The 72,089-nt window shown below is 39.6% G+C and overlaps 1 protein-coding gene across 1 annotated transcript; it reads left to right on the top strand.

The window, feature by feature from the left end:
- The first annotated feature begins 43,597 nt into the window (after nt 1–43,597).
- Nucleotides 43,598–60,744, top strand: LOC103759234 (plasminogen). Its single transcript, XM_029961614.1, has 12 exons — nt 43,598–43,712; nt 46,411–46,546; nt 47,179–47,285; nt 50,150–50,264; nt 51,295–51,458; nt 51,992–52,109; nt 52,222–52,340; nt 53,800–53,962; nt 54,819–54,949; nt 55,792–55,951; nt 57,402–57,592; nt 60,227–60,744. The coding sequence occupies exons 1-12, from the start codon at nt 43,664–43,666 to the stop codon at nt 60,292–60,294; spliced, it is 1,521 nt and encodes a 506-aa protein (XP_029817474.1). The 5' UTR covers nt 43,598–43,663; the 3' UTR covers nt 60,295–60,744.
- Nucleotides 60,745–72,089: the final 11,345 nt, after the last annotated feature.

Raw genomic sequence — 72,089 nt, 5'->3', positions numbered from 1 at the left:
TATTAAAGGAGTATTTGTTAGTAAGAATAGCGGGAGATCAGAGACATTCCTGGGATTATTGTCTTACTGCTTCAACTGGGCATTATTTTTTTAGGTACTTCCTGTCCGAAAAAGCAACTGTGTGCAACACTGCCTCTGCCATTATTAAAATGGCATGACCTACATAAGAGAAGTATAAATTTCAGCTGTGCTTAGAGCAGTATGCTTTTACTGTATAAAGCAGGTCTTTGGTCTTTGGGTTTAGTGTCTGTGAAGCTGGGCATAGCTAAACCCACTGGCTGATATTCAAAGGTACCAAGGTAATGGACATAGAAATTATTGTCTTTAGATAAAAAGAGATGGAAAATGTCTCTGTGTCAACACGTGTTGTAAGAGTATGGCTACAGTAGTTTATGTCTTCCCAGGAACTGATTTTGGACCTGTGAAAATAAGCCACACTGAATTCAGTGCTACTTGAACATGACCATCAAAAACACAGTCAGCTTGCTTAAAGCTTGCTTGTCTCCTGCTAAATCATACTATAGTTCTTTGCCCAACTGCATAATAGGCATACTCAGTGACCAACTGTGGGACATTTATAAACAAGACCAAATGCTTGTCTGCATTTATGTTCAGTACAGTCATTTCATGTTCACAGAAGCTCCAGAACTGGGGCTGAAGCTGAAGAATTGGGACCTATCCTCTGAGACCATATCTGTAGACCCAGAGCATATCCATCTGTTTTCTGCACGTGCCTGTCATTGTAATTTAGTGCATTGTTGCACACAACTCTCCATGTTTTCCAGCATCTTGCAAGTTTGATTAATTGCTTATATTAAAACTTATAAAGTGATGCTGTTTATTTCCATCAGCTCAGAAAGCACAAAAAAGTTCCAGACTGTGTCTTTTAAAATATCTGGTTGTGCATCTGAGATTCTTTCTATGTCTGCCTTACAGCAGCTGCATTATCCCAGCAGAAAACAGCTGTGAGATCTATATCAAACTTCTCTTTGTAGGGATATCTTCTAAAGCTCCTGTCGATCTCTCCTCCTTCTAACAGCTCTTTCTATAAAGTGGGAGTAATTGCAGAAAAGCAGTGTAGCTGGCATATTCCTCTACCCAAGCAGTTCCTGGTGTTTGCGTCAGCTGTATGGGGTTATAAGCAGCCATGAGAAAATTTTAATCTTCATTAAATGTTAATCCCTGCAAACATTTATATACACATCAGTTCACTTATATAATAGGCATACTGAAATCAGTGGGACGGCCCTGAGAGAACAGTTACTCATACATATAAATGTTTATAGGATTCATTTCCTCTTTTTGCTCTGAATCTTCTGGAATAATTTTGCACCCACTACTTCACAAGGTGAGCTTTGTGGAATAATCTTCTTGATGGCTTGGTTCTGGTGAACAGCAACAGGAGTTAAGATACTCTCCATTTGTTGCAATGCCATCTTAACTAGAGAATAGTAAGATAGTATCTCATTCTACAACTCCAGTTGTAACCCATTCTTCAGTATCTCAGGTTCTATTACATTCTCATTTCTGTCTACTTCACTTCTGTCTACTTTCAAAAAACTGTTACGTCATTGTGAACATAACTATTTTCATCCTATTTACACAGTTCCTACTGTATAAAACACTGTAAAGAGGTAATTGCCTGCTGTTTGACGTTATTTCAATGCAGAGTTTTTTATTCTCCTTTGAATTTTATTGGCCGCTATCATTATTTCTGTAATTGATTTGCATTTCCTCTTCTTCTCAGGTACTGATGTTTATTTTAGGACACATCCATGCTGGGAGACATGGCACACAGCACTTGAAATAACTATTGAATGATGTGAGCTAATATGCTGCCCTGGCACAGCAGTCTCTCCAGCTATAGCCAACTGAGGAATACAGATTATGACCCTTGTATTAGGGAGCTGAGATCTGTGTGACATTCTCTACTGAGCTGTTTGTTTAAAAGATGGTTTCTATCAACATCTTTGGGTGGATTTCACTATGACTGTGAGGATACAATGGGCATTGAATTTTAAAAGTAGCTATTTTAACACTGAATTGCGCTCTGAAGCCATACAATGCCACAGGAGTTGCTCTCAGCTGTGGTGATAATCAGGAATACAAAGGGGTCGAAATTTTGTTGGTTTTTGTTTCTGTCCACAGAAAATAGAATGAGATAATATGCTGGCTGAGAACAGGATGACCTTGTTGAAGCTTAGGACCTGTAACTGCCCACTTCCTCCTCTCTTGTATGCTGAACGCTATGCATGTTAGAGCCTTACTTCTGCTGTTTATCTGTAGATAGTCTGAAGTCGGGAGAGAAATTTTCTTCACCCTTAATCTCAGCAGAGATACCAGTCAATTAGCCCTACGTCTTAGCCTAGACATTGAGACACTGACATAAAATAGACCAAACTGAGTTGAAAGACTCCAACTTTCTAACCATGTGTGGACGTTGTGGCTTACTGAGCTAGGAAAAAAGAGCTAATCTGCACATTGAGCACCCAGGTTTTGACAGGGTGAGCGTGCATTATTCGTTCACTAGTGTTGGAGAAGGGCTGCTGACTAGAGCGTGCTTGTTCACCTGTCGGAAGCATTCAGTATGGGTCAATTGCAAAACTTTATCACATGATGCATAGCTGCAACCTGCCTGAGATGAGATCATGGAATTATTTATCTTCTAACTGGCTCTTTAGTGGGACATTTGGGCTATAGCCCATCTGGCTGAGGTGGTCTCTCATGGTCTTCATTAGGCATAGATGACTACTCACAGAATGAGAAGATATGTATTCTATAAACTATGGAAGGTAACTCTAATATATGTTATATTTCTAAAGGGGTAGTTAAGATTAATAGAAGAATAGGACTGCTATACTTACCTGTATTTCGAGTGATACAAAATCCTGATATTCAAATTGTGTAAATTATACACCATTGCATTTTACATGTCAAATAAACCAAGCCTGTCAGATTTTTTGATGTGGTCAGCTTTACTGCTCTGCAAAATGTGAGTGTGACACCCATACTCATTTGTACAAAGTGAGATTCTGAAAATCTTAAATTCCTGTGATTCCAAGAGTTGTTTTCTCTGGGTGAGGTTTGCCCAAACAATTGATGAATGGCTATGTGCTATTCCCCATTCATGGCACTGTACCTCTGCTGAGGTACATTTTAATTATCATACTGCCTGTATTTGGAAATAGCCTGTAAGCATGTTTAGTGTGGCAAGTACATAAAATCTATTTATATTACCAGTGTTTTTCAGAGTTACATTTCATGCAATGTTTATTACAGCTATTCCAATCTCCTTGTTGGATCCACAACAGCCTGCCAACTAGAGTGTTGAGTAAGAGGATTTAACTGTGAATGGATCTCCCTCCCTGAAGTAACTAGCTCAGATAAACTTCAGAAAGGGATGTTTTTCCTGCCTCATCACTTGGCTAAAGAGGGTAAGGTCAGAGCTATCAAAATTACTCTCTGATGGAATGCAGTATGAGTCTCCTAGAAAGCCACAAGTTGTAGGCGTCACATTATCACAGAGTCTAGTTTCCTGTGAACTGTAAGGTCAAATGATCTTTCTTTGAATTTAAAAGGTTTCTGCCTGAGAAAGCAGTAACAAACAACCACCCTGTTAAATATGCCATGGAATGTCTTTCCTATTTGATTGTCAGCAATTTGGTCTTCACCTCAGTAACTGAAGTGCACTGATAAGTTTTCTTTACATTATACTATTTGCAATTTTTAGCACAAACCAGAAGTAAATCTGATTGCCAGCTTTGACATTCACAGAGCCTTATATTTGTGCAAAAATATGAAGGTTTGGTATAAAAGGGTTGTGCTCATATTGGTCATCAGAGCCCTAGAAGCTGATTATAACAATGTGGCTATTGGCATGTAAAAATAATCTGAAAGATTGTTTAAAGGTACATTGCCTGTGCTCAGAACCATGAAGAATCAACCATCTTACCCACACGATGTTACAAAGCAAGTCTACTAGGTTTTCTAACAGCCGCTTTTTAACATATTGTAACCTTTGGTTTTGGTTTTTTGTAAATTTATGTAATTTAATTTAGAAATGTAGTATTTCTAATGTATAATATGGAGGAATGTTTGAGAAATATGTTTAGATAAATACAATTACAGCTATGACAGGGCATATCCAGATGTTATATTTAGTAGTAGGTTCTGTTAGTAATAATAGTTATATCCAGCAGATATAGAAATGATGGAACAGCAGAGACAATAGGATGTTGTAGGTACTGCCTTTCTAGTGTTACTTGAGCCTTATACTAACCTGGATTAAGTATTCATTTAGCAATGGCTAATCGCACTGATTTTAGCTGATTTTTTTTTCAAAGTAAGAAGTCTGCCTTAAAAATAGCTAATAGATGTTTAGATTCTTAGGTGTTGACTCCCTTGAAAGCAAGGAGGCCCTGCAGAGATACCTCAACAAATTAGAGGACTGGGCAATCACCCACCATATGAAGTTCAACAAGAGAAAGTGCCAGATTCTGCATCCCAGAAAGGGCAACCTTGGCTTTTTGTACAGACTGGGGAATGAGATGCTGGAAAGCAGTGCCACGGAAAGGGACCTGGAGGTTCTGGTTGATGGCAAGTTGTGCCCTGGCATCCAGGAGGGCCAACCATGTCCTGGGGGGCATCAGGCAAAGAATCGCCAGCTGGTCTAGGGAGGGAATTGTCCTGCTCTGCTCTGCACTGGTGCAGCCTCACCTTGAATACTGTGTGCAGTTTTGGGTGCCACAGTACAATAAAGATATTCAGCTATTAGAGAGTGTCCAAAGAAGGGCTACAAAGACGGCGGAGGGCCCTGAGGGGAAACCGTATAAGGAGTGGCTGAGGTCACTTGGTCTGTTCATCCTGGAGAGGAGACTGAAGGAAGACCTCATTGTGGCCTTCAACATCCTCACAAGGGGAAGTGGGTGGGCAAGTGCTGATCTCTTCACTTTGGTGACTAGTGGCAGGACTCAAGGAAATGGTGCGAAGCTGAGTCAGGGGAGGTTTAGGTTGGATATTAAGAAAGGTTCTCCACCCGGTGGGTGGTTGGGCACTGTAATAGGCTCCCCAGGGAGGTGGTCACAGCACCAAACCGGACAGAGTTCAAGAAGCATTTGGACAATACTCTCAGGCACATGGTGTGCTTCTTGGGGAAGGTCCTGTGCAGGGCTAAGAGTTGGACTCTATGATCTTGATGAGTCCCTTCCAACTCAATGTATTCTGTGATTCTGTGATTATGTGATTATGTAATTTGTTATGATACTTTTATGAATCATGCTTCTCACCTCTATATATTGCTGGATTTTTTCAGCTTCCATGTGCTTGGATTACATAGTACTTTGTTCCAAAGCATTCTCCCTGAAAGTGATCTTCATTTCTATACAACCTGACTAGTTGGAAAAGGGTTTTCTTGGTGTATTTATAGTGAGGAAAACTGACGGAGCTATGAATCCAACTCCAGCAGTGCTTATGAGCATAATTGAATCTCTTCCCATTGCAATGTAAAACTATAATAAAGTGTGCACTTTTTACCAGCATAACTACATCAATAATAGAACTGCTACTGGCATACCTCATAGACATCCATCATTAGCTTAATGTGAAAGGGTCATTTTTTGTAGCTACAGGTAGGAAAAACGTTTATTCTTGTCAATAAGAAAAGACCCAGTTTCAGTGCCATAAAGATGCACCTTCTTTTTTCTTTGCCAAGAGCAAGGAACTCTCTAAGAACAGGCTGCACAGTTTAGCTGTTGAATGCTTATCCAGCTGTGTGCTTCCCATCTGCCAAATATATTATCAGAGCAGCACCCAGATTCTTTGGCTATAAACAAAAGCCTGCATGTACTTTTTAGTGCCACCAGGAACCATTGATATTCAAGGTTCATATTTCCTTAAAGTGCTAGATAAGGAAAGAAATTTCTAAAATCCCCTAGCCTCCATCCATGTAAGGTACTTAATATTAACAATTTCAGTCTAGTTCAAGGTCTTTAAACCAAGGTAGTCTGTTTTGCATTTTCTGTGTCAAATGGAAAGGCACAGAGGGAAATACAATGTTAATATCTCTGAACACCTTTTCAAGGGTAGTTAGGTAAGCATTTAATTCGCATTTGGTAGGGCTAAAGCTTAAAGAAAACATTGGGGAAATCAAAGAGCTGCAAATTCAGCAGTGACTGGGCAAGAAATCCCCGTGGTTTTGCAGGAGGGTGAAGTTACAGCTGATGCCAGACATGTCCTGGGCCAGCTCATTTTTGCTGCAGGCCACCTTGCTCCTGGTCTGTGAAGAGCTGACCTGCCACGAGCCCAAAGGGAAATTGCACTGCAGAGCTTCTGCTCATCTCTCCTTTGCACAAGTGCTCCAGCCCTTTACTCCATGGGTAGTGGCAGAGTGCGTGACCCACACCGACTTGACTTTCAGGTTATTGTGGTGTGAGTCATACCCATGCTGCATGCCGTATGGCATCTGCGAGGGTAGGGGTACCCACAGTGTGGTGGGAAAGTGCTCTGCCTCTTGGTTGGACATCAGCACTCAGCTACAAGAAGAAAGCCCAGAAGAAATTGTTCAGGGACTCTGGTTCTTACCTCCCAAGTCCCTAGTACACTTGGAGGAGTATTTGAGTTACACCTGTTTAGGGAAGGTGTAACCTCTGACTTGGGCTGTCAAGCTGGCTCAACAAGCAGGAACGGGTCAGGGTGATGCAAGCCCTGCCCTTACCCTTCCCTGTCAGACTATTTGTTTCCTCAGAGGTATCAAGCAGACTCTGAAGCTTTTAAGCAGGAGGCGGGGTTAAAGAGACACACAACCACCATTGAGAGCTGCATACAAAAATAAACTGCATTATTTTTACTGAAAAGCATTTAGTCATTTTATTTAGGCAAAAGGATGACCCTTTAAAGCAAAACATGGAGTTCACAAGAGCAAGCAGAAGATATTCGGTGAATAATAGAATCAATAATAGATATTATGGTGCTAGGACAAGTTTGTTAATTTTCATCAAAGAACAGTTTGCAGTAGAAAAGGATGCTAAAAGTATTTTATAGAAGAGAAACTTGTTAATCGCTACTGTTGAAAAGGCAAATATGTTCCCCCTGTATGACTTTGGTTTTGAGGTGTTTCCAGGAAAAATACAGGGTGAATAAAGGGTGCTTCATCAACAAAAATATGTTTTTGAGTGCTCTTAGAAATGAAACAGTCACCAGCTCTTATGACACTGATTGCTTAAAAATGGATCTTTTCAAGGGAAGGAAGACAACAAACCATTCTTGCAAGAAGTCTCAGGCACTAGCAACATTGGCCAAGTTTAAAATTTGCTGGCGAATAGGAGCTGAGAATATGCTAAATCACAGTGGGCTTAAGGTTACAACTGAACAAGCAATATATTATTTTCATTTCGCTGGACAAAGTTAGACCCTTGTTCTGCTTATGAGCTGCTTTTAAAATTGCAAAACAACAAAAAAAAAGCAACCTCCCAGATGTGTCACAAATTGGTATTACATGTACAAAACATTCATCAAACAAGTTCATGCTAATGCCTGTTGTAAGTATTCCTCAGAGCGTTGGACGTTTGTGCCACGTAATTTGCGTGCTGTGTGACATTCATGATGTATTTATGCTGTATGAGCAACTGCCTCACTTGGAAGGTGCTGCTGTTCTGCCATGGTTGATTAATGTCAGCCCTGTACAGGGAAGGCACTGTGCTCCCCTTATATCAAAGTTGTGAGGACAAAGGAAGGTGGGATATGAATGGTGCCTCAGTCCTCTCCTGGTCTGTCTGTTCACTGGTGACATTTCCATTTTTGATTAAAGAAATTTCTTCTACTGGTATAACAGATACTTACGCAGATAAGGAAAGAAATTCTCTTGCCTCAGAGCATTAGGAATAATTTTTATAAGTCCCAGCTCCAGGAATGATGTGAATTAGAGGCAAATACAAACTCAGATTAATTTTTTGTCTTCAGTTTTGAAGAAAAGTGCTTGAAGACATGATCCAGAAGTATTCTAAAGTTTCAGTTAGCAAAACAGAGAGAAAATAAAAAAGGATTTACATGTACTTAGGCCAGGCTTCTCATTCTGGGGACCTGAATCATGACTTCTGAATGCCTGGGTTAGCAATTCTGTATTTAGCAGTGACCAAAATGTTCAAAAATAACTTCCCACTATTCGTGCAGCTATATTTATGTTTGGTGAAAGCCATGCTAAGCTGCTAAAAAAAGAAACCAGACCTTGGCAGTTAGCAGGACGTGTCCACAAAGATCAATATGCAACATTGCTACTTGGATCTGAAGTTCTCTACTGTTGCCTCTCCTCAGTGGCAGAGAGTGGTAGGAGCTGCTATGAGGCACTCCTCCTCCTCTTCTATCACTTGTCCTTTAAGCATGATGTGTAAAGGAACAGTATTTAAATTGATTGAACTTCCAAAAGGGCAGGTTTACCAGGCAAAAAATTTATTTCCTTTTGAAGTGAAATAAACTGTGATCTCAAAAGCTATGTATTTGGAAACTGTGGAAAGTATTCCTAATTGAGTACAGACTAGACAAGCCTTAACCAATTATCTGCATTTCCTGCTATTTTCTGTTCAGATCTGATTTATTTGTTGAACTTATCCACTCACGTCTTATCTTTTAGACAGTTGGTTCTTTGGAACAGAAACCATCATTTTCCTTTTCTTTTTTTTTAAGACAATACTGGATAATCTGGCTGGAATCTTTCACTTGCTATATTGTAAGTGTTAAATAAGTAACATTTTTGGCCAATTTCTAGTCTCATCGTTGTGCCCAAATTTACAATAAGCAAATGAAGTACTGGAAATCTTATTTGTGCAGGCCTCTATCTAGGAGACTTCCTCATTCCAGAGCATAGGGGTTTAAAACTGACGTATGAAGCTATACAGGTAAGTTTTCTACTCTGTCATATGTGCCTTCTGACGCATATGTATATTTTAGATGCAAATTAAGACTGTTATGTTAAAAATGTGCCCCTCCTTTTCTGTGTTGTCAGTGTCCTTAAAACTCTTTCAGTAAAAATCCCGAATATGGGTACTTTAATGTTCAGAATCAGAACCCAGCCAACACTTCCTCAGAGAAGCAATCAGCCCCTCTCACTTGACTATGGCTTGTGCAAGTGCCAGTCAGTCACAGCTGCACCTCCACAGGGCACCAGCTGCTCCCTGTTTGCTAGCCCAGGAAAGCGGGATGGACCACAGGTGAGTCTCTCATTGTACTTATCAGTACCAAAAAACCCTCTAACCGACAAACAAACAAAAGTATATAAAGAGAATGTATAGTGCTCTAATCAGAACAGAAAGTTCTTGTGGGAAACTTTGTTTGAAATAAAACTGAGGAATATCACAATACTGAAAAGCAAACAGGCCTGAGCTCCACAAGAAGTAAAACATGGTTTCTATAGTTCTACGTGTTATAGCTCTGTAGAAATGAAATCCTGGCCTTCAGCCAACATTCATACCTGCTACCTGGGGAACCACCCTTTCAAGGCTACCTAAAAAATAAAAGTAAGATTTTTTTTCAGTTCAGTTTTTTAAGCCTGATGCTGATATGTAAAAATCGCAAAATCGATATAAAAAATTGCAAAATTTTTGGCTGTACTTTTTTTTAACATTTGCGTATTCTGTAGTTCTGTCATGTTAAATAAAGAAAACTCGGTTGCCTAATGAAATGCTTTAGAGTGAAATTCAAAACCCACATGCTCATTTAGAGGATTTAAAAAATGTGATTATAATAACACACTCTGTTTGTCAGTTCAACTTCCAACCCAGTACCCAGCAGAAAAAGTCAGAGTGAACATAAGCATGGAAAAAAATATGTAAAAAGTCCTTTCTAGTGTTACATTTGTGCATCTAAAGGGACAAGGATGACAGTTAGCCAAGTGCCCTGAACACTCAATTTCTCCTTTGAGAGAAACTATGTTCAGTTTTTTCTCTACAAAGACGCCTCTGAACTTGGATTCTTTCCTATGATGCTGAATGCCAGCTTGTTCCTTGAAAAGGAAGGGGTTTAAAAGGCCAAGAAGCTAAAAGGACTTCTATATAGACAGGCAATTAATTATAAGAATATAAAGTTTGTATTATGTAGAGAGGTAGAACTTCTTCATTTCAGTCTGTGCAGAAGATCATTTTATTTCTGTTAAATAATCTCATTTGTTTATAATGCCCTTCTTGTGTCCTAAAGACTACCCCTAAAACTAAGTAGTTATTAGAATGGTAGGAGGAGGCTCTCATCCAAATTGTATAACTCATCTTTTTTTTTTTGTCTGCACTAACACCATGTGACCCAGAGAGACTAGTTGAAAGCATAGAAGCCTTCTCTGCCATTCTCAATATTTGTGAAGTGTTTGCGCTATTTGGTTCAACTGTCTGTGTTGGACCCCTTGGTTCCCTGCCTCTTTTTTTCTTCACTGCTTATCTCTGGTGGAGGAACATCCTGAGGCAGAACGGGCACCAGCAGCACAGGCCAAATGCAAGGCTTTTCTTGCCCATTAGTGAAACAGATGGATGGGCTCATTGATTCAGCTTGTCCACCAAACCTCCCCTGTGCTGGTTGGTCAGAGGAGCCTGTCAGGTTCCAGGAGCTGCAGCTTCTGCACTCAACAGAAGTTGCACCTTTTTCCATTTCTGTCTAAATACGTCACAGGGTGAGCTCAAGTCATTTTGCTCAGACCCTATCACAAGCCAAATAAAAGCCAGACTTGCTGTATGTTTGCTTGTCACTCTCCAAGGAATAATTTGCTGCTTGACTTTTTTATGGGCAGCAGCCCTCCCGGGCAGAGGGAACCAGTTGGGGCACCCCAGCCAGACGGACACATGTCAGGCAGTTGAGCCTGACATTAACAAGCTATGCTGGGGCAGGAGCTGAGGGATCAGCAGCAGCAGGACAATGGAGAAAAGATGATTCACAGAAAGGAGACTGTGCCTTCCCACGCGGGCTGCAGCCAGGGGTCCATAGCCAGCAGCAAGGCCAGACAGAGGTGACTCACTGACGTGACTCAGAGGTGACCTGTGATGCAGCTTGCCTCTGACAGTATCTGCTCTTCTGACCAGAGTTATTATGGATGACCAGCTAAGAACAGCCACTGGAGCATTCTTCAGTATTGATGGAGCTGTGGGATTGTCTTTAGGGATAGGGAGACTTCACCTCCCTTTCCCTTTGGCACACACCACCCTGTTGTCTGCTAGAGAGCACTGCTGGCACTGGGTCTGCTTGGTTAGACCCTCCGTGTGGCCTGAGCCAGGCCCTGTTTTGTGTGTGCAGAGTACTCACTGATCCACTGCTGGTATGCAGCAAGAGGTGTGGGAGCTCACTCCAGCCTGCAAGAGGGCAAGCAGAGGTGTGGGAAGCAGTCACACCTCTGGCCATCGGAGGATGGCCTCATCCCTACCAGCCTGTTAGTCACACAGGCAGGGATGTACTGTAGCCACTGACTGCAGCTGTAGGCATGTCTGCTACCGTCACAAGTCACACTATTCAGTCTCCTCTGCTGCCTTAGTAGTGTCAATCTGCTTTGTAAAGGGGAGTCAGGTGAACTCGTATGATGAGCTGGATGAAAAGATGATTAGCACTCCAGGTATTTGCTGCTGCCTCACCAATGCTTTTACTGCCTAGCTCTTCTATTCTATGACATTCTATTTGGAAACAGCTGTAATGGCTTAAAAAGTTATAATTTCCTAGCTGTCCCTTGCAGTGAAGTATTTTCTGCAGACGACTGCTGCCTATGTGCGCTCCACTCACAGGTTGCTTGCCTGAGTACAAGGCAGCTTGGTCTGAGCAACAGCACTTGAGGGCTTTTAAAATCAGCCAAGCAAATTTTCCCAGAGGCTGGAGTGTAGGGCTCAGATGATGTGTTCTTTTAGGAGCAGACAGCTGAAAACAAATGATCCAATGTAGGCAATGGTATCTTAAAGCCCCCAAAAAGCATCAAAGTTCTTTGTATTGTGAAGCTTAATCCACCCTATTTGGCACTTTAAAATCAGGTTTATCTGAATTTTCTATGTAGTTTTAAAAGGAATATTTTAATAATTAATCAAAGTAGTTTTACAAAATCAAAATGTATTTTTAGTATTTTGTGAATATAGAATGATTTTTTCTGTTTGCCCTCATAAGTCCCTAAAAATTTTGAATTTGCGCATATTGGATGTATAACTCAGAAAAGCTGCAGCAGACAATCATTTTGGATTTATTTTCCAGAAAAATCCTCTCCAAATACAGAAATTATTTATGTTTTTACTGCACTGAGGTCAACTTAATGTAAGTAACTAATATTGTACAGTAATAATATGTAGGCACTTCAGTCAGTTTTTCTAGGATGCAGAGGACACTGAAATCTTCAAATAACCCAGTCTGATTGCTTGTTCTCATCCATAGGATAATAAATACACATCTCAAACACCAGGGAAAGAAAAAAAGAAGAGAGAAACAAAATTATTCTCTGATTTCACCTAAGAAGTAGCTCCCAACCCAGCCTAAAGGATCTCTGGTGATATGCTACACTGCTGCAGCTTCACAGATTACAAAAGCATGAACAAGTAGAAAATAATGTTTCTTGACCAGAAAAGGAGAGCTCACTTTCTACTGAAAATGCAGAGGTTCTTTTAGATTGAACTCCGTTCTACAGTGATCTGGACTAAATCACAGAGGCTAGGTATTTAAAATACCAGCTGCCCCACATGTTCAGTAGGAACATGCCTTGAGGCTCACCAGTAACTCATGTAACCATAACTCTCTGCAGATAGGCAATACTTTTCATTTTTAAAGCTGTTAACAAGTAAAAACTCACTAATCACAAATCAAGGAAGCAAATTGGCACATGGTGTCATCCTTGTTTTACTCATGGGGAGTGCAACAAACACTGCTTTATGCAAAGTGGGTCATCTGGTGCTGGGGTTAAGTGTGCAGGATTCAGGGTGCCAACCCCCAGCAGCAGTGGCCACCCCACAGGGGCACCTGGATCAGGGGCACCTGCAGAGTATGGCACCTCCCTTCCTTCTCCTCTACATGCTTTTACCAGAGGTGGAAAGGTAGGTGGTATGGCATTGTGACAGATGCTATGTGGGGAAGATGGAAGAGCTTTGCAATGAGTGTAAGTGACCAAAGGTTTTGGCCTTGCCACTCTCTTGTTCCCTAACCTAGCTCAAGATTTCTGTATTCTTTCCACATTTCACCTCCAAAGGCCTTTCTCCTGGCCTGCTGAGCTGTATGGCACCAAGCCCTGGGTCCCAATCACTGCCAGGAGAACTCATAGCAATACTAATCAGGATGACAGTCATGAGTAATGAATAATAAACAGTTCTTTTGGATATGACATTTTGTACAAAAAAAGAAAAAAAGAGCTACCAAAGCAATTAAAAACCCCAATCAAGACTGGAACCTAAAGAAAGCAAACCACAAAAGTTTTAAAAAAAATCTATACTTACTGCATATATAATGGCCTGTTCCAGAATTGTGATGTGCCAAACATCCACAGTGTCCAGTGGATTGGGTGGAGTGGCAGTTGGTAAGAAACAAACTGCAGAAGCAGCAGGAACGGATTTAAAGGTCACCAAGCTCATTCACTTTGGAAAACAAGTGAACACTACGATATTGTGAACAACACTGTGCCTACTGTCTGTTACACCACTCCCCATGACTGCTATCCTACTCCTTTTTCACTGTCATTAAATATATTTATCAGTGGAGAGCTGTGAAACATCAGATATTAGAGGAAAAAATGCAGAGTAGCAAAGGAAATAGCTTGCATACGTGTGCAGGGTGGAAGGAAGCTGTGCAGGTACTCATACTTCATGGAGACCATGACTTGCTGCTAGCTCCATATAACATCAGCCTGAGAATGTATGAAGAGCTGGGTATTGAAATTATTTTTCCTACCCTATTAAAATACATTTAAAATGGAAGCTGTGTGTCTAATTTTCCATTTACTTGTCTAATAAAAACTATTGGTTTCTTTTATGTTCCCTACACTCATTTTCCTCCTGTGCTGGTTTTGGCTGGAGTAGAGTTAATTTTCTTCAGAGTAGCTGGTGAGGGGCTGTGGTTTGGATTTGTACTGGAAAGAGTGTTGGCAATCCAGGGATGTTTTAGTTACTGCTGAACTGTGCTTACACAGAATCAAGGCCTGCTCTTCTTCTCATCCTGCCCCACCAGTGAGGACATTGGGTGTGCACAGGGAGCTGGGAAGGGACACAGCTGGGACAGCTGATCCCAACTGACCACAGGGATATCCCACACCATATGACACCATGCTCAGCATCTAAAGCTGGGGGAAGAAGGAGCAAGAGGTAACATTCAGAGAGATGGCATTTGTCTTCCCAAGGACTGTTACATGTGATAGAGTCCAGCTTTCCTGGGGATGGCTGAACACTTGCCTGCCCATGGAAAGTGGTGCATAAATTCCTTGTTTTGCTTTGCTTGTATGTTAGACTTTACCTATTAAACTATCTTTATCTCAGCCCACAAGTTTTCTCACTTTTACACTTCTGACTCTTTCCCCCACCTCACAAAACTTCATTTCTACTTTTCTGGGTGACATTCTGTTCTGTGTGCACGTATGTGTATGGAGGTTTAAGAGCAGCAACTGGAGTGAGACTATGGGTCATAGCGGCAGATGCAGAGAGCAGTGTGTATACATTGTGTGTGTGTGTACATCAGTGTGTACTCAGCAGCGACTATCCAGCCCAAATAGCCAGTAACTAGGGTAGAGGCTTGGGAGCTAGTTATCAAAGCAACCATGATCCTGGCCCAGTTAATGGAGAGACCAGAGAGGCTGAAAGCTGGTTACTGTGAAGACAAGTGGGCCACATGGTCATGGGGCCAGCCATGTGTGTGTGTGTGTAAATGTGTACATGGTTGTGTGTGTGTTGGGAATACATGCTTAGCCTTGCAATAGGCTGTATTTTGGAACATTGAACTGCTCTGTCAAGATAATAGATTTGGCAACCCCTAACAGAAAGTATACATGCGTATATGTATGCATGTGTTCAAAGTCAGTAAAACAAATCTGAATAATATTTCCTATTGATATTGTTCTGAATTGATCAATATTTCCTATTGACATTGTTCCTATTGATATTATTCCTATTTTCATTTGCTGCAGTTAGCACACTATTAATAGAGTCAGATTTTTACAAGCAAGTTTTAAGAAGTCATAAAATTCATTTGAGCCCCTCAAATATATGTCCTTTCATTACCCCTACTGTTTTTTTTTTCCTAAAATGTGTTTGCAATTAAATAAAATGTTAAGGCTCCTTTTATAATTAATGGCTACTGAGGTCTTCTAGATCAAATGTGTGTGAAAGCTTGATTTTTGTCCTGCTTTTTAATGCATTTCATAGCTTTATCTCTTATTTTTCTTTTGTTGCCAATGTCTATGTCGCTACTAACCTAATTGCTTAGTCTTCTTCAGCTTTTTATTTTATGTCTGCACCTCTTTTCTTACTTGGTTTTAATGATGCAGGAATCCTTTAAAACACTTACTAGGGCCAAACCTTTGCACCCTCCAGAGTGGAATGAATTCAAGGCAAAGCTATTGTGATCAGTTCTCGTTTCAATAGCCAGTTACTTTTCTAGGAAGAGGAAAAAAATGCCAATGATTTAGTTATCTGGCTCACAAGCTGCATTTTCTTACCTTTATTCAGACCTTCATTGTTGTTACTCAATTTACTGTTGCAGGCTGGTTTAAATTAGCAAGACACCATTTGTATTATGGAAGCGATCCAGCTCTGGAAATACTGGCTACAGTACTCTACAACGTTTATGTGACTTTGCAAATGAGAACAGGTGAAAATCTGGCTCTGGGTATCATGTTTAAATCCTCCATTGCACAGCTCTCCTCTCCATCAGCACTGACATTTCAATCTTGAATCACTTCTTTTCCTTTCTGGTCCTTTTAATCATTTCGGCAAGGGAGAAAGAAGCAGAAGGAAAAGAGAAGGGACTAGCATCAAGTTTCCATATAAATTTAGCTCAGTGGAATGGGCAAGGAAATAGCAAAGAAGTTGAAAATTAACTCAGTTAGAAACCAAATACCTCCCGCCTCCATGCAACAATGTGGTTACTAGGATCTTTATATTTTGGAACTTGTGCTCTTAATATGTTTTTTTCAAATATATAGTCATAAGCAGTACTTTTCCATACTTCCACAAAACAGCCCTTTTCTAAAGAAAATTTATGCGGATTTGTAGTAAGATCAAAGAGTGGATTGGATCAGCAAAAATTGATTTTCATGTTTTTAAAAGGAAAGCCTACTTTAGCTTCCATCCTTCTGGCTCATCTGAAGACCAAGGCAGATTCAGCAGCAAAAATTTTCAGTACTATCGTCTGCCCCAGTTGAAGTACAGTTTCAGATCACGTGTCTATACTTACACTATATGTCCTTTTGCTGCCTACGGACAAGAAACTGGCTCCAACATTTCTTATATAACGTTCAGTTAGTTGCAACCACAGTATAATATTTAGTAAACTGGAGGTAGGACAATTGGAAGGTATATGGAAGGTATATGCCTTTTATTCCTATTTTTGCTTTTTCCCTCAGGAAATGAGGACAATTTGTGGAGAAGGAAGATATTTTCATTGCTGTTGCACATTCTTGAGCAGTGATTTTCAGTCCTCACTCTCTTCATTGATGAACAACAAACACAGTGAGCATGAAAAAGTGATTTAGGTAAAAAAAGGGACTATTGAAATGAAAGTATGTCAGTGGAAGTTAGCCATGTCTGTGTTACCATCATACTTGAGCAGTCTTAAATTGAGACATCTCCTGATTCCTTGAAAGAAGAGGATCTTCTTCCTTATAGATTTCATGTGCTGCCTGCTACAGAAAAGACCTGAATGTGAGTGTGTATTCCTAATAGAAAAACATGTACTTTCTTTTTTTTCTTTTTCTCCTCAGACATGATTACTGGAAGAGGAATTGTGAGGATTTCATAAATATGTAAGTCATTTCTCAGTACAGTATCCTGTATGTAGAGTAAAAGAAATATTTATTTATGAAATTTGACTCAAGACATCTTGAAACACAGATAAACTGAATTTGTCCACAAAAAAGAAATACTATTAATACACTATCTGTTTTAATATCAGAATATATATTTTCAATAGCAGCAGTGTACACTATTATTCTAAGAAAATAAATTACAGATGATAATGTCCAAGATATCTCAGTGGACTAACTTGGGTTTTACAAGTGTGCATTAATTTAGACTTGGATGCCATACCTTAAGGATAAAATACGTTCTTGAGAAAACGGAGTCTTTTTGTTTAGCAAACTCATAACAATGGTTTAGTAGAAGCATTAAAAAAAAGAGGTTACATTACACTGAACTGAGAATAGCATTGCAAATAGACTAAATATTATTCAGTTTCCCTTCTTTATACATATGCATTTTCAAATCTACTCAGTTGTCTGCACATATTACTACTGATGATACTTTGACTCCATTGAAGTCTATGACAATTCCCTTTGATTGCAGCAGCACTTTGATGATGTCATTTTCATGTACACATTGAAGGAAATATAGCAGTAGTTCATTCATTTGCCTATTTAGCATTTTTATTTTGGTTTGTGCAGAGGAAAGAAATTCTTACCAGTTAAAGATATGAAAATAAAAACTAAATAATAAAAAGAATAAAGTGATTAGCAACAAACTTAACACATGGAAATGTCAAAAACCTATTTTGATGGTATGAACATATCTGTAATAAGGAAAACAAGGAAACTTTGTCAAAGTGCATATGCGGCCTACTAGTATGGAAAACTGCATAAGTGAATGCTCTTTGATCCATTGAAATTAATCAATTGCACATCCTAACTAAAGACTTTGAGTGACAAAGCTGCTTAAGTATTGCAGTAGTCATAAGCAATAGTTTGCACCACAGTACCTCAAAGGTCATCACAAAAAACATCACAGATATGCACTGTCCTGTTTCAAGAAAATGTCAAAATGCTGAAACTTTAGCAGCTTCTGGGCTCTTCAAAATATGCTGGGTGACTCCTGCCTATAATACAAAATCTCTCCCACTCTTGTAAATATCTCTTCCCCAGAGTCTCCTCCTTTTCCAGGCAAGGGAAAGCACTTCACTTTTTGTCCTCTCAGCTAAATTTTGACACCTGATTTTCAATATTTGTCCCCTCCTAACTTAATGAAATGGTTGAAGCATTAGGCTACCTAGGTATGAGAAAGAAGAAATGTCAATAAAATAGAAAGGTAGCTCACAGAAGAGTCTGTAGTCCTATATAAAACCTTGTATTATGGCAGAAGAGATTGCTTGACTGCCTAGTTCAAAGAAGGGATGTGTGGTCACAGCTCCCTGACTGATCTGATGACAAATAAGTTCTTTCATGTAGTCTCTCAATGGAAGAAAAAAAAAGTGAATGAAAATGCCAAAGGTTCTCTGTTTTTCCCATCCCATTAATGGTGAACATGTTGAAGTGGAAGGAGAACTTGTTCAACATATTCTTGAGAACAGATGGAAATGAAGCAAGCCCTCTTTCAATGGGACTATGTACACTGTAGGTGGATTTATCTGATCAAATGCAGAGATCTACAGTGTAGATGTCTCCTGACAAGTTCATCACACTAAATTCATTTTGTAGTCAATGAGAGAAATGAGAATTCTCAGGGTGTGGCTCATCCTAAAGTAGACATATATGTTTAGTCAGACAAGCTGTTTTCAAATACCTGTTCCTCAGTTGGCTGGAAAGGGAATCTGAAGGGTGACAAATTAGTTACAGACTAGTTAGAAATCATTTTTTACCTAATATCTCAACTGGATCTCAAGTTAGGTAAGTTGAACTCTACTCTACATTTCTTTTCTAGTAGAGGAAGGACACCAAAAGATTTTCCTGTATATTCCCGAGAAATGGTGCTGCCATTTCACCTAACTCTATGCTGGGGCTCAGGGAGAGGTACTGAGTTTCAGAAAATCCCTCTATTAATCTGTCTTTTGGACAGTCCCTTCACTCTCATCTTCATTTTGGGTCATTCGTCCCCTATAGTAATCCCAGGTTTCATTATTTGAACTTGGTAGCTACAATAAAAAAAAATAGAATTAATTTTGATTGTCCGCTCTGAAGCTCAAGTTTATCTGTTCTACCCTTCTCTCCTACAACAGTGCAACTTTTTCTACATCAGTCCTATGAGAAGTTTGTCTAACCTGTCCTTAAGACATCTTTTCAGCTGATCTAGTCCAGAGCTTTCTTGTTGCACCAGGACAGATTGTTCTTTGCCTCTGTTCTGAGTCTTTCAAATTTAAATTTAAGCTTATCCATCATAAGTACAGGGCCTCTTGCACATTTGAATGTTTCTATTGTGTCTACCTACCCAGTGCCACAGAAATGCTAGTTTTGTCTTGAGGACAAGAAACCTGTCTTGCAGGCTTTCTTCACGCCTAATATTTCAGGATAACTGACCGTTCGTAGTGTCCTCTCTCAAACTTTGGAAATGCTGTGCAAAACTGGATGATTTTGGTACTAACCACTCTTTGGCTTGTGACCAGTGGGAATGATCAGTCTCCTTTTTACACATTTGCTATACATCTAGATATTTTCCACAGCTATTTTATCTGGATAAAATTAAGGTCTTGCACTGCCCTTTTTTTTCCCTGACTGCTCCTCCAGTTTGTCAAGATAATGTGGAATGCTACTCCTATCCTCAAGTGTACTTGAATACAATCAAGATTTGGGTTAATGTTGATTATTCCATCATACATCTGATCCAGCTAGAGAGTTAGCACTGGAGAGTCTGGCACTGTTTTCAGTCCTGCTTTTTTGAAAATTGCAGTTGCATAACAACTATACACTGACAAATCAAAGAAGAACTGAACCTTACACGCTGGGGTTTTTCCCTCTGTTCAGCTGGCTTTCCTTCATCTGCCATGAGCCTGGTTTCCAAGTGGCATCTAACACCCTAGACTAAGCATCTTTTCTCTTTTCATGGAGCCAGGAACTTCCACAAGTGAAAGACATTTTAATAAGCCCCTGAGACTCCAGGCAGAGCCTGCCTCTAGGGAAACTGAGTACTACTAGGCTTTGCCAGGCACTTTCAAAGAGTTTTCAGCACAGACTTCTGTTAGGAAGTCCTATTAGAAAATTAAAGTTAGAGAGAATTTACTCTAAATGCTGTGAAATTTTAGAGTCTTGTAAATGACAGCTTATCCAATTCCTTCCCAATTTACCTCAGTCCTTGCTTTTATGTTTTTACCAGAACTGTAGGAGTTAAAAGCAGCCTTCCTGCTTGGAGTAGTATGTAGGAGATAAACTTTCAAGATACACAATTTTACAATGAACTTTGATAATTTTTTATGTATGATGGTATGATACAATTCTCCAGTTGCAGAGAACTAGATTGAAGGTCCTTTTCAGTCCTGTATTCCTTATCATGTAACCCTTTTATAGCACAGACAACTGGAGTTGAACATGCAGAGACCAGGATTCTGCTCAGAGACACTGTCCCTGATTTTCAGCAATATTATCTACATTTTAATTAAATGAAATGAACATGTTTAGTAAGACAAGAGTGCCTTTTATCTTTCCCAGCACCCAGTACAAACGTTTAAATATTATTTTGTAACATCTTACATTCTAGGTCATGTTTGGAGATTGAAAAATGGAGATTGGAACAGAGGAAATTATTAACTTCATTGGCCACATTTGTTTGCTGATGCCTAATTCCAGTGGGAATCAATAAAAGTTTATGCACTCACAGACACAGCTTCTAGCCCAGTCAGCTAGGCCAAAAGGGGGATTAAGAAAGCTGTCTTTCTCTTGCATTTCTATGCTCCAATAATATTTCTTTGCCCTTGCATTTGAGTTAGTAAAGTTAAAGCCAGATATTTTCAGTATCAAGTTTGTGAAGTCAAATTGAGATTTTCAGATTTGTTGACAGACTTCCAGTCACTGCAAGAGCATCAGACCTATGGTACGTGAGAATTGCAAAAATCAAGGACCTTTATTAAGTCATTCGACTACTTTCTGAAAATGGTCATATGTAGATTTCAAGCATAAATGTTAATAACTTTGTTCCACATTAGAGACCTGTATGACATCAACAGAATCTGTAGGTGTAACCTTTTTCTTGAGAAATATCTTTTGCAGTGGCTGCCACAGGCATGAAAATGAGTGCCATGCTCCTAACAGGCTGCTGCAAAATTCTCTATGATTTAAGGAGGAGGTTAAGATATAGAACTCAAGTACCACAAAAGTGGTATCAGGCTTGAGAAAGTAAGCTGCAATCAAGCTGGTGTGAAAATGGCTGACTGAAATAGCACTAGAGGAACTGCCATATTTGGATACCCTGTTATCCAGGGTCACTATCCTTTTATAATTGCTTTGGGGGAAAGGATAGAATGTAGACAAGGATGTCTTTCTGATGTTCTTAGAATTAGAGTTTTAAAAGTCTTAAAATGAAGTTCTATTTCATTTCAGCTAAAATAACATCTATTAAACACCACTGCAATGTGGATCTGCTCCTGTATCTGCTTATCCTCTGCTGGTGAGGCCACACCTGGAGTACTGTGTCCAGTTCTGGGCCCCTCAGTTCAGGAAGGATATTGAGGTGCTGGAGCAGGTCCAGAGAAGAGCAACAAGGCTGGTGAAGGGACTTAAGCACAAGTCCTGTGAGGAAAGACTGAGGGAGCTGGGGCTGTTTAGCCTGGAGAAGAGGAGGTTCAGGGGAGACCTCATCACTCTCTACAACTCCCTGAGAGGAGGTTGTAGCCAGGTGGGGGTTGGTCTCCTCTCCCAGGCAACCAGCAGTAGGACAAGTGAGCAGAGTCTTAAGCTGTGCCAGGGAGGATATTAGAAAGAAATTTTTTACAGAGAGAGTAATCAGACATTGGAATAGGCTGCCTAGGGAGGTGGTGGATTCACTGTCCCTGGAGGTTTTTAAGATAAGTCTGGATGTGGCAGTTAGTGCCATGGTCTAGTAACCACAGTGGTGTTGGATCAAGGGTTGGACTTGATGATCTCAGAGATCTTTTCCAGCACAGTTGATTCTATGATTCTATGATCTGTTACTAAGAAACATTTCACAATTTATCAATCCTAATTTTAATCCTCCTCTTTTGAAATCCAAACATTCTAAAAGCAGTAAGAGCAAAGGCACAGAACATTCACTCTTTTCTACGACTACATTTTGATGACACTTTCTTAGGCTTTTTTATTGCATCTAAAAGTAGGACTAAAATAGACTTTATGAGACTAAAACATAATTTTCAATTACCTAGATCTTGCAGGGAAATGTAATCACATTTACAAAATGCTAAGCAATTTGATAAACTTTTAAAAGGATTTATATTGCTTTTTAGTTTATCTGTAAAAGTTTTGGGCATTTGGGGTAAATATTTCTGTGAACATAGTACACAATCAGCTTTTGTGTAGCATCAAAAATGTTAGTGTGTTTTCATTTAGACATTAAATAGCCTATTTTTTTGTTGTAGCTGAATTTTTAAGGTACAGCAACAAGCATATCAATACATTTTGTACAGTTATTTGATAATTCAGAAATACTATATGACAAACATATAGAAAAATTATAAAATATAGTAGGGATGTGCTCTGTGGGTTATTAAGAAAGTTATTTTATCTGATCATCCTTATTACTTCCAGTTATTGCAGTATTGTGCCACTTAAATATTTTTGATTAATCCATTTTCATTTCTAAGAGAAATGTCTGCAAAGCAAATAGATCAGTTTATTTGTATTCTTGTCCTAATCAATTTTCCTGTGCTATTCCTGTGCTTATAATGAATGCTTTTTGTGTTGAAATCAGTTTTTACATTTTTATTTTGATGTCCTTGTCAGATGGTTTAAGCCACATTTTCCTTTTCTTGCTGTTGCTTAGAGATTCAGTTAATTTTCACTTCCTCTTGAGTATGCATCCCACCCAAATTCTCTTCTGTTCATCTTGAACCAGCTAGATTGCACATTTCTTTATGAGAAAAAATGAATGAGTAGCTGAACTGGAACTATTTTGAAGCAAAAAGGAATTTGAGATTAGAGATGCAGAGTCACAGATGGCTCACACATTCATTCTTTATAATCCTGTAAGGGGGTGTTAGAGAAGTGTTCTGCCTTACTGTTCACGTATTACCAATGTCTTCCATGCTACCACGTTTGTTAATGCATAACTTTGCATATATTTATCCTCATGGCTCCTCTGTGAACAAGGCATTTATAAAATAAGAAGCTAACATGCAAGTTAGATCTAACATCAAGTGAGATCTTAAAAGGAATAGCTCTAAGTCTCAAGGCATTGATTGGGAAGAACACTCTGCTATGCCCTAAGCTAATAATCGTCCTGAGAAGCAATACTCTGGAGGCTCTGTCTTTTCCCTGTTTTCTCCTGTGTTTCTCACTTCCTATTCCAGCAAAACTACCCTGTACCACTCCCAGGACAACAAACTTTATTCAGTTTGTCACCATTAATGAAAATGAAAGAAATAATTTTTTAATGCTAATGCTACACAGGAAGCTGGAGATAAAGTCACATGCTGTCAGAAAGTGTAGAGGGAGAACAGCTTGAACAAAACAGCCTATTGCTCTTCATTTGTCCCCTCTTGGTTTCAACAGGGCCTTCATGTTGAAAATAGGACAACTTTAATGAGTTTCCCTATATAAGTACTCTATTGTTTTATTTTACTCTATAATTTTATTTTATCAATGGTGGTGGAATAACAAGCATGCTTGTGTAGGACCAAGGTTTGAAATTTCCTAAATATGTTAAAACAAGCGCAGAATGTCAGTTAGGTGAGACATATACAAAGTGATATTGATTCATTAGCAGTGTATTTTGTTTCAGTTTATCCTCTAGAGTACAAAAAAAAAGAGAAAGGAAGGGGGAGGATATGAGAGAGGAATAAAAGACAGAACTCTGAAGGAGATGAACTGGGTGAGTAGCACACTTCACACATCAAAGTTTGTTCTTCTCATGTTTGTCTAAATACTATGAATTATCCTTTTTGAAATATCCATTATTAGTGTGATTTAAGCAATTCTATACCATGGATTATCAAAGACAGTTACTTATTGCTGAGGTTAATTTCTAATGAATAATTTCCTCTACATATCTCTCATTCTTTTAGCACAAAAGTAAACAAGCCAGATATGTTTTTAAGACACTGTGTAATTAGTCCCATTTTAATTAAAATGGTATCATGTGCTTCCAGTTTTGTGGTTCTCATTCAAGCAAAACACTCACTTGGAAAAAATAACACTCACACATCCTTAAAGGGGGACAGGATTTTATTAGTTAGGTAAGAGACAGTGCATGAAAAATGAAATTGCAATAGTATCATTACACTGGGGAGCCTTTTTACGCTAGTATATTAATGTTACTATCATGCAAGAAGGTCTATTTGCTCTTCAGGTAGATTCACACAGGTATGATGCTTGTGTTACTGGAAACTCTCTGTCCAGAGTCAGAGTCCTCTCCCTATATCTTCCAAAAAAAATCAACAGTTTTTATGCAAACCTCTTTTAAACTTTGTAGGTTAGAAACAATAGGTATGACAATAAAAATCAAATAGATCAGCTGCATGAAAATATAGAGGAGTACTATTGCCCTTTGAGACCATTGAATTCCCTATAAACTGTGGATATGTGTCTGGTGGTTTTTAGGGGCACTCTCGTGGCAATAGAGAGACTTTTTATGACAGCTTATCTTTTGGAAAAGTATTCAGGTGGACACATCAGATCCACAAGGGGAGTATCCGTTTTCTTGGCTTTCAGGTTGCATGAACTAAACCACAAACATTTTGGGGGAAAAAAACAAACAAACAAACCAGAAAAATTTACTTATTCTGTAATGGTATTTTTCTGTTAGAGCTTTAGAGATGAAATTTTTGCTCATGTGTAGTTTGAAGAAAACTATTGCAAGAAACCTGAAGGGAATGAAAATAGACCATGGTGTTTCACAATTGATCTTAATATAAAGGCTAGAGATGTAAGTTTCTTCCATTCTCCCCAATATGTTTTCTACTACAATTTTTATTTTCTTTTGTAAATGTGCTGGTTTTGACTCCAGTGATTTCAATGGCATGGGTTTTGATGGCCAAAAACTCCACACAACACACCATATTTTCCCTCCTGAGTGAGCACCATAACAGATGGAATCCAAAGTCATGGACGAAATTAACTCAACGGACATTTTGTGGAGATTTGTGGACATTTTATGTGCATTTTATGGACATTGTATAGGGGTGGTCCATGGAGTAAGTGAATGGTATTTTTTTATTATATCAAAGCATGGGAAAGGGGACGGTGATTAATGAAATTGTATTGGATAGTGTGGTACCTGAGCATGTGTGAATGCTACAGAATAAGGGTGGAGAATGTGCTGGTTTGGGCTGGGGTAGAGTTAATTTTCTTCAAAGAAGCTGATGAGGGGCTCTGTTTTGGATTTGTGCTGGAAACAGTGTTGATAACACAGGGCTGTTTTTGTTACTGCTGAACAGGGCTTACATAGAGTCAAGGCCTTTTCTGCTTCTCACCCCACCACCAAGTGGGCTGGGGGTGCACAAGGAGTTGGGAGGGGACACAGCCAGAACAGCTGACCCTAACTGATCAAAGGGATATCCCAGACCATATGGCATCATGCTCAGTGCATAGAGCTGGGGGAAGAAAGAGGAAAGCGGGGAAGTTTGTAGTGATGGTGCTTGTCTTTCCAACTGACTGTTAGGCATGATGGAGCCCTGGTCTCTTGGAGACGGCTGCACCTGCCTGCCCATGGGAAGGGGTGAATGAATTCCTTATTTTGCTTTGCTTCCATGTGTGGCTTTTCCTTTGTTTATTAAACTGTCTTTATCTCAGCCCATGAGTTTTCTCACTTCTACTTTTCCAGTTCTTTCCACCATCCCACTGAGGGCAGAGGCTCTGGCCAAGTGGCTGTGTCGTGCCTAGTTGCTGTCCAGGATTAAACCATGACAGTAAGATATATTTAAGTATGAGACAATATTCAGATCGTTCTGTGTTTGTTTTATTATGAATCAGGGATTTGCTTTACATATGAATTTAGAGCATTTTTATTGATAGGACTGAATTTATTCATATGAATCACTAGAATGTTGTAGTTTGATAAAGTCTAGTTACTGTGCATAGAAGAAGGGACTTTGGTTTGGCTTCTGCTGAGAGTGGGGTTTTTCTACTTCTCTGTACCTGCAGTGCTTCTCCTCATACCTTATTTTTATTCCTTATTCTCACTTTCTCCCACTCTCTCCAATATTGTTTTTCCGGCTGACTTTTCAAATTTTTCTTTCCAGTTTCTCCTTCAGCCTACTAATGCTACATTCTTGAGCATTATGGAGTGGGATCATGTAAAAGTCTCTACTAAAACTCTGTTAAGCACCATTAATTTTTTATTGATGTTATGTACATGCTGCAAAGCTTTCTCAGTCAGGAGTAGAAAGTAGAGATTTTTGATCAGAAGGGATCTGACACTGAAGGTTTTAAGACTGCTGACTGACAAATGAGAGAGTACTCCTTTTCCTTTTATCTGTAAGTAAATATAAAAATATACCAGAATGGAAAACAATTAAAGATACATGGTAAAATCAAACTACTGGGCTCCACGTCTCTTATTTCATGTGGGTGGGGGGGAAGTGAAAATGAGGAGGAAAAAAAATAAAAGGATAACAATCTTTTTTTTTTAAATCCTGAACTATCATCTCCTAAATCTTACTTATGAAAAATTATATTTGAAGAAATTTTAGAGCTGTATGTTAAGGTTTTGCTACCCTAATATAAACAAATGCTGCGTGCCAAAGTGAAATTGAAATGCAAGTGCTCCTACCAAGTACCATCTGTTGTATGAAGTCGTTCCAGACACCTCTAAAAATGCCTTCTGGTCTTTAGTCTCAAGCATTCCTGTGACTGCTTACCACTCTGTCTGATTTTTCTAAATATTTCCTGAACATTGGGGGGAAGGGGAGTTATTTTTTAAATTCAGACTGAAAGAAATTAAGGGACTGATTTCTCCTGTTGATTATAAATGCTGATATGTCAGTGTAGAAGCTTGGATTACCATGGATCACTTTCTTTCACAGGAAAGAAATGCCAGCCCTGGAGTTTGGTGATGCCACATTGTCACAACAGAACAGTAAGGAGTTTCCCAAATGTGTATGTTTGTTTTGCATTTTTTGTGTTTTGTTAGCCAATTACTTTCCACGCAATTTCCTTACGGTACTCAAAATTAAAAGAGAGCATACTTCATTAAAAAAGAAAAAAAAAATCATGTGTCCAGACATTAAAAATGACCATCCAGTGATTTTTTCACAAAAATCAAATTGTGGACTAAATGTAGATGAAGAGGATCCCTTTAAATTGCACTTGAAATTCTAAGAGTTGTCATTACTCTTCAAGAAAATATTGAAGAACATCAATTCAGACATATGGCAAAATAGCTGTCTTCTTTCCAAAACCATATCTGTATAAATATTTGCAAGAGCTTCAATAGCCTCTAGAGTGCTTTAGAGAGCAATAGATGGAAGAATTGAACAGTTCATCATTCATCAGTGACCTGGACTGTGTTTTATATGGCAAAGTAATCATAATGTCTAGCAAGCCTACCATTAGCTGTACACTGTAATGGAAATGATAAGACAAATATAGTCAATTTAACTGACTTCTTTTCAGCTTTCCCATCTGTAATTTGCCCCAAATCCTTCCAATGTATTGTTACTTTTTCCCACGTAAATCTCTGTTCAAACCTGCCAACAACTCATCTCTTATTTTATGTTCCATCTTAAATTACACTTTTTAAACAACAATTTTTTTGTGTGTGTGAAATGTTTCTGTTTGTGAAACTTGGAGATTTTGTCACTGTTCTGATTCAAGATGGATAAATTAATTGAGCTCTCTTAAATTCTTGGAGAGAGGAAGACCATTCCCCTCACTGTTCCATTTAGTCATCACTGTCCCATCCAGTCGTCGTGGTGCAAGCACTTATGTGGGGAAATGCTCACTGAATTCACTGCTGGATAGGAGTCTCCACTCAAATTTACAAGCATATGTGTTCATGGGTCCTTGGACCTAAAAATTATACAGGATTTACCTGTTTTTCCCTCAATTTCTGACAAAGAAAAAGAGAACATTTTTACTTTTGTGGTAAACCCATACTTAGGAGAGATATGGTTCAGTTTAAATGGGAATTTAAAAAAAAAAAGTGTATTTTCTGCAGTTGCATATATGTTCTTATGACTGTCAACAGACAGGAATGCTAGGTCATCGGGCATTGCTTAGCCAGCCAGAACATTTGTGCGGCCTGCAGTTAAGACTCAACATACATGGCTAGGTTTTATCAAGAATGAAATGGACAGTTACACTGCTTACTGAAAAAGTCCCTAGGCTCTGTTAGCCCAAAACTATGTCTTGGCACTATGTGAGACCATGCTAGCCAGTATGGGCCAGAGCTATGCCAGGGAATGTCCTAATGTTTGAACAGCTTGCACCATCAAGAGACAGTGTGTAAGTCCAGGCTCTGGCCACATTTAGTTTACTAGTATAGACGTTGTCTTTGTCCCCTCTTCAACAGACAAAGGACATCCTGATACTGAAATCATTACCAGCAAGGCTGGAAGGACTAGGAACACTGCAAGGACATTCCAGCACGGGGATGAGTGAGGTACAAGGAAAAGACTATATATTTACCCAGGGAGTTTAGAGTACATCCAGCTCTGGGCATGGATACAGATCACCCTCTGAGATGGGTTGTAGATGTAGTCGCTGAGGAGAAGACAGTCTTTTGTGCAATTTTCTGAATCAGCAAGGGAAAGCATGATCCTCACACTGTGGCAGGCTATACTAAACGTCTGGCAAGAGTGGTGGATGATATAGGATTGGGGAGTGTGCTAGGGCAAGGGAGGTGTCACAAGGTACAACCACAGATTAATGAAAGCAAATTCAGAGACAAAAAGAAACTTTAGCTTTTCCTCAAGTTCACAGGATAAAACCTCTCAGTGAAGGGGAAGAGGAAGCTAAAATTCTCTGGAAAAGGACAATGCAGCTAACAAAACATTTGAGTATTGCAATAGAAAAAGGTTCTCAAACTTAGTCTTTTTTATGCACTGTTATTTATATGCATAATTATTTATGACTGCCCATCTAGACAATACGTTGCACTACTGAAAAGTAGGAGGGATCACAATTGTACCATAGTCATTGTTGACCTTTGGAGGTTACATCCTCCTGCTTATCAAATGCACTTACCTTCAGCACTTGTCTCAGACTCTGAAGGAACTTGTAGAAAATGGATTTGACTGCAATGTGGGTAGATGGTGAGATAGCAAATGCACTAAAAATAATTTAAGATATGTCTAGATCCAATTTTCAGCTAATACAGTGAACTGAGTTTAAACTCAAAGTATCATATATATTCCTAACCTAATACTACTTTCCTAATAAATACAGCCAGTACGTTTCCCCATGATAAACTCTGTCCTTCAACTCTGTAGTATGAAGTTTTTCACCCTAATCCACTGAGTATGCTTATCTTTTTCTATCCTTATTGCAAGCCTATAGAAAGTACATTGCTCTTAAAGTGTATTTTTCCAGTTATTTAGTCCTGTCAATATATTCACTAATTTACTATACAATTGTTTGTGACTGTATTTCAAGTTTCTGTTTGATTCTCTAAGGAAATCAAAATACTCTTATCTTTGTAGTTCAGTTGTTAGATTATTGTTCAGGTGATATATGCTCTAGCCTCCAACTAAAATGTAAGAGCTGAAAGGGATGCACCATGCCTTGACCTTCCTTTTATAGCACTGAAATGACATGACTGCACACCCCATTATGCATTCCTTTTTCTGTTAACTGATCAGGAAGACAGGCTGGAGAAAAGGACCACCCCATTACAGCCCTTGACTCTTAAATTACGTAAAGATCTGTCCAAAAACTAATTAGCCATTTCTAATCAAAAATAACTCCAGAAACATGATGAGGACTCAGAAGCCAGCATCCCTTATGCCCCACCAGTGATCCTGGGCAGACCACTTGGATGCACAGAGATCCTGTGTCAAGAATTGCTTTGAGTGCCTCTGGGTGTACGAGTATGAGCAAATGAAGTTCATAAGAGAATGAGTTTGAATGGGTAAAATCACCTCCTTTGATGTTTAGTGAAAGGAATCACTTTCTCCTTCCTTGAGTTTTGTTACATTGATCTCCTGCTGTGCAGATTACAATGCAGTACAAGAGAACTCACTAACTCCTGTTGAGCACCTAGCGAGTGCTGCTGCAGCACCTCAGAAGTCAATATCTTCTGTGGATTTCAGTAACCATGAAATACAATACATGAACATACTATATCAGATAAGCTCAGGAGTGTCTGTTCCAGAGGCTGCTAAGGCTAATTACTTTAGCTGCTGTATCTCGTTGATGTGGCTGTCCTCCTTTTTTACTCCAGAGCAGAGTTCAAAGCTCTCTTGGGTGAATCACATAACTGGTAGAGACAGGTAGAGGGAGGACAAGCATGATTGTAAGTGAAGAAATGCAGTCTGACTCATTACATTGTGTTTGCAGAAATAACGTATCACATCATTCTATAAAAATATGAAAAGTAATGAAATTATTCAAAGAATGAAATTACATGAAATAAAAGTCCAGTCTTAGCTCCTGTGTGCCTCTAGAGCTTTTTTAGAGTCATAGAATATACTGAGTTGGAAGGGACCCATCAGGATCATAGAGTCCAACTCCCGGCCCTGTGCAGGTCTCCCCATGTGCCCGGGAGTGTCGTCCAAATGCTTCTTGAACTCAGATAGGCTTGGTGCTGTGACCACTTCCCTGAGGAGCCTATTCCAGTGCTCAACCACCCTCTGGGTGAAAATTTTTTTCCTAATATCTAACTTAAACCTCTCCTGACTTAGCTTCATGCTGTTCCCTCGAGTCCCGTCACTGGTCATGAGAGTCAAGAGATTGGTACTTGTGCCTCCACTTCCTCTCGTGAGGATGTTGAAGACCACAATGAGGTCTTCCCTTAGTCTCCTCTTCTCCAGGATGAACAGACAAAGTGACCTTAGTTGCTCCTCATAGGATTTCCCCTCAAGAACCTTCACCATCCTTGTGGGCCTCCTTTGGATGCTCTCTAATAGCTTCATGTCTGCTTTATACTGTGGTGCCAAACAAAAACTGCACACAACATTCAAGGTGAGGCTGCCCCAGTGCAGAGCAGAGCAGGACAATCTCCTCCCTCGACCAGCTGGTGATGTTGTGTCTGATGTCCCCCAGGACACGGTTGGCCCTCCTGGATGCCAGGGCGCTGCTGACTCATATTCAATTTGCCGTCAACCAGGAACCAGGACCCCCAGGTCCCTTTCCACGGTACTGCTTTTCAGCCTCTTGTTCCCTCATCTATACACACAACCAGGGTTGCCCTGTCCCAGGTGCAGAATCCAGCCCTCGGCCTTGTTAAACTTACAATAATTGTGCTCTTCATTTGCCCTTGTACAGTTGTGGTGATATATTCATTCCACTTCTGTGCCTCCTTTTTTGCACATTATTGGTTACTGATGTACTATCACTAGCATATTTACATTCTTTCTTCCTCAGGGAGACAGTGGAGAACCTTTATTTTTTCTTGTCCAAGACAGCTTTTTATAGTATGGACTCACCTCTTGGGGTCTTGGTTGTGCCCTCCCAAAAAAACTTTCTGTCTTTGTCAGAGTTTATAGTTATATTTCTCGGATTAAGAACATGGTTGGAGCCAACTGATCCTAGGAATGGACTGCCCTCTCCTGGAAAGCAGCATGAATATTCAAAATATGAGATTTCAAGTGCATCACAAATAGCATTGCTATTATTCTGAGAATATAATGAAGTGCCATCTCGAAAAAGAAGACTGACAAGCTGTCTTGAAATGTCAATACACACACTAGAAATGTCAATACACCCCAAAAAATCAGCTGCATTCATAGCTTTGGGAATAATTTTCACCCTATGTTTAACTAGTACTCTGGGCTAGATTCAAATATATATTGCACAAGACTTTCATCATCCTGCTTTTCTCCTTGTAGAGTACAGAATAGTTAGAAATAATTTTTTAACACTTCAAACTGTCTGTGGTTTGGTCACATTAGTTTCCTTTTTTAAAAAATGTATTTTTTGTTCATTTTCCCACAGAGTTAGCAAAGATACCAAAAGCCAGCCTGACTCTTATTTTTCTTCTTCAGCATCTGTTTTCTAAATTCCAATGGCCAAATTTTTATTGGTTATATTATAATGTACAAGGTACAGTAGAAGGAGAACAGTGGCATAAGATAGGTATTAATATAAAGTAAGTTTTCTAAGAAAATAAAACTCTAACAGTTGTTACCATCATGACAAAAGCTAAGCAGATTACGTATATCAAAGAGAACATTAATGCAACAGTTCACTTTCTAACTGAAAACCAAACTTGCAGTTTTTATCATTGAAGTATCCACTTTGTACATATAATTTTATGTAATGTGCATTAGAAGATATAGCCAGGAGACTCTCATTATCTTATTTGATTGGATAGTAGTGTACTTTCAGCACTCCTATTCTTAGAAGACTAACCGTGGTTCAACATGAATTTTCCAAGTGTCTTGACTTCATTATCTCATAAAGATGCAAGGCTAAAACTTCTCTATTACCTGACTTACAAAGCTTTCAAAGTCAAAGCATTAAAGTATTACAAAATTAAATGTCTATATCACTCCCCTAAAAATATCACCACTCTTTCATCTTAATCACTATGCACTTAGTGCCTATGGTTTCACTCATGTTCTGCTTAATAATCTTACATGTATGCAATAACAACTGATAAAACTTTTAACTAGGTCCTTCAAAAACTTGCCTTTTTTCTATGCTGATTTTCTCCACCATTTTTACTAAAAGACTTACTCTAAATAACAAAGACCATCAGTGCATAGATATTCCTTTTTACTTCTCATATGAAAATCCTATAAAATGGAGAGGTAGAGAGAGAAAGGGAAAAAACCCAAACAACTCATATAAACAAAAAATTTTTTGAAAACCAGAAGAATTTGACAAAACATGATTTACTCATCCAGGCAATTTTTACCATCAGTAATCACAATTCAGTATAGAACTAGATTAGTTTAAGATTACTAATCTGATTTATTTTCATATAAAGTTTTTTCATTCCATTTTGTCTTTATGTTATTTCTATTATTCCCTGATGAGTTATTTCTCTGTTATATACTGGTTTAGAAGGCATAGGCTGCATAACTTTTTAGTTTTTCATCTATAGGCAGAAATATTTGACCTGTCAGATATTCTATAAAGGATTTTATACCTTCTTCATAAAACCTCTCTCCATGGTAGGGACATTACCATCAGTAATTAGTTTTATTAAGTATTACCCTGAGTTGTTGCAATGTCAGACTCACCTTTGCCTGTAAATTAAGCTTCCTGGTTTATCACGGTTTTGAACGTGAAACACACAAATATTTTTAACAGTTATTTTTAGAAGTTGCTGGTTGCTTTTAATGTAATTAAACTTAAAAAAAAAAACCAAACCAAATTCTTTACATCAGCTATTGTAAGAAAGTCACTAAATTGTTCAAAACGCTGTTTCGCTCTTAAATAGAAATTTTCTAGGATTAGCTTCCTTAAACCAGATACTCTTGCTTAGAAAAGTTTGTATTAAATCCAATCAGGAGTTTGGTGTTCTATGTGTGAGGTCACTTCTATTAGTGAGAAAATCAAAATCTGTTACAAGTCCTGCTTTTCTTAGAAAATTAATGAAAAAAAAGAGTTTAAAACAACATTGAAATAATTCTAGATGATGTGTAACTCCAAGATCACATTAAAAGTGTTGATCTCTGAATATTTATTATAAAATGGAATTGGTTAACAAGATCAGATTTCAGTACTCTGAATAAACCTATACAAAAATATTTTCTTCAAAGTAAATAATGTGCTCTTACAGTGTGTATGAACCAACCTGCTCTATCTCACCCCTGTAGATCTCTTGATTCTTCTGCTACCACCTTTATTGTCCTAACCTATTTTTATAGCTGCCATGGCTGTAAAAATTATATGAGCTTGAAGGCACAAAAAACACTTATGTGCACAAAACTTCTTAATTTTTTCAACTATAATAGTTGATCTAACAGAAAAATATTAACACCACCTATAAATCTTGTCTTGCCCATGTTCTTAGATCATGATCACAGCATGAATAGGCAAATAAAAAACCTGTTTCACCTTTATTTGCATGCAGTGGAACTCTGAGAATAAGCTGTGCTTCTATGTACATTTTTTACTCCTATAACCCTGTCTTTATCAATGTGTTTACTGATGTGGTTTGGCTAGCTAAGCTTTCTAAAGGAGATCTAGCCGTAACCTACCTATGACTTTTTGCTTAAGATGTACATAGATAAAGTGCTACTCTGAGTGTTAAAAGTGTGTACCCTGAAAGTGGATGAAAAAGCCTGGTTTTTGCTCAGTGCAAGGAACAATTTGTTCCACAAGCCACACAGCTGAGCTGTTGAATTTTAAATAGTTTTCTGATCCAGCTGCACACTATATTTGCCAAGCATATTATCATAGCAATACCAAATATCCTTAATTCTGAATAAAAGCCTAGATGCTGCTTTAATAGTAACCCTCTTTCCTCCCTTCTTTTAGCAGTAGGTAAAGTTGTTGAAAGAAAAGACATTTTTCAAACATAGGTAATAGTTTATCTCCCTGTGTAAAGGGTGATTAAAGCTAGAATGCTTTGTGGAAGGATTCTCAAGACAGACAGCTAAATTAATTTCTAGTTCACTAGATCTAGTTGGCTTGTTTTGCATTGTTAGTGTGAAGCCTGGGTGCAGAATAGAAATCACATTTGCACAATGTCTCTGAACATCAAGGCCTCTTTCACAGGGTACATAAGTATGCATTGAATTTGCAAATGTAGGGCTAAACCTTAAAAAAGCATTTGCAAATCCCCAGATCTGCAAGTATTGCAGATGACTGAGGAGCCACACTGCTTTCTTTATCGTTTTCTGAGTGCTCTGTCCCTGGATGTGTTCTCACACATGGAGGTTTAATTGCAGGGAAACAGGAAAGGGACATTTTCTGTAACTGTCCAAAGGGACACTTTCTGTAACTGTCCTACCTATAGGTAGACGGGCCTCTCCTCCTTTCACAACAAGCAGCCAATTTAGATCCTTTTTTAAACAAATACCTTCTCCTAGTATCTGTAGGTGAGAAAAGACAGAGCTAAAGGTTATATTTTTCAGATTTCTCCAGGAAAAAAAGCATAATGGCTCAAGAAATAAATCTGCATAACCTGACAGTCTGAAACCCCAGAAGTAGAGGAAAGGCCAGACGAGAACCTGGGCAACAGCTGCACAGAGGACAGAGGATTGTGGTGCTGAGAAGCTGTTTGCTAACTCATCAGGGAAGAACGTGGCATGACCTTACGTCAGAAAATGGAGGAGAATAAAAATAGTTCATTACAGCATGGGTTGGCCAGCATGTCCTAATATAAAGGGCAGTAGCTTCTGCTGTAGGAATTTAATGTCAAATAAAGTTGTTTCCAAGGAAAATAAGACTGCTATTAAAAGAGACTATATCCAACAGTGTGTATTGTAAAGTGGTTTTAGAGGTGAAACAGTGTCAGCTCTTGTGATTTCCTAAAAACACATGCTTTACAGGAAAGAGAGTACTAAATTTATTAATTTTCTTTTTTTCCTAGAAAGTTGCCAACGACACGAGCTAAGTTTCAGATTTTCTGGAGAGCAGGAGCTGGGGGTGCTTGAGATCATTTTAGGTTGTGTTACAACTGGACAAATGATATATTGTCTTCATTTTGCCAGACATTGTTAGCTCCTACCTTTTTTCTGAGCTGACTGCTGCCAGTTCGTTTAAATTAAATGTATGTTTTCATCATATTTGTTTGATATTTAGTTATGCTAGTGAATTTCAGTCACTGACAAATGACCTGTGACACCATATGCAGCTGATCGCTGCCACATCTATCAGGAAGAAAGGAGAGGTTTGATGGGACCAATCCTCAGATGAGGAGGAATAAGATTTCCCTCAAAGGGAAGCTTAGTTTAGGACAGAAAAATAAATTGCGACACAGTACCTGAGAAATATGGAAGAAACAAGGTAAATGTAGATCTATGTAGTCCATACATTTTACATGTAAGATATTGTCCAGCATTGTAGCTTGTTTGTTCTTATGTACAGTTTTGGCATTTACTTTAAACCAAATAAAACATGTACTAATAGATGTCACAGCAGATTTTTATCTCTTTGCTCAGTGAAATGTCTCCACAAAATGAGTTTTTCCTAAGGGCTGTAAGAGGCGATTGCGCCAGTTCTCCCTGTGCCAGTCCAACTCCCAGCCTGGCACCATGCAGGGAAAGTCACATTAGACGTAAGCATAAAAAAAAAATCAGGAAAAAGGTCCTTGTTGGTGATGCATTTGTGCATCTGTGGGAGTAAAGATAAAAGGCAGTCAGGTGTCCTGAACTTTCAGTTTCTTCAATGAATGAAACTGCATTTGCAGATTTTTCTCTACAGAAATGTCTCTGACCTTGGACTCTCCCGCAGAGCTGGATGATAGGTTGGTCTAGGGAGGCATCAGGAGGTGCAGAGGAGAGGGATGACTGAGTTATGGCATGGGTGCAAGATGGAGATAAATAAGCTCCTGTTTCCTCATTTCCCTGTCCTGTAGCTGTCAGGCATCACCAGCCCTGACTGTCCCTGCCCAGCCACACAGGGCTGCCCCATGGCCCAGGACACCATGTCAGCCCCTGGGGCCATCAGCCCCTGCTCCAGCGATACCACAGCAGGTCTGGTCTCCATCTCTTCACAGCCCTGATCAGCCATGGGCCCCACAAACCCAGGCCCACCTGTGTGGCCTCAGCCCATCCCCAGGGATGTGCTAAACGCCCAGGGCTGGGGCTGTCCTGGTGACCCCCAGCTGCTCAGCCTTGTTGGGGCGGGATGGGCCCTGGCTGCCAGGCCCAGCCCTGACAGACCCATGGGGAGTTCCTTAGGGAGCAAAACGGTTTTCTCCATGGTCCTTGCCACCAGGAAAGGATTTTCACCTTCCTGTTTAATCCCCTGCTCCCACCTTGGTTGTCTTCAGGTAGTGATCCCCGCACTGGGGAGCGTGCCACAGGCAATGCACTAGAAATGCCTGTCTCACTCAGGTGGGGCCCACAGGGTGACCACTCAGGTCCCCAGCACAGCCTTCTCCTGGCTGAGCAGAGACCAGCACAGTCTGCAGGAGCTGCCACACTCTACATTCAACCCTGTAGTACTTACTCTGTCTCCAGCCTTGTCTAAGCATGTTTCACAGCAGGAGTAAGATGTGAAGTAATCCTGGGACAGGCTTTTTTATGAACTAAACTTGTGGAAGTGACCCCTTTGCCCAGTGTTTACTATCTGCCAGGAGGGTATATATCACCATGGTATATATCAGTAGGTCTCTGGCTTTGTCTGCAGCTACAATGAAAGTGCTCAAGGACCACTTGTGGGAGAAGGATAAACAAGAATAACACTGTAAACATCAGGGATGTATCCCTTGTAGCCCTTCTTGCATTGCTCAGGTGGGATAAGGAGCAGCCTGGTCACTACAGCTGGAGGACAACTGAAGGAATCAAGTCTCGGGCCACATGCCACAGGAGTGGCCATAAGACTGTGGCTTGGTAGAGGGCTATAAGACACAACATTCGTCTCAATAATGTCAGCTCAGATACTAGTTCTCAAACACCTTTTTGAGGAACTATGGTCATACATCTACTTGCTTTAGCAATGCTGACTTTTACATTAATATGTAATGCATATGTATCATTTATATGAATATTAACTAATGTGTATTATTTATATGTGTTTTACTTGAGATGTTCTGGATATAGTTCAAACTTAGTATTGCATCCAGTTGTCTAAATGCATTTAAGAAAAGCTTGCCATTATATTTGCTATATTATGTAAACATAACCCATCCATGCAGAGGAACTAGTAGGAAATATTAGGCTTGTACTGTTCTGGCTTATGTTTTGCAACTCTGCTATTCTATTCGATGCCTTGCTAATTTCCCACATACTGTAAGATATCTCACGAAAGAACTGTACTAAGGCAAAAACCTTTAGGTTAGACATAGAAAAGCCTTAACAGTAAGGATAGTTTTTAGCTGCTTTCCTGGGAAGGGTGTCCTGGGAGGTTTTTAACCTGTGGTTGGTTGTTCAAGCAGCAGTCATGAAGGATGTGGTAGAGTTGATTCTGTTTGAGGGAAGGGAGACCAATTAGGTGTCTTCTGGGGACCCATTTCCAGCCCCTCAATTGGTATAGTTAAGGGCACAAATTCACACTCTATGTGTATGCAGTACATTTTGAATTAAAGACTCAGTTGTTTGTATCCACATGCTGTGGAAGAAAATATGGGACCAAACACTTCCAGGAGGAAGTGAACTCTAGGCCTGTGCCTCAAACCTTCCCCAAAGGTAGAAAACTATAGAGACCTTCAGTTTTGGAAGGATTTAGGCCTGGACAATCAGCTGTTTATGACTACGGACAAGAACATGGTTCCTCTGAGTATACACCATTGCAATACTCAGTCCTTTGGGTGGGTCTCACCAGTATGTGAGGGTCATATAGACTAAAATGAATATCAGTCTCTTATTTATCAAAGTCATTTAAGTCAAGATGTTTTTCTGAGCATTTTATTATCTGATAATCCATTAACGGGCTATTCCAAGTAAGGAGCTTTCAACAGTTCTGGGAGAATGCTGGTAATGCCTGTGGTGCTGGTGCTGCAAAGCTGGGTGCTTGAGAACCTGAGGCAGGAGACCAGCTGCTGGGTGGGAGCCAGAGCCCAGTTTTGTGGATGCCAGCAGGACAGAAACTCTCCTTCATCAGCTTCGGAACTGGCAGAGGCTAGGGATCAGGCCTAAACAAGTCTGACTTGCATTTCTCATCATAGCTGGGGGGCACTCCAGCTGAAAAAAACTGAACTGTCAAGGTGAGGCAACTCCAGAAGTTGCAATTATGTTGTGAAAAGCAGGGGCAAATGAACTGGGGGCAGGGGAAGCTGTCATTTGCATGAAATGATGTTGCTTCTAGGCTCCTACTGAAGACGTTTTCAGAAAGGAGATTTCTGTGTGTTCCCAGAGTGATTTGAAAGAGAATTTCCTTCTTTCTTTGAAGAGAGTTATTCTGAACAGTCAGTCTTCCTGGGGCAAGGATTCAGTGCACTGTATTCTTCCCAAAGGAAACCGAAGTGCTCTAAGAGATGGCCCACAGCACTGAATTGCAGCCTGCCAGCCAAAGAGGGCATGTAGATATAACCAAGATGAGTAATGGGCATAGTGCTGTGGGAATGTAAGTATTTCAAGAACCACAGAATCACAGAGTATTCTGAGTTGTAAGGGACACACAAGGATCATTGAATCCAACTCTGAAATGAATAATCTGGAGTACTGGAAACGCAATATTTCCTCTTTTCATGTCTACAAACTGTGAGAAGTATATCAGTGGAGAAGGAAGGCAGAAGGTGCAAAAGCCATCCTACAGAAAAAGGAGGATTATTCCCATTGGTTATGAAGAGTTGCACTACATCTGTTTTAAGGAATTGTTTAGGTGTCACAAATCTAATTCACAGAATTAGAAGAAAAAGACAACAAAAAGGATTATCAGTTCAACCATCATGGCGTAAGAACATGTTCAGATCCAAAATGTCTGTCAGATATTTATCAAACCTGTTCCTGAAACTTCTAGTCGTGAAGATCCCACAACCTCCCCAAATAAAATTTCAGGTCTTCCCTGAGCCCCCCTCTCTCCAAGCTGAGAAACCCCAGCTCCCTCAGCTGCTCCTCATAAGACCTGTACTCTGGACCCTTTACCAGCTCCATTGCCCTTCTCTGGACACACTCCAGCACCTCAATGTCTTCCTTGTAGTACAGGCCCCAGAACCAAACACAGTATTGCAGGTGTGACCTCATCAGTGCCAAGTAGAGGGCAATTAAAAATTTTTCAAGGCCTGTTTAAAAGCCCTCTGAAGTAATCAGAAATATTTATATTTGTGATGCTGGGGCCTGAAGAACAGACCCTGGGCTAAAGTTGACCTATAGATGAATCTTTCAACCTAATATTATATTTAGCCTAGTATTGTATTTAGCCGTATATCTACTTATTAACCAAGATGCTGTATTAGCCTTACTAATACTTTAAGAGTACACATTTATGCTTGTTAGCCCAGCATATTATTAATAATTAATAAGGCTTGTATGTGTTATAAATATGTCTTTCTTTTCAGCCAAGGCCATGAGAGCAGTAGGCCTCATACAGCCACAGCTAGTTCATCTTTGAGATACAAATGAATCCATAGTTCTATATTTAGAGACTAGTCAAAGCCATGAGGGCATTTGACAGTAGTTGATCCAAACTGATTCCTGATTTTCCCCTGGCCCTGGCCAGGCTGCAGGGGAAAACCAAGGAGAGAAGAAAGCCAGATTGTTTTTCCACACCCATCGAGTGATGTAAGCTGGTTTGTTTAACACTGTATAAACTGAACCCTCTCACAGCAAAGATGGAAGCTTCACCCTACAAGTGGACGCACTGTGTAGGATTTTCCAGTTACTGGGAAGAGGTTCTCCAATCCTTCACTGTGATAGGGGCCTCTCCAGCTGAAGTGCAGTCTGCATGATGGTAATGGATTACTTAGGGTAACTGATGATGTATCTCTATCTTAATCACTTTAAGATAGTCTTTGTAGTAATGATTAGATGCATTGCTAAGTGTATCCTTTCATAAGCCACTGCTTCTTTTGTAATTCTTTACTGTTTTACACTATAGTGAACTTACACACTTATTCTTTAAAGTTGGTGTCTATGTTCCTTCAATCTATCCTCATTCCCAGGGCAAAACAGATTGGCAAAGCCACTGACAGAATGTACTGAATCAGTGGCTTGAAGTATCTCTGTGAATAACTGACAAGTCTTCAGAAGTTCAACACTTAAAGAAAACACACACTCCAAGCCAGTGCAGCAGAGCTGCATGATGTTCCCTAGCAAAAGTGTAGAATGAGCAAGCATGTACAAATCTCTCCTTCTCCAAGCTGAAAACATAATGAAAGTATTTTATAATTTGACACTTGAGATTCAAATACTTTTTTTTTGTTTTCATTACTGCGCAGCTCTGTATCTGTTTTTTTCAAATTAAGAACATTATTTTGAACTTACCTCTCACTTATTTGTTTATCCATATTTATTTTCCTTTTCAAGGGAATAATTTCTTCTCCTTCTGATTTTTCTAATTTTGATGAAATCTGTGCTAATTTCTCACAAAATTTGTAGAGTGTTTTCCTCCAAAGACATGCCCCTATTTTTATTTATGTTTCCCAGTATCTTATAGTGATAATACTACATTTGGCTTTTCCCCCCTCACTCTTTCTCATTCCACACTTGCATGCAGTCTTTTCTACATAGAGTATTGCTTTGGGAAAATAAAACTTTTGAACCTATTAACATTACACGAGTTCAAACCAATAAACTTTAAACATCTTGTATTGAGGTAGGAAGGAAAAGGGGAATCTGAGAAAGAAAATCAAAGCATATTTGAATAAAACAAATTTCCTTGTAAGTTAGTACTGTGATATGAGCAAGCTTGTGGACAAACATTGCCTGACAATGTATCCAGAGTGTGTACTGACATCTTTGCTTGTGCTGGGGGTTTAATGTCACCCACTTTTTAAAAAAACTATCATGTGCTGCACCCTTCTGGACATTACCAGGACAGCATATTCTCCAGAAAACCACATAGAACATCAGGTAGGCATAGTTTTCATGAGCAAAGATGTGATTTCATTTATTGCTAATGGAAAATTGGCATAAAATATCTCTGATTTTGATTGTTCTAAGATTTGAATTAAATCCAACAGAAAAGGCTTGCCATGCTATTTACTGTCAGATCTAGAGTAGTTTCAGACTTCTGCATCTACAATCTATGGCATTTGCTACCTGAGGACAGAGCAAGTAACACTGTTGGTGACAGAAAAAGAGAGACTTGGCTCCGTGCAGTTCATATCCCTGGTCATCATGTCCTCCTGCATCTCTTGGTGACCCCACATCTCTCCTATATTAAGTTGGGAAATCTTCAGATCCTGCATGCCCTGCTCACTCCCAAATGGTCCTCTAGTCCTGCTTCTTCTCATTCACATCCCCTTAATGTCTCTGTGAGGTACTCCTGCCTTCCATTAGGAGAGCCTGTCTCTTCCATAGCCAGGCGTACAAGGTGGATATCCCCAGGATTCACCTATGCATGTTCTGACATGCTGGTTGGAGGGTACAGACCTGCTGACTGGCCAAGCAGAAGTGAGTGGTGTTTGCTCCCACCATTAAGTGTTCTTATGGAAAGCAAATTTTGTTTTTTTTTTCTGTCCAAGTACTGATTTTCTGAAGCCTTGTATGAACACCTGAGTTATGCCAGATATGGTAAAGGTTGAATGATATGCTCAAAGAATGACTGTGGAGGTAAGGATATGGATGAGCTGTTGTTGTGTTGGCACATAGACACAACACAAAAGTTACCAAGACCAAATACTTGTTTTCCTACGGGTGTTCCTCCTTTTGCCTTTTCTGACTACAGGTTACAAAATGGCTACCTATTGAGAGCCCTCTGCAGTGTCTCAGAGCTGAGGCAAAAAGGCCACTTCCCCACTATCTCCTCACCAGCCCAGGGTTCATTTCTCACGTGTGCCCTGGAGGCATGTACCTTTTGACCACTCCTTTTACCCCAGATTACTTGTCTAGTCATCAATGCTCACAGGGATGTGGCTATTTTACATGGCCTTTCCAGACCACCATTCTCCCAGCACAGAGGAGAATATGTGAGACTACCACCTTCTTCCTAACTGTCATTCTCATCTGTCTTCCAGTTGAAAGCTACACTGACTGGCCAGTTGAAGCTCCTGAAGGCACTTTATGGCTGGGAATGCATGGCTTGCCTTAGCTGAGCCCCCTGGGGCCAGCAGAGGTTGTATTGCTGAAATGCATGGGGCATTCTGCATATACCCTGAGGTCTGGGCAGACCTGAGATATTAGTGACTTTGCCTGGAAAGCAAAAGTGCATCATACACTGAAAAAAGTGAATGCTGCCTCCTAAGTCATGGACAACAAAAACTAAACCAGAAATGGGAAAAAGCTGATGGAAGTAATCTTTCCTCCGGAAATGGCATTGGAGGTTGTTAAAAACAATTCTGATACAGAGTTAGCATTATTAGAATCAGTTTTGGGGGGACTGATTTACACAAAAGCATAAATCAGATGCAGTTCCAACCTAAGCAGTGCAGGTCTGTGATTGAAAATACTTTTGGAACCTAAAACCGAATATCCAGGACTACATAGAATTAGGTTTTGACTGAGTCCCCATACTTTCCACTGCTGTGATTCCCCTGTTTACCTTAGCAAAGTGAGGCCAAGCAATCTGAGAACAAAAGCATGTCCCACAAAACAGGAAAGTACCTTCACATTTCCCAGCATCCAGTAGAAATGATTGAATCTGATTTGGTAATCCATCCAATTCAAGGTTGTTTGAATGGCCACATCATGGCAAGGGGGAAGCAGTACGGGAAAATGATTAACTTAATCCTCCTGCCTTGTTTATTTGATGCTGCCTCACTTCAGTGCAAGTCAATAAAACTTTGTGCACTGACACACACAACTTCCAGCACCCGCCAGCGGGGCCAAAATGAGGATTAGCAAAGCTGCCTTTCTCTTTCTGTTCTTGCTCAGCTCAGGTAAGAGTCCTTTGCCTTCTCCTTGCCTAGGTGAGACCTAAACATTTGCAAGTTCCATGTGGTGAAGGTAGGTCCCCAAATCCCTGCATCACAACTTCCCTGGATGATGACAGATTCAGGGCTTGCTGGCCAGCAAAAACTGCTGCTCAGTAGAATGAGAGCTGTGGTTGTTCCCGGGTTGTATTTGTTAGAGCCACCAGAAGAGCAGCAGCCTTGGTGTCTCCATTGGGAACTAGTGGCTCCCTGCAAAACTACCCCATGGCCAGAGATGGAGGCACCCTTGGGAAGCAACCTGTCAAAGGCTTCTACAAAACCCACAGCAGTCACTGAGAAGGTTATCCCTAATTTCAGCAGGTTTTGGATCAAATGCTAAAGCTAAAACTGGTTTTACTACCAAGCATTGCTAAGCACTGTGATTGTGGTTTTCACCCTTTATGATAGGAGTTTTAAAGCTTTGAAATGAAATATTAAAAAAAAAGGAAAAATTACCAAGTTCCTTTATATTCCAGAAATTTCAAATTTTTCAAACACTTCTAATAAAATGTTCTCCCTTGTTTTGCTGAAGGCAGTAGTTAGGAACTTTCTCTTCAGTAACCTAGATCAACTTTTCTAAAAATATGTCTAGAATTCTTTATTACAACACCAAAAGAAGATAGGTGTCCACTAATGGTAATATATGATTTTCAAGCTTATCTACAAATATTGTAAATTATTATTCCACATGTAGTTTACATTTCAATCAGATTTTAATCAGATACTATACTCTCTAGTACTTTAAAATTGCATATAATTCTATGGCATTTAAATGACTTTTAAAAAGTACTGTAAAATATATATCAGTACAGTTTGTATGAGTTTCTAATAGCTCAGACATTTAAGGTCAGAATAACAGGAACATATCACTGGGTTGTAAAAGACAACTGATTAAGCGAGATTTTTTGTTTGCTCATTGTTATCAGCTTTAGCTGACTTGCTCCAAAGTGATAGTACACGACTGCCTTAAAACCAATTTTTATGTCTTCTGGATCAGTACTGGTCAGGTCTGGAAAGATACATATATAAAAGAAAAAATAGGTTTGTTCACATATATTTGAATACTCTGTTCAATTATCATGTGCCATGTCTGGGTTTATAAAGGTTTGGACTTTAGTCAGACTAATACATTCCCTGATGCATTTTTAAGTCTGTTGTATTCTTTTCTTAATTTTTCATTTTGCAATGTTTTTCAGGCAACTAGCATCACCTTTTCACCTTTTCTTTTTTTGTTATCTAAGCTTCTGCCAATCTGAATTATCTTTTAAGATGTGTCAATTAAGTTTGGAAAGCAGTATTTTCCTGTTCTAGTCTCCTGCAATTCTGGAGCACTGGCCTTAGTTAAGTTATGAAAAAAATTCAGGAGAGGAAGCAGTTGCTTACTGAATCTGTCAGGAGAAATTTTTAGTAGGCTGGGCTATTGGTGCTCCACATAGTCCAGCTGTAACAGTGGGATTAGATATGGGAGGCCTCAGTGTCAGGGATTTCTTAAGACACGTGGTTTTTATAGCATTGAGCCAACTCTGCAAACAGGCACAGAAGATGCCCTCAGGCAATTAATCATCTTACTTTCATTAGTGGCCCAAATACCTTTTATTTCATACGAATATGTATCATATGGAGGTAGGTGATGGATGACCTATATGTTGTGGGAATTAATTACACTGCAGTGATGCTGCAGTGAATTGAGCCTAATATGAGTGGAAAAATGAAAGATTTGCAACATTACCTGTGAGAATACTGTACAAAATTATGAACTTCCTGTATCTATCAATAATAATCTAGCTTGAAAAAATGAAATAATTGAACCATATCACTTGTGTAACCTTGTAACCTGATGCTGGAGGTGGAAATAAACTCTCATAGAAATTAGGAACAGAACATAAATTCTTTATAGACATAGAAGGAAAAAAAATCAGTTAGTTGACAAAATCCATTGTGAGCAACAATGTTTTAGAGCTGTGTTAAATGTATTGGCAGATACCTCATATACATCTTATGCACATGTAGCTTTCAGATATAATAATACTAATCATTTACTAATTTAAAATCTTGGGTTAATTTGTTGCAACAGAGATGCAGCCTGACAATTTCATTACTAAGTCTGCTCAACCCATTACAATAAAATAATGGTGGCCATTGTAAAATGCTATTTAGTAATTTTATAACTGTGGTTTCTTGATCTAGAGCAAGACATCTTGGGACAAACAACTAGTTAGTGACCAATAAAACTGCAGTGAGTGCACAATCACATAATATCACATCCAGCTAATTCATTCTTTTTCAAAATTTTGATATTGGTATCACTTCCTCTTTCTCTGACTGGTGTTGACACCACTTAGTTTCTCTCTCTTTGTTTCCCCCTCACTCTTACTTCACATTTCTTGTTCTTAGCTTCAAACTCATGCATAACTCCATTCAGAACTGCTTCTCTACATGTTTTTTCTGCTGTTTTTTTTTCCTATGGCATGTTACAGTCATACAGCTGTGATTGTGTCGGGAGACAGAAATTACATTAGAATTTACAATCTTTTACCTAGAATTACACAGCATAAATAGTGTCTTCACCTGTCCAAGCTACACAGAAAATGGGACTCAAATTCACAGATCTTCTTAACTGCAGAATTTTCATTTTTAACGTCTGATTCCTTTCCTTCCCTTTTAGTGAAAGGAGATATACTGGGTGACTATATAAGAACAGATGGTGTTTGGATACTAACTCGAAATAAACAGTCTTACAAGACAAATAACGAAAAAGAATGTGCAGAGAAATGTGAAGCAGAAAGAAATTTTAATTGCAGGTAATTCCTGTTGAATCTTAAAACTGTGTCATTGTGGATGTCTGCATATCAATGGTATTTTCCTACAATTGCTCAGAACCAACATCCCCATTCTGCTGCAGCTCTGCCTACAGCCTGTACCTTTAGTTTGTGGCTTATCTTCACCCATAAATTACCACAAGATCAAGTAAAGAGTGGATTGACAATGTATTTCTCATTCTATAGTAAATGTTCAAGTTCCCACTCTTATTCATTATATGGAGAGCTACTTGTGCCTCTTTTGCTAGATGCTGGCTTCTTTCACAAAAGAAGAATGAAATGTTTCTAATCCGTTGTAGGGAAAGATACTAACCTGAGCAGCTAGAATACTGTTGATAATGTTTTGCCAATGCAGTAACTAGCTTCCCACACAATAACTTATTCATCTATAGTCTTATGTCCTGAATAAATGAGCCACTTCAGAGCAATAAAAAAAGCCAGACTCTAACTCAGTGTCTCAGATATTGAGTGCAGTATCTGAAAGATAGAAATGGATACAGGACAGTCCTATTAAATTAAAAATGTATAGAACAATAATTATTAGTTGAATAATTTGTATTGAATTTAAAATATTGCTTCCTATGTCAATATTGCTTCCTTCTCAATTTCAACAGGGCTTTCCTATTCACCAGGAAAAAGCTACAGTGTTTAACACTGGCTGAAAATGCTAAAATGTCGGTGATGTTCGCCAGCATGGATGCAGTTCTTTATGAAAAGAGAAGTATGTATACAGCAAGATGCTACTCATTAAGCCTATTTTAACTTCATCCTTGTGCTCTCTGCTGCAGTGCTGGAGCAAACCGCTGCAGGTGGTGACAGTTTCGGTGAGGTGGGTCATGCAAATTTTCACCTCCTCCAAAATTATTCCATGGAAGACAGGCCTGGTGTCTCCAGCCTCAATGTTCATCCCAGTGACCTTCCTCAACACATGTAATCTAGAAATTTAGTCAGAACCTTCAGCTTTGCTGCTCATAGCCCCATTGGAGCCACCTCTTCCTGCAGAAAAAAAAAATCCTAGCTTGGCGCCCTCTCATGTGTCAGGATGGATTTGTCTTGTTTACTTTTTACCCTTAGCTGAATCTGTAGGGTGAGGTACAGGTCTGTCCCCCTCTCTCCTAATCCTCTTGGAAGCAGAGCTTTTCCTTCCTAGCCATATCCAGGACTAAAGGAAATGTCACCACATGAGTCCACTCCAGGAGGAGACACTGTATCTTGTTCCTCACACCAAGGGACTAGCTCATCAGCCTGTAGGTGCCTGTTATGGCAGGGGTACAAAAGCGTACAGTCATTTTCCTTCTCTTTTTTGCTAGCAGGAATACAGAACTGTCTCATTCATTCTGAAACTCACAGCTACCGCTGCCAGCATTGTTGTGAGGTCTCTGGATAATCCAAATGGCAGCATTTTGTATCTGTAATGGCCCAAATCCACCTCAAACCAGAGATACTTCTCAGAAGGCTGTTAGGAGTGACTCACCTTCCTAGAAGCAAGTAACCACAGTATCACCCAGCCTGAACTCGAATTTGTAAATAAAGACATTTAGTTTCCTTGAACATCAGAAAAGTTTTCTGTCCCCACCACAACTCCTCAGCACCAGGAAATAGCTGCTGTAAAACTCCTCTCTGCTGAGATATAATGGAATTCAGTCTGCTGGGGAAAAGCAATCTCCAGGACAATTTTGTGGCTCTGCCACTCCTTTAGGTTCACAATGACTGTACAATCTCACCTATACCTGACTCAGAACTTGGAGTTCATAACAGCTGCTCTGGCCTCAATCTTTGCTAGAATTTATTTTCCTTGGAATTGGATTAATACCTGTGCAAAACATCTACTTTGACACAAAAAGTTTCATCCATTTGTGAGTGTAATAGTTTGTCTTTTTGTACTAGGCCACCCAATGTTAGGCACTTCCATTTTACCCCACCACAGACGCTTTGGGATCTGTATGCAGACCATACTCTGGATTGTCCATAGTTACAAAGGCAACTCCATGAATATATGTCTGCCAGTTACTTTCCATATGTTAATGGCAACACCTCCTTGCTAATAATTGGAATAATTCACAAAGTGGACTCATTCACTACATTATGTTGAGTTAGATTTCTCACTCCCACCTTCAAAAGTGCATTTTCCTTTGGTTCCAATTGGCCTCTTGAGAGTTTAAGAACCATGGCATTTTTACTAGCTGAGTGGTCATCTGGGATGCTTACCTTCTTGTAGGGGTAATAATCAAAGTTTTGGCACTTAGTCACTGAAGCATTTCTGAAGAATTCGGTTAGAGACATCTCATTCTTTGCAGAGCATTTTCCCCAATCAAACCTTAATTTTGTCTGGACATATAGTTTGGCTTTTGATCTCATCCTTCTTTTGAAGAACACAATTAGGGGTTATAGGCGAGCAAAGCAAACTCCTGTATAGGACAGAAAACTAATTGAGAATATGGAGGCCAAACAGAAAGAAGCTATGTCACTAAAAATGCTCTTCAAGAAGGATCAAGTACTGAGGCCTAAATCCATGGTGGTCTCAATGTGCCATTTGACCTGGAAAGTTACTTGGTTGTTTTCCTTCCTGACCCAGCTATACAGTCTTCACCTCCTCTCCCTGGCTGTCAGATGTGTCCAGCTTTATTATTTAGACAAGCTAAAATAATCTAGGAGGAGTCTGACAACATCAGAAAGTCCATGGGCAAGGCTATTGACCAGAGATGGACATGCTGAGACTTGGGTATCAGTGTTGGAGTAGCAGTGACTAGTCTTTTGGTCCCTCCAGTAGTACCCTGACAAACTAGGCAGAAGCTCCCTTTTGGCAAGACATGCAGCACAGACATTTGTAGTCCCAGCCACACATTGTGATTGCAGTAACTATTGCAAGGTGTTCAAACAAGGCTCAGTTTTTCCTATCAGATTGGTACCTCATCCTTGCTCTAATATTTCCATTTTATATTTTGGGGTTTAGGGAGATTCTTCTTGTGCAAGCAAATTGCTGGAAGGGGAAAGCAAGATCACTGCCCTCAATAACTTGAGATTTTCCAGTGTCTGTTGCCAATAAAAGCATCATCAATATGATTTGCATTCTCTCTGTCTTGGAATCCCACTAGAAAGGACCTGGGAGTCTGAGGCTAAGAGGAATCAAAGGTTTGGGGGCCATTTATGTGACAAGTGTATTTTGATAACTAAATATTTTCTTTCTTGAAGGAATAGTTGCCTGACACCCACACTGCAAATGTGTTTGTGAACAATGCCTTTCAAAGAATCTCCAGCTGCTGGTGAAAGACATTCCTATTTACCCCAGTATTATGATAGTAAAAACATGCATTTTTGCATGTCAAAACCACCTGTAATTTGATACAGCTATTTTCTTCACTAAATTTTATTAGCTTTGTAAAAATGCTTCAGAAATTTTTCTCTTTAGTTTGTAACTAATTTGTTTTAAATTACATTACAGAATCACATATGTTTGCATGTACAAGAGGTTCAAAACATTGGCTCATCGCGAACTGATGAACTTCAGTTATATCTGCAGACTTTCAATTTCAAGACATGCAATGTTGTAACACCATTGAATTAACAAAGCCAATTCCATTTCAGTTTACCTTCTAGAATGTAAAAGAGGGATTGGGAAGGACTACAGAGGAACAGAAGCCAAGACTTGGAGGGGTATTCCATGCCAGAAGTGGGCAGAAAAAATACCCCACAAACCAAAGTATGCCGTTGTTTATATTTGTCTTTATGTTGTTTTCTCACTCTTCCAAGCTTCCTCAACTTCATATGTATAAACAGCCTTATAGTGCAAGTTACGAAAGGCAGTTATCAAGTGACTTTTTAAGACAGCTTTATCTTCATCTGTCTTGATGCTTTTGACTGTTGGCAGAGAACTGCAACAATCTGGATAAGGAAAGGATTCATCGTCAGGTAGAGAAATTGTGTCTAAATGTGAGGTGTCTTAACCAGATGAAATGCTCCTATCAACACATGATGAAAATTTTGCTATTGGTGACAGTGGGATCATAATTGCACTGTTCGGTATGAAGTGCGGAAAAAAAAGCACTGATACGGGTCCAGCTCTATGACTCCCTGCCTGCCATACAGACAGTCAAGAAAAAACATTAAGAAAAGTATCCAAGGGCCAAACGTACCTGACCAGGTAGAGTTTTCTCAGGGCTGGCTGCCACTGGGCTCACTGAAGCAAGAAGGGAAGCAGAGATTCCGTTTCCTCTGATCTGCATTGGAGTTTTATCCTAATGAAACTTGGATACACTTGTTCAGATTGTTTAAAAGCCATTTAGTCTTCTCTGGTAAGGTTACTGTAGGAAGAAGCCTAGTGTCACCTGCTTCAGGTCTCTGCATGATCTGGTGTTTGGTGAATAGCCTCTAGAAATACACAACTTCTGAAGTAGTTCCATTAATACAAATGCGTGACAGAGCCACAGGTCATAGTGAGCAGATTAGATCAGACGGATGTAAGTATTAAAGGCAACAATTGTCCTTTGAGACTGGTATAGTCCTTGCAGGCTGTAAGATCACTCCTTATTGGCAATTGGGACTTAGGGAGAAAGCTACTAATAATGATAGCTACGGAATGTTTTTTCAGTTTTCATTTATGGCTTACAGTGGGGAATCTGTTTTGCTCATTTTTACTGTGAATGAATAAAGCTCACAGCTACCTCAGCAAATTGGACATTTCCCTTCTGCTCCACCAAATTACTGGTATTAAAATAGAATTTTAATTACAGCTATACACCTCAAAAACACCCTAATGCAGGCCTGGAGGAAAACTACTGCAGAAATCCTGATGGGGATGAAAATGGACCCTGGTGTTACACAACAGATCCTACTACCAGATATGATTACTGTAATATCCCAGAGTGTGAGGACCAGATCACACACACTGAAGAGGGTATATTTACTTTTCACAGAATGAATTTAAGTAGTGAGTTTAAGTAGGTAATATTATTCCTGCTACTTGTTTGCGCTTAATTATTGCAGATTGTTTTCAAATGAGAATTTAAATCAAACTGAACTTAAGAATTTCTCAACACAGATGTTTTTTCCTAATTATCTTGAGTTATCAAAGTAATTTCATAAATATGGAAGAACTGAAATTTTTTAATCATTTGCTGATATTGTCCTGCTCTTATCCCAGCAATTTATTTCATTTTAAAGAGAGTAAAGATTGATCCAAGTGCTGTGTTACATACTGAACTCCCATTGCTATCAGTACATACAGATACGTGACAAATTTCTCCCTCCAAATGACATATATTCCTAAAGCATTTTGAATTTGGCTAGGCTTCTGAATTATTTTCATCACTAGCTCGAGCAAATCCCTCTTTTTCTTTCAACATATTCTTCCAGGAATAGATCAGGATCTGAATTCATGGGCTTGTGCATTCCTTGTTTTTTTTCCATTCTGCCTAGGACCTACAGCAGAATGCATGCAGTGTAATGGTGAGGACTACCATGGAGAAGTGTCGAGAACAGAGTCTGGGCTTCAGTGCCAACACTGGGATGCCCAAGAGCCTCATATGCATGGATTTACCCTGAAACAGTGAGTCACATTCGGCACTGAATTCATTCCTACAGAGCCTGGGAGACAGAGCCTAATTGCTTCAGCTGCCCATAACTGATTCACAAGCTTCTCTTTCATTTTCGATGTGCAGCTATCCAGAGAAGGATCTGAAGATGAATTATTGCCGTAATCCTGATGGTGAACTTCGGCCCTGGTGTTTCACTACCAGCCCGACTAAACGCTGGGAATATTGCAAAATTCCTCGTTGCAGTGAGTCTGATTTCCTGAGATCACTCCAGAGGGTAGCTCTTCTCATTACAATTATGCAGGGAGGGGAAAGACAAGAAATCTCAGTTCTGAGTAACCTGAGGATACCTTTGTGAAGGAAGGAAAGCGCACAGGAATATACAGAATCGCTCACTAAATTTCAGTTATGTAAAATCATGTAAGGTTAGTGAGGATGTAGGTGTCATGAAGTACAATAATGCCAAAGATGTTTTGGGAAAACAGAATTTGCCTTTAACCACTTTACTTTTCAACTTACCTGAGAATTTAAATTTACCTGAGAGACTGGGCATTCAGGTTAAATCAGGTGGTAGTTTTCTGCTGATCAGTTAACTAATGAAAAACATCTAAATCACCATGTGGCCATACTGTGATATTTTACCCGAATCTGGCCAGCACAGCCAACACTGCCTTTTTCTTAGCAAGGAGTGAATCCTGAGAAACAAGCTCAGGCCTCGAGGAAACACCTGACTTATCAGTGGGTGAGCGTAACCCATTGAGCTGAGCACGCTAAATCTGGATATTTCCAAAGCACTGAATAAGGAGAGTACCATTGCTATTTGTAGAACTGGATGGCACTTTTAGAAAAAAAAAAAAAGTGTGTTTTTATCTCTAGAGCTTGCTTTCTTATGCATCTGCACTTGCCAGTGCTCTAAGCAGTGGCACGTGTTTGCTGGATGTAGTTCTCTTCAGCATGGTCCATTACAGATGGCAGAATAACTATTTATAGACTTCTGCATGATAAATTGTGAAAGTTACCATAGCATTTCCACTCTGTGCTTAGAACTTGAAGTTTAAGGAACATGCCAACCTTTTAGAGTCATACTTATCTCCTTGGGAAATTCTGTATACAAAGTATATATAATAGGTATGTGCTGTAAATTCATTTTCCATTTGCCCTCTGCAGGTTCTAGGCCTCTGATCATCACTCTTACTTTCTTTGCTGTTCCCCACGTGCCAGACCACCTCACTTTCTTTCTTTCACTCTTCCTTCTGCCACACTTTCCCAAGTCACTGACTCCAGAGGCTCAGCTCTGAAGGCTGCTTTGCTTTCTCTCAAAATTTCTTCTTGTCCCTTTCTGCCCTTCCACCCTACTTGTGCGTATAATATTCATTTCACTTGGTTTTACAAGACTGTACAGGACTACTTACTGCCTTTCCTGTTCTGCTCTCAGGGGACTGCAGGCACAAAGTCTGTCTTGACCCAGCAAAGTTATTTATTGACTGCTGTAAAAGGGCAGACACAGGACATCTGTCTGGCTGTCCAACTGCTCGTAAAAATGTACTTTTTGGTTTTGACATGGCTTTTAACCCAGGTCACCTCTGCTGAAAGAAAAAAAAAATTGCACTTTTGACATTACAGAAAATAAACATGTTTTATATATTTTTGAAAGTACTGTTTTCCTTGCCTTCCCTCCCCTTCATTTGTGTTTTCCTGTTACAGCTACACACCCACCAGTCTCTGGCCCAGGCTCCCAGTGTCTTTCAGGGAAAGGAGAAGACTATCGAGGAAGGATAGCCATCACTGAATCAGGAAATGTGTGTCAACGCTGGAACACACAGTTACCTCACAAACATGGCTGGATTCCTGACAGATATCCCTGCAAGTATGCCGAACCTGATCACTGTAACAAATACCAAAGAATATAGTTATTCCTTATTGAATCAGATGCAGAGACAAGAGGAGCCCAGGTGCTCCTCATTTCTGCTGATAAGCTATTTTCTTGCTGTTTGTCAGTGCTCATTACTTCTGTTCAAGTCTTGCTCTCCATCTTTTTCTGCATCCCTCTTTATTCTCATATATTTATCTCACCTGTCTGACCCACATCCCACTGCAAAGTTATAAGTAGTTACTACTGAAAATCCCTTGGCTGTGTTTCAGCACATTTTCAATGCATTACTCTTCTGAAGAGTGACACTCCAAGGTCAACATGCTCCAATACATCCTTTTGCTCCAAGGTCAGAGGAGCTGGGTTTTCAGAGAATTATCGATGTGTAAGGGTAGCTGGGACTGACCTGGCTTATTACTCTGTATTTTGATCCTGCAAGTTTTCTTGATCATGTGAAACCCTGTCCACTATCATAGGGCAGAGAGCAGCATGCACTGGTGCTCCTACACACTTCCAGGATCAGTCTGTCACATCCAGCCTTGCCTGGTTATTACTGTAATGTCAGGTACACCAATGGCTTGTGTTCCGAAGTCAGCTTTTACTGCTGTACCTTGGCCTCAACAGGAGCAGAATGCGAAAGCATTGAAACAGTTCTTCATATATCTTCAGCATTTAGACCGTAAATTTGAAGACCATTAATTAGTCCCAAAACAGTGATGCATGAGGTAATTAATCTCCAAAAAGAATAAATATAACCACTAAGTTGACTTCTGCATGCAGTAGTTGTTAATAGTCATGCACAAAACTCTTCTGGATTTCTATGAGTAGTTTAAAGCCAGTGTTTTTGTTTCAGGGGCTTAGAGGAAAACTACTGTAGAAACCCTGATGGAGAGAAGAGACCTTGGTGCTACACCATCAACAGCAGCATTAGATGGGAATATTGCACAATTCCTCCCTGTGATGGGAGAGAACAAGAGAGTACTGGTATGAATAGTGGCGCATACTTGAAATAAGGACTTTAAAACAGTGAGAGGTTTATTGTTTCTCACTGTAAATGTATTAAATATTTTTTCAGTCACTTTGTCACTGTTGTTAATGCTTGTCTGCCCGGCATGTTGTAAAACCTGCCAAATACTGGTTAAGAAAACACAGTGAAGGATGTAAATCACCAGGTGACCCAACAGAAGAATTACTGGATAAAAGAGGATTAATTTTTTATATTCCTTTTTTTCCCAAATGTAGGGCAACTATAGCAAGTTCACTGAAAAATTAAAATCAGGTTCAAAGACATGAAAAACTGCTAAATAAAAGGAACTCCCATTTTTGGAAAGTAGCCACAAAAGAGAGGACAGGAGCTTCCAAAGTCTTATTTCCAAATCAAAATCACATTGAAACATTCATTCATTTAAGGACAAAAAGTAACAAGAAAGTCTTAGTGCAATAAAAAGGATAATGGAGAGATTGAAGCTTAATATAATGTCTGTTTGAGAAATTTATCGTGGTCAAAATCACCAGTATTTCATCTGTGAGGATTTCTCATGTGAACTTTCTTATCTTTAATTCTAGCATGTTCACATATACCAAAATGAAACCAAATGGTGAAGCCTTCACTGAAAAACATTTAACACATGATGTTAAGCTATGACAGTTTTCTAAATAACTTTGGAAATGCCCTTCTGCTGCTGGCTGTCATAGTCTCACTGAATGCTGTCTGTATAAATGAGTCATTCCTTTTTGTCATCCTGTGTGTTTGATGCTTTCTTGTGCTTACTCAGTAAGAACATAAAACTATGATGCAAAAGACCAGTTTCTGTTGTTTGCTGCAGATGTGCCTATACAGGTTCCCCTGACAGAGGAGTGCTACCGAGGCAAAGGCCAGAGTTATCGTGGCACAACTTCTATCACTGCATCGGGAAAAAAATGCCAGGCCTGGAACTCCATGTTCCCACACTGGCATGAAAAAACCCCGGACAAATTCCCAGATGCGTATGTTTATCTTACCTTTTCTCTCTTTCTCTGACAATGACTGCTGCTTGGTTTGCATTATCTTTGTACATCTATGCTTTAAAACATTGCTAGGGAATGTATCTGTGAAAGAGATTTTTTTCCAAGACATTTCGAAACATTTTCTGTAGGTCTCATTTTTAAAAACTAGTCATCTAAATTCTGAGCAAAATATAGCTGTATCCCTTTACTCTTAAATCTGAGCTTCTGTAACCAACAGCAGGAGACTTGTATCCAGAGTTTGGGCATCTGCTGAAATATGTGTTTTGTTTATGAATTTAAGATTTTTGTGGTGGCCTTTCTAATTTTTTAATCTTGGTAGAACACAGCATTTATGATGCAAAACACACTTGCAGATACATTATGCTTTGAAATACCATCAAAGTGTTCTTTGCAGTTGGAATTGTGCACCCGGAATTGCACACTGAATTTCTCCCCTTTATTTGTCTTCCTCAGGCTGACAAAACTATACGAGCAGTGACTGGATCAGTGATGAGCTAACCATAATCACTAATGTGCCAGTTTTTAGTAAGGGTAGGAAAGCAACAAGATTTCAATTGCGAGAAAATACGTCCATTTTTTTTACGTTTTTTATGCTATCACCCAAAATAATTAGAATTTTTCAGTTATATTTAGGCATCAAAATACTAATGTATTGAAACTGGAACATCCTCGGGGGGATGATGACTTTCAAAAACATTTTAAAAAATTAAAATCAAATTGCGAAAATGTGGAATTCATGTGTTCTGTCATATTTGGAAAAAAACCATTTCAGTTCTTTTTTATTCCGTAACTGTGCTGAGATTCAGGATGGGGAAATACTGAAACTCTGCAAATTATTGAAGAGAGAGATTCTACTTCTCCCTGCCCCATGAAGCACAGACTTGGGAGTGGTTCCACTGAATTCAGTAGAAACAGTGTTTGGCAGCGTGAGAGGCGATCAACTGTATAAGCATTTATTTGTCCTTCTTCTGAATGTTAAAAAGAACCCTTTGGCATTAAAAAAACAAAAATTTGGAAAACTATAAGGGCCCACCAGCAGTATGAATCTTTCTGCATATTTATTACTAATTCACACATTCACATAACTGCGTGTGCTTATACATATATATTTAGAAACTAAATTATTGGCATATCAGGCATTTATTTAGGTACTCAGCATATTGACATGGTACATCCAGAATATCAGCCAGTAATTGAATTATGTTTCCTTATGCATAAATGTATTCATGACTCTGATGTACATGTGAAATATAACTCTTCACCAGCATCACAGCCATAAATGTGTTTGCTATTAATAGGATATCTGCAATAAGTGAAAACAATAATAAATGTTTTTATCCTTATAGTACAGTTCCACAACTTTTTATCAGGATATTTCTATGCTTACTTCCAGTCTTACACAGCATGACCATTGACTATATTTTTGCAGGGATTTGAGGGACAACTATTGTAGAAATCCAGATGGTGACAACAGCCCATGGTGTTTCACCACTGACCCCAACACCTTATGGGAGTACTGCAATCTCAAGAAGTGTGATGATCGTACACAAGAGCCCATACCAAATGATTCCCCCGCAACGATGGCGCAAGATATTAGCCCGACGACACGCACCACATCTGGTAACAGCTGGCTATAAGTGGCACCTCCTGTAGAGTCTGTGGGAAAAGGAAGTAGTAATCTATCAAAATAATTCTTGAGTGTTGTGGTTTAACCACAGCTAGAAACTAAGTACCATACAGCTGCTCATTCATTCCCCTATTCCTTCCTTGGTGGGGAGAAAAATAAAAAAAGATAAAACTCAAAGGTTGAGATAAGAACAGTTTAATAATTGAAACAAAATAACAATAACAATAATAATAAATATTGGAGAGGAATAAAACCCAAGAAACCCAAGCGATGCACCATACAATTGCTGACCAATGCCCATCCTGTCCCTGAGCAGCAAGTAGTGGCTCCCACTAGTTTATGTACTAAGCATGTTGTTCTGTGGTATGCAATATCCCTGGGGCTAGTTTGGGTCAGCTGTCCTGTCCATGCTCCCTGCCAGCTTCTTGTATACCTTCTCACTGGCAGAAAATGGGAAACTGAAAAGTCCTTGACTTCCGGTAAGCACTACTTAGCAACAACCAAAATATAAGTGTGTTATCAACATTATTTTCATACTAAAGCTAAAACACAGCACTGTACCAGCTACTAAGAAGAAAATTAACTCTATGCAAGCCAAAACCAGGACACTGACTAGGGCTGCAATGTAACAGTTACACCCCTTCAGCAGCTTTCAGATCTGTACAGCTGCATTTTGCAGCAAGTGCTCTTTAGTCAGTTCATGTCCTGTAGCCTATGTCATTTTAGTGCATTCTGAAGGACAAATTTTTCATCCAGGGGAATAAGAGGAAAATAGACAACTGTGATATATTAATATAATACATCTCCCAGGGTGCTGTTCAGCACCCTTCCTGAAACCAAACTCCTACATCTCCCCTCTTCTTTATTATTATGAGGAAATATAGAACATTGCATATAACAGTACATTTTAAACTTTGTAAACCCCCTTTAACAATGACCACTGTGTCAGTGATTCAGTCCACTGCCTACCTTGGTCTGAACCTTTATCTGTAATCCTTGAAAGTTGCTTGACATAAATTTGAACTTTTACTTCCTAAGGGTTTGTGTGTATTTGGGATAAACAACAACTTTATTAACCTGAGAGTTTTTGCATAATCGGGCAGAACATCGATTCCCACCTCCCCAAGGGCCTGCATGTAATTGGTAACTAGGAGAAATTCAACTCCATTTCAAGAAAAGGGCCCTTAGAGAACAAGTGTTGTGATGGAAGTGTAATTTGTTCAAAGCACATGAAGAACAAAGTATCTCTAAGTCTACATACATACATGTTTACACAGTTTCTCTCATTCATACAGTTTTTTCATTCATACAGAAGTGGCCACTTTACATTCTCTCCTTACACATGCATACTTAGAATTTTTATTATGTGTCTATTTAAATCACATAGTTTAGGGTTTTGCAGTCGTTATTGGTTGTATGCTTTGCAATCTGTCACTTCTGGTAATCATGTTTGGCAACTGTACTTGTTTTGAAAATTTGAAAAGGAATTAATATGAAGAATATAAGGTTTGACAAAACTAAATGTCTTACCTGTTTATGCACATGCATTTTCTCTTCCCCCCCCCTTTTGTTTTTGTTTTAGAAAACCATAAGTTAATAAACTCAAAGATATATACACAAGTTACCATCACAATATGTTAACATAACTTAAAACTTAGCATCTCCTGTAAACAACTAGACCAAGTTACCATCACAATAACTGAGTATATAAAACGAGTTATCATTACAACATGTTAACACAGCTTGAAATTCAGCATCCTTTGCAAGCAATCAGTTTAAGTTGTCTGTGGTTTCTAGAATGCGGTTAATTTTCAGCTTTTGTCCATCCATTTCTGTTAGCCGCTTTTTGCCTTTAGTAACAAACTTAACAAACATGTTAATAACAATTTAAACAGTCTCAGGTGGCTAGTGTGGAAGAAACAGATGTAGAGGTTAGGCAAACGCAGTTTCTCTGTAGCTGTATTTAGGAATGGCCTTTTGAAGTAAAGCAGTAGAAGTCAGTTGATGCCTTTCAATGTCTTTTTGCTTCAAAGTTGCCTTTTGCTGGAGCTTGAAATAAAGGCAAAAAGTCATTTTGTGCTTTTATTGTCTGTTTACCTCAAGGTTGAAGGCTGTGTGTAACTTCATGTGTTGCATGTTTTAATGCTGTAAGGGCAGAAGGGATGAAATACTTGTTTATCATTCTCAATGTTCATATGAAATCTTAGATAAGTCTTTATATAAATTATCAAGGAATATTTTCGCTTGCTGAAACAATTAGAAAACAGAGTATAAACATTTTGAACATTATCTTAATAACAAAATCAAACCCTTTACTACGTTGGCACTAGAAGATTTTGCACTTGCAAACACAAAAGCAAGCATTCAGTGGTTCCCATCATTCGTAGATATCACAGGAATCAGAAAAGTCTTCTTCATTCTCACTGAAAGCAGTTTGTCTTGTTTGCTCTGGCAGGCGTCTAATGGCCTGGTTTTCTGGAGATAAACTCAAAAGGCAATTTTAAGGATTTTAGACAACAAAGAAAATTTTTCTTTCCCCATAGTGATGTAAGTTAAACAGTTAATAAGAGTTAAACTGGGTGATGGGGGAGATTTCAGTTTGTTATGCTTTGTTTTCCCTCGTCTAGGACAGGGACTGGGACAAGAACTGGAGACGACAGAATCTCTCTCCACCCAGTTGTCAAGCAACAGATGATCGCTATTACGCAAGAAGCATCATTTTGGCTCCTGAAAGCTTCACTCCTCCCCCACCTCAGACAGGGGCAAAGAACAAGAAAATCCACCGTCCCCAGCTTCGAGAGACTGATAGTCCTGCGAAGGGCTTTCTACTAACAGAGCTTCTATTAATAGATATAAATGTATTTAAGAATTTAACAACTTTAACAATTTCTTAAACGATTAATTAACAAGGTTGGAGATGCTTAGGAACTTTTAAAACACGTTGTTTGAACTAAATTGTCACAACAACTGCTTCTATTCAGGTGTCCTTGAGGGTTTAACAACTTAACAAGCTCAACAATTTAACCAAAGTCTTGGGGGAAACTGATGAAAGAGTAAGAAAAAACCTTAAAGTTTCAATGTTCTTGCCAGAGGTCCTGAGACAGCAAGATACAAAGTTAAATTAATTTTGTATGCTTCTCGGGAGGCTCACAGCAAAGCGCTGTAGCATTGAGTTGTGCAGAGACTCCCCTGAGCTATTTGCAGCTCAGCTTCGCTCTGTCTCTGCACAAAGGGTTGTGGCCCCGGTTTTTGTTACTTGTTTTCCACCGTAGACGACAGAATTGCCCCCCCACAGGGGGTCTCTTGTCAGCGCCGTTTGGGGGCTGCTGTCTCCCTCTCTGCTCACGGCAGACCGTGCAGGGCTCTGCCGTTTGTTGCAGTTCGCGCTGTCTGGGCTTGGCATGGTTTTAACACTTTGTTATGGAAGGGGAGGTAGTTTTTACCCTGGTTTCTGGTGTCTCCGGTCCCGTCCCGACTCCGGCGGAACTGCTCCCCGCCGCTCCGCAGTGCAGGGGGGTTTCGTAGCGAGGCAAGACGCTCACCGCTCATCCACACCCCGGCCGGGGCTCCGCGGCTGCGGCACCGCTGCCGCTTATATTTCGGAGCGGCCCCCGGCTCCCACACAGCCGGAGCCGCTTCTTTTGCCGCGGCTCTACGGCTTTTGTCCGGGCCAGGGCTGAGCGGGAGGTGTTCGCCCGTGGGTCCCGCGCCTCTGCGCCACGGCATGGCAGGGACTCGGCACGGCTGCGGGCACGGTCTCGGCAGTCTGTGTGTTTTCTAGCTGCCTGGGGAAAAAAAGAGATAAAACATATTCGGAGCAATTGGAAACTTAGGAAAGTTTTCAAATACTATTTCAAAATATGTGCAATTATGGGAGCTGAAAAACACATTTTAGTTAAGACTTAACTAAATCAGAAGTTACCAGGCAACATTTTTCTTTTTATTTCTTTCTCTCAGAGCTTGCCTTTTCCCCTTCTCATTGCTTACATAAAGTGAATTCACTAAACAAGAGAAAAGAGAAAGAATAATTAGACATAAGACTTTGCCACCTTTTATCTCTATCTGTTTTAGTCTTTCTTCTGCTTCCATATACACTGTATTTGCACAAATAAGGACTACACTCAAATAATGCCCTTGCCTTTAATTTTGATCTTCAGATATACATTTTTTTAAACATCTGAATTAAGCTTGCACTTACCTTCTAAATGTAGTCTAAACATTACTGTCTGCATAGACTTCTACAGGGATCTGCATTCACTTCAGACCGATAGAATTTTACTACTGGACTTGGCAATACTGGGTTAACAGTTGGACTCAATGATCTAAGAGGTCTTTTCCAACATAAACTATTCTAAGATTCTATGATACATGGGCAAGTCTGAAGACTAATCCCAAGTCCAAGCACTAGCCTTAAGACCTTGTATCATAGATAAGGTGCCATCCCAGGAACTGTGAAGCCTTTAAGTCAGAGCTTGCTCAGATCCAGCCATCTTTGGGGCACAGGCAAAATGAGCTCAAGCTAAAGGTTTTTAATGTCAGTAAAACCCTTACCTAAATTTTGTTCATAGCCTAGCATTAAAAATCAAGCATGTGGTCTCCTGGTGCCCAGCTCTTATTCCACCTATGCTGATGGTTGAGTATACCCAGCTCTCTTTGATCTGCTTTTACTGAAGCAGGAGGCAGTTCCTCATCCCTGCAGCTTCCAGCAGTGATGCTGGCATCTGTCCTCATTCAGCCCCAGCTCCCACAGACACATTTTTGGCCTTGCTGAGCTATATGCAAGGGGTGCCCTTCCCACCCCATTTGCCAGACACCACTTTTTAATAATCCACCTGTAAATCAAAGTCAATGAATTCTTCTTCGTGTGTGCATCCATAAAATTAAAAAAAAAAAAAATAAAAGGAACGAAACATGACCCAGTCTCTGACTTTCACCATGAAAAGTTTAGGCATAGATTGTAGAGCTTTTTTACCCTCCGTGCGTTATTTAGCTACAAAACTGATGCTATGGAAATAATGCTTAAGAATAATCACTCTAATTCTACTGTAAGTCATCTAACTCATCAGAATTATTAAGAAACACTTTTCTCTAGCATATACAGTAATTACTGGCTTTCCTCTCACCTTTTTCCCCTTTCTTACCTTGAAAGTTTTTAGTTTTTCATTCAGCTTGCCACACGGTGGCAGCTGCTTCATATCTTCTAGTGATCACAGCCACAAAAAAATGCTACAAACCAGATTTCTTCTGGAAATGCATTAGGATGGAAAAATCAACAGACCACTGTTGCATTTAAGCAGTGTGAAAGAGGGTCCCACCATGTCTTGCAGCTTGGTCACCAAAGCAGCAGGAGAGGGAGAGCAGTCAGAATCCCACATCTAAATTTTGGGAAAATTCAGCTTTGGCTTCAGGAAAATTCTCCTTGCCTGGAAAACACTTTAGGCTTGAAAGAGTTCGAATTAATGTAAAGTAATTACAGGCTAACACTGAAATAAGCAATTGGTACTGCACCATGGTGAAAAACTAGAAAGCAATACAATGGCTCAGATTACGTAGCATATGTTTTTATTTATTTAGTAACATTTTGTAGAGTAAAATACCCTCTGCTTGTTGATGCTAGGTATGATCCAAGCTCAAAAAAAGTTGGAAGATTTAATAAGGTCCTTCAAGGACCTCAGAGACTACAGTAGAGCTGGGGACAAATCCCAGTTCTTTCATTACTGAGACTTTACAGCTTCACTAGATCACAACACCCAGGCTACGATTTATAATTGTTATATTTTCTTACTTGTTCATAAAGGTACCAATGCAGATAACAGATTAAAAGATGTTGAATTCCCTGTGCTTGAAAATGAAATATGTAATCGCCCTGAATTTATGAATGGAAGTGTCAAAAATAATGAATTTTGTGGTGGATTTACATTTGGAGGCATAGATAACTGTGAGGTAAGAATAATCTAGCTTTGAGTTTAAGCAGGTCAATGCATATAATATGTATTTTCAAGGCTCAGAAATAGCTTCAGCAACTCAACATTTTTGCATGAAGCCTAAGAACTGAGGTATACACAGCGTTTTTTTCTTCACTCACACAGTCAGCTAGTATTGCAGAGAAATTGTGTAGGATAATATCCTACTCATAGTAGCCTAGTGTTGTGAATAACCCTCTCACCTGAAGTAAAGGCTGTAATATACTGCTTGGGCTTTCCTTTGTTCTTAGAGATAGAGGTGAAACTAGTGATTGTTTCTGGCACAGGCTGGAGTTGTACCGCATCTTTATTTAGTCCCTTGATTAAATAAAGCTTTCAGTGATTCCAGCTTTCTAATTTTCACAAGTATATGAAAAGACTTTTAAAATGTAGTTTTCTTAATGGAGGCTATCATATTGGGAGCTTTTCAATAAAAAGATGGTAACTAGTGACAGAGTCAGGAAGCAAACACAGGTCTGTCTGAGCAGATGTTCCAGATTGCCAGGGTAAATTATATCTTTGAGAATGTGGGCAGTGCATTCATTTATAGGGCCAAAAATCATTGGACATATGTACTCATATCCTGCCATGCTTGGATTTTAAGGAACGGCATTAAAACAATTAAACTAATTTTGCCCAGTAGATCAGAGGATATGGACAATTTGTGTGTTTGTAATAGGTCTCACAGTAATCTGGGGATTAACCCACATCCATGACTGGTAGATCTTCATATCAGGAAAATGGCCTGGCTGCTTGGAAACAACTTTCCACTCCCCCAGTCCTGCAATTCTTTTACTCCAGCAGGTCTAATAAAACACGCTCCCTCTCTCTCGAGTCCTTGGGTTAGTCACATTTTTGAGGCCTTCAGAGTTACAATATTAATCCTGCCAGTATTTTACTGTTTGCATGCCTAGTGTCTCCATCACTAGAGCAGTCACTTTATACTCTCTTTTCCTTCCTAGGCTGAAGTCGGAGGACCTCTGGTCTGCCAAGATAAGGACAGATTTGTCCAATATGGAGTCACCTCTTGGGGACTGGACTGTACCCAGCCATCAAAGCCTGGTTTTGTCCAAATTCCTAGTTTTGTTTCTTGGATCAAGAATGCAATGGCTTCCCACTGAATCTGGATGCGGGTTAACTTTTCTGACACAGTCTCTGTGTCAGAAACAATATTCCAAGTATGATTTTAAAACTTGTTTCAAAAATCATGTCATAATTAATAAGAATCTTAAATAAACATCATTACTGGCTGAGCATAAGTAGCTATTGCAAAGCAATAGCCAAGTTGACCAATTGCTATTGTCTGTCAGAGTGTCTGTGTGGTACCTGTATAAGTCAAACATGTTGCATGCGGCAGCATCTTGAAGGTTCCTACTTCACCCCTCTCTTTTAAGGCATGCTCCAACTCATGAAAGTGTCTTCCTCTGTGTTCAAATGCCTGCTTTTCTCCTCTCCTGCAAGCAGCTGGCCTGTCTCTGTGTACGAGGTCTTCCCAGTGCAAGAAACTTTATCACAAATCAGGCCTGACCCTGTACCCATCACTAGCATCTACTCCCTTTTCTGTAGCAGCTCCAACCCAGCTGCTAGCCTGGGTGAGAAAAGGGAAAGCTGAACTGTGCCTTTGCTGTCAGGAACTGGATGAAGGTACGGTGGATCTGCTTCTTCTTGTGATTAATTCCATCCACTCTCACCACCCTAGTGAAACTCTGTGCTGCGCTGTGCAATCAGCTAACCTTCCTAGGTTAGATGTTTGCATGGAAAAAACAACTACCCACTGCAGCGGGCAAAGGGGTGAGTTGGATGGCATTTGGTATGGTTAACATGTCTGTGAGGCACTTGCACACAAATCCAGCTCTCAGTTGTGACACCAACAATTCAGCCCTGACAAGAGTTCAGGAATTAAGAAATGTCTCAGAGGGCAAGGATGTCTCAGAAGGATGGACAAGTGAAGCCGGGGTGCCACTGCGTGCCTTATCAGACTTGGCAGCTCGTGCTCCTGCGCACTCTGCAGCAGGGAGATGGAGAAAGAAAGGGTACCCGCAGGTTAGTCAAGCCTCCCAGAACCTGGAACCTGATCTGGGTGCCACCCAGAACAGTGGAAAAGGACTGCCACTGAAAGTGTCAGGAAAGACTGGGTTAGTATTTCAAGCAGTACTGCAGTGATCAAAGGAAATTGCTGAGTGGGGCATGTTCTAGCAGAATCAAAAATCAACAGAAACACACCTGTTCCATTAACTTCAACTCACCCAAGGTAGTTCCAGAATTTTTAGCGGTTGTTCCAATTTTCTGTGTATCACTTAAAAACATTCCACTTCCAAACAGAAAATGTATTGACCTAAATAGCAGAAGAAATGTTCACTTCCTATGGACCTGTAATCTGAACAAGGATTTCTGTATTTTTTAGTCTTCCAGCTGAATGTCTGATTTAAAGTATATTATAAATCTTTATCTGGTATTTGGGTATTTTATTATTATTTTTATAAGGAACTCTGGAGAGAATAAGGCTGTATAAATTTGTTTTGTGATTTTTAAAAAAAAAAATTGCATACTCTGCTTACTCCTTGATATTCTTTAGGAATTATTTATGGTTTCCATTAAACCCGTTCATCAATTCCTTTTGCTCATCATGATACTGTTTGAATAGCTGTTCCTTAACACAGTCTTTCTTAACAGCATCTTTTTCTTTGATTCCTTACAGGTTTTGAATATTGTCCTGCTCTCCAAGTTCCCATTTTCCCTCCATCCAGTCTGCCCTTAGTTTTGTACCCCCACCACAGCCATAAGAACAGGCTACATTTTTAAAACATGTGACCCATAATGTGGAGTTTCTTTCACTATTATAGACCCAGGGGAGCTGGAGAGGGTGGTGGTTGTCTTTCACTTTTTTCTGTGTGATCAGCTGAACAGGCTGTTACAGGGTGACCATGCTTCAGCCTACAACCACTTTGGCAGCCTGTTGTTACCATTTACCTCACTAATCAACCTGTGAGACAGGGTTGGAGAAAAACTTGAGGTGTGAACTCAGAAACAGCTCCCCTTGCTGTGTCAACCAATATAATACACACTCTATTTGCATCAGTTCAACTCTAGTTGCACCAGTTTTTTGCTCAAGCATAGTACTCAGTGCATCTCCCCTAGTTCTCCTGTTGTAATGTAGCCCCAAAAGCTTTTCTTGAATGGTATGCTCGGGAAATTTGGATACTTTCAGAACCTGTTGAGCACAACATTTCCCAGAGCACGTGAAAGCCTTGCTGCCATCTGGCACTTGCTTTCTATCCCCCATGTACTGTTGGCTTTGCAAGTTGTGCCAGTAGTGCTGTTCTTTAAAAAAACATTGGCACCAACTCTCTGCAATAACTGGCTGGACCCAGTTATTTTTCTTGGTTTTTTTGGTTCCTGTAAGACATTCTTCAGGTCCTATGGGCACTGTCTAACGGAAATTTCTGGTATTTGATACTGACTTTTGCTAGTAGATACTGAACTGTGCCTGCTGGGTGTTTGCTCCCCAGGTGATGATGCTGTTTCCTGCAGACGTTTTGCACAGTCTGCCTGTAAGACACAGATTGCAGTAGCACAGATGTGCAGCTTACTGCCCATGAAACCCAACAACCCCATGCATTTGTCACTGAAATACTGCTGCTGTTTCTTGTAAACCAAAGGCTATTATTCTTGATTTCAAAGCATAAAAAAGGCTGTTCTCCCCAGACACTTTTTTTAGTGTACCTCTCAATACTATCTGGTTAGATTTGGGTTGACTGTCAGTGTAACAATTTTCATGTCATTATATATCACATTTGGAAACAGGATTTTTTTCCCAGGGATCCATCAGACTCATTAGGAGTCCATCCTCTTGCTACAGGATGTTCTCAAGGGCTGAAGACTGTCCAGCCTTCACTTTGCCATATTCTCCAAGTCTTCTTTAACTTGATTCCACAGTTGTTTAAGTTTTTTCTGTGTGTCATCTTGTGACTTGGGGTATGATTTCAGCTTTTGTGAGAATGCAGTCTGGAAATCTTGCATTATTTTCTCCAGCTGAGGTTTTAGCTGTTGTCTTGCAGCATGGGAATTTTTGATTTACTATCAGTCATATGTCCTGGTTTAGGCACATACTGATATTTTACTTCTAGCAAGGTTTCTTGCATTTTCCAGTCTTTTGATGTTCCTAAATAATAAATCTATTTTTGTATTTACAGTTGACTACTAGGACTATGTCATTATCACTAGGACTGTGTCAATACATTGTCACAGAATGTAGGAACTTGGACCCTGATTCTAGTAGTAACACCAGCATTTGGTCATCAAATGGGACTCTGCATCCTTGACACACAAATACATCCTCTTCCTTTCATCAGTGCTTCTTGGGTCTGCTTCAGTGCACTGTATGTTCTTACTCTGTCACACTTGCAAATGTATCATTGGATTTTTTTGTTTGTTTGTTTTCCTGTATTTTAAGCTTATAGATAACTGCATCATCATGGCTAGGCTTCGTGAATGAAGATTTGAGAGATAACTGCAACACTCTAAACATTTCTGAGTGCTAGAAACGCATTTTTTTCAAGAAGGTATCTTACACAAGGTATCACAAGACTAATGGGTAGTTTGCTACTAGGAAAGGTGTTTAGAGTTTGGAAAAAGTTGTGAAGATAACTTCTTTTGCTTATAGCATCATCTCTTCAAGTTTTTACCCCACTTTCATCCACCTTCCACCCCGTTGTTCGTGATGAACCTTATGTGTCTGCACTTCCCATGGCAAAAATAGAACATGATATGCTACAGTCTTTGGGACACATGGTGCATGTAAATGGTATATCTTTCAGAAATTTACTTTGCATTAAAATATAATAGGAACAAATTATAAAGCTCATCAGCAAATTTTCCATGATTTCTAATGCAAAATTTCCTGATCTTAACTCTAGAGTTTACATGAGAGTCAGGGAAAAAAGACTTAAGCAGCTTTTCCAGTGTTGTCTTCAGCAAATGCAAACTGTGGAATCTAATGGCAAGGCCTTTTTGCATAGGAACATAAAAATTATTAAAGGATAAAGAAGTTTTATACAGCATCCATTAAACTCAAAGTGTCATAAACACTTATATAAACTGCTTGTAAACAGAGGTATTACAGTAGGTTATACTCACATACAGAAAAACACATACATATGTGTGCACTCGCACACACACACACGTACACATGCAATTTGCCAAAGTATTAAACTAAATCTGAAGGTAATATTCTCATCCTGATGAAATATTGTTGAAAATCTCGCTGACTCAAATGGCTTGAAGTGATCAGTTGGACAGCCTTGAATGGAGTATTAACATTAACATTTGCTGCCTTGCCCTTTTAGCATTTCATTTCAGTAAGTTTAAACTGGTTAGAACATCCTTCCTTTATGCAAGTTAATGATCCAAGAACAAGTATGGAAATAAACTGACATGTAAGTGACAAGCAGAAACTGCACTTGGAAATTTCAATACACACTTTGTGTGGAAAATGGAGGTGCCTTGTTCCTCTTTTCTGAAACTGTCAGAGAAGGAGTTATAAACATTCATCTTAGTGACATTTCTAGACAGCTGATTTCATCACTAGGTGGAACCATTAGTAAACACACCACTGCTGCACAGATCTTTGTATATAACTGTCTAAGTGTGTAGAAAAAGACCAAAACAGCACCTTAGAAATACCATTTGCTGGGGTCTTCGGAGGCACTTGGTCAACTATTGGGTAAAATGCAAAATCTCTCCACACATTCTCTCTCTGCTTTTCTAACCTGAAGTGGAATAGTAGTTATGCTTCTTTTCTTCATTTCCTCTCCCACATCCTGCTGCCAAATATCTGCCTCATCCAAGGACTCCCCAATAACTCCAAACATTTTGAACAGAGTGGTCAAATGGTTAAATTGTACCATTAGGTGTGAGAGAGAGGACTGAGAAGAGTTCAACATCCGTCTCTCTGCATGAACAGCAGTCACAGCTGAGTCCTGTGATTTGGAACAGCAGAGACAGGAACTGCTTGCCTGCTAAACACAAAAAAGTGTAGCCATGACCTGCCGGGTACCAGTCTTTGAGGAGCCCGAGTGCAAACAGATACTCACTTTCTTGTAGTCTGTTCCAGGAACAAAACAGAACTAAACAGAAAAGCAGACACAGAGGTGGCATTTCAGGCCCTATTATGTGCTGCTTCTCTGTTTGTGTTGTGCAGCCCCACATGTAGGCTGTGGCTAGCACTCACAGGCAGGGTGGTGATAGCAGGAGAATAATTAAATCAAGAAAGAATAAGTTTGCATACAGGGCATGTGCTCCCACTAACAGAAAAATGGAGTAAGTTACAGCAGATCACTGCAGTAGTTTTGCGGAACTACTTCCCAAAGCAATGCTAGTGCTGAGCACTACATGATGGGGCACTCAAGCAGGACTCAAAGCTGTCCACCCCATAGAATCCAAGGCCCAATAGATCCCAGCCCCAGTAGATCCCACAGAGTCACTCTGCTGTCTGCCATCCTTTAGCTCAGCTGTGGTTTCTCCAAAGTTCTCTATCTAGTATATGAAGAATGCTTTTACTCTCTTGCCTAGCAGCGGCATGATGACGTTGTTCCTCATGTACAAAGAGCTATAGCACACTATGTGCTAGGTGCTGGCTGCTGAACTGGGCACTATTTGTAAGTGTTTACACCTGAATTCACTCTTCAGCTGCTTGCATATGTTTTCTCATAATCACCTCCAGTAAAGGCTGCTGTCAGATTATCTATGACATTTATGATCTTCACACTTATGTTAAAGGCAATTGCACAGTCCCCATATTTCCAGATATTTTTTCAGTAATGCAAAAACCCAAGTGGCTAATTCTTTAGATCTTTCTACTGCTTTCTATTCCTCACTTCCTAACTTCACTGCTTCTCATATGTCTATCTGACTTTATTTTGCTGCTTTCTTATATTTGGCAGCAGCCAGAACAAATGAACACTTCAAAGACTAAAGCTTTCACTGCTGGAAAAATACTACCTCTGTATCTTCTTACGGTCACTGTCACTTTCTTTCCTTGGACACCTTAGCGTCTATGGCCAGAAATTGCAGAGATGAGCTTATCTACGAGGTCTTCTGTCCTCTGTGTTCTTTCATGTGCAGAGCAAGGACAGGATGTATTTTTAACTTGGCTACCTTTTCCCTTTCTGAACCCCTTCCCACCTTACCTTCAGCAGCTCCTGCTGGTAGAACCCATCCACATTATCTCTCTGGGGTTATTACCCTGAAGTTCCCTCTGGCTCTGTGTACCAGGGCACTTTTGTTACTTGTTCTGGTTGTGTTTGAAAATAAAGTAAAAATACCTTCCTTATTTCCCAGCTGCCCATGGATCTATGCCATGGCATTACTCTTTGGAGCAATTGCACAAGCCCATTTAGTTCATGTTCCCCCCAGTCTTGCAGATGTGCCCTTCCTTATGAGATTTTCCCTTCCTTTGAAGATTTTCAAAGGCAACTGAATCTTGCCTTTGGTCCTCTCCTCTTAGCAAGTAAGTGATATCCAAGTGGCTGTTTTCTGACATTTTCTGATTCTGAAATTTAGACAAATTATGTTTATGTGAATTTATTCAAAGAGATGTGCCCTGTACTGATGATGTTTGCAGTTTCTTTCAGGGGGGATTTTTCTGAGCTTACAGTAAATCCAATTTCAAGGGTCAACTTCTATTTAAAAAGCCTCCTACTGTTGTTTATATTTTAACCACTATGCTAACTAATGTACCCTGACTCTGAAATAAGATCTGATGAACTTCCACCTCCAGGTGGGCCTCACAGTGATCAAATAAATGAGAACAAACACCACAAGACCAGAACTGGGGAAAGATTTAGATACTGTGTGGGTCTGTGAGGGAAAAGAAGAAAAAAGGAAAGGCACAAAAGGAGACAGATAAATCAACAGTTTACAAGAGATCCTTTCAAACACGATGCCTTGAGAGGTCACATCCTTGTCACAAGACAGCAGTGAGGACTGCCAGTCTGTCAGATGAAAGACACTTCTCCTGTTTTGAACTTTTCTTATGGAAAACTTACAGAATAATATTTTTTTTATCAGGAACAATTGCTGACAATGTTCTCAAGTCTGGTTTTCCAGGATCAGATCCATTAAGAGAGAGATTAATAATATTTCTCCAAATCTGCATTGTCATCTTTGAAAGAAATGGCAATATAAGTTTTCTTTCCTTTCTTCAGAAATAAATCAGGAGCACCAACACCAGCATAGGTGCATTTTAATCAGATTCGAGGAAATAAGGTTGAGAGAAGCACCAGAACCAAGCCTAAAAGTGGCAACTGCTATAGGCTATAAGGAAGGAGTATAGACTCTGAAGGACCATATGCAGCCCTTTAACATGAGGAAAGCTTTCAAAAGAGTTTGCTTACATAATGTGTGCAGATTTTCCAAAACTATCCTAGACATGTGTTAACAAACCTTCGGCTACCACAATTAGCTTCTTTGATTTTGAAAACCAGTAAAAAAAGCTGATCTGATTAAAATCTCTAATTCATAGCATTTG

The sequence above is a fragment of the Manacus vitellinus genome, unplaced genomic scaffold (genome assembly GCF_001715985.3).
Source record: "Manacus vitellinus isolate BGI_N305 unplaced genomic scaffold, ASM171598v3 scaffold_37_pilon, whole genome shotgun sequence".
NCBI classification, from domain to species: domain Eukaryota; kingdom Metazoa; phylum Chordata; class Aves; order Passeriformes; family Pipridae; genus Manacus; species Manacus vitellinus.
Note: the sequence above shows the minus strand (reverse complement) of the source record. Positions and strands in the feature narration are given on the sequence as shown.

Bases quoted from the DNA above. Each gene is read 5' to 3' on its own strand.
- LOC103759234 (XM_029961614.1), top strand. From the start codon at position 43,664: ATGAGGATTAGCAAAGCTGCCTTTCTCTTTCTGTTCTTGCTCAGCTCA. The intron at 50,265-51,294 runs GTATGCCGTTGT...TTTTAATTACAG, and splicing joins AAAATACCCCACAAACCAAA to CTATACACCTCAAAAACACC. The intron at 53,963-54,818 runs GTATGCCGAACC...TTTTTGTTTCAG, and splicing joins CCTGACAGATATCCCTGCAA to GGGCTTAGAGGAAAACTACT.